General features: G+C 46.2%; 2 pseudogenes; both read right to left on the bottom strand.

Moving 5' to 3' along the window:
* Window positions 1-32,902: 32,902 nt before the first annotated feature.
* LOC121498096 lies at window positions 32,903-33,405 on the bottom strand (annotated as a pseudogene).
* Window positions 33,406-37,557: 4,152 nt separating this feature from the next.
* On the bottom strand, window positions 37,558-38,726 carry LOC121497568 (annotated as a pseudogene).
* Window positions 38,727-72,089: the final 33,363 nt, after the last annotated feature.

A 72,089-nucleotide genomic window follows, 5' to 3' on the forward strand; every position in this document is an offset into this window, starting at 1 on the left:
CTGTGGGAACCCCACACGAACAGCGGCCTCGAAATTTGCCTGGTGTTTTCACTCATTCACATATCGCTTTAGAAAGCAGCAGGATCTATTTTTCTGAGAACATCGCTCTTTGGTGCACGTTACCCAGCTTGGCTTGAGAGCCCCAGAAGCTCAGTGTTCAAGGTCTGAAAACGATATATGTTGTCGAGAGAAAAAAGGAATGGTGGAAGTTCCAAGGTTTGGGCCAAAGGAAGATAATCCCAGGTTCTGCGGTGAAGGAATCTAGGAATTAGAAGGCCCAGCTTTAAGTCCGGGTTTGGTTCACACCATCCATCCCCCAGGTGTCCTGTGCCATCTCAGACATGTCACGTGTCTCCCTGACCTGTTCCCTCATCTGTCATGTATGAATAATCCTAGCACTGCTCCCACCAACCGTGCCGGGGTACAGCGAGGATTTGGTGAGAATTTCAACGTGCATTGTAGACTTGAAAGTATGGCCACATAAAAGGGATTATTATCCTGTAATTAGTATTATTAGGCATTGTTCCTGCCCAGGTTGTTTTCACTGTAGTTGGGGAGATAAGACAACCTGTGGAATGGTTGGTGCACAAGATGGTATCTGATTAACTGCAGGATTGTTTGGTGCCCCTTGTATGCAGGAATGAGACCGAGAAGATTATTCAAGGAAAACCTCAGGACTGGTGGTCCTTGAGGTGGCCAGGGAGGGCCAACGGGCTGCGATAAAAAGTTTGAAACTGTGGGAAAGTATTGCTGCTGCATGACCCTCTCCAAGGGTGACAGTCCAGGAGATTCCGGGCTGCTTCCATGATGCTCAGCTCAGCCTTCCAAACCCATGCACCCCTACCTGAAAGTTCCCCTCTGACTCACACTGTGGTTTCCTGGGGCCAGCCGACTCTGGCAAAGTTATCCCATGGCCATCAAAGACCTGGATTCAAGTGCGTGTTCTGTTTGTTCCCAGATACGTGACTCTGAGCAAGTCTTGCTCTCCCTACTCCGAGGGCCACTTAATGCTGCTGTAAATGTGTCTTGACCTTGGAAGCCTTCCACGTGTTAGAAGAGGCAATGGACGTAAACAAACTTCAACACCTAGAAAGGGTTCATTGCTCTGTGAAAGATTTGCTTTCCTTAAAGAGAGTGTAATGCTCTCCAGAGTTGAGATAGAGACTAACATTTTTCAATTTCCCCAGTCACCGGGCCCTGGGCTCCGCATCCAGCCAACACCCAAATCGTTTATGGATGGATATTTATAGTCCATGTAACTTCTGGAAAAGTCTTTCCACTTGGCTGGCAGGTGGGGTAGCTCCAGGCAGTGAAGGAAGTTACAAACAGTTGGAAGTGGGAATTCTGTTCTGTGTTCAGCTGTGAGGCCGTGTTCACCTGAGAGAGAAGCAAGCCCCGTGGACCTCTTCTGTCCGGCTCAATCTCAAATTCTGAGATTTCTGCTCATCCTTTGGGTTCACTTAGCCCCTGAAAGATGATGTAAATCAGAAAATAAAAACGATTCCGTCATCTTTGAGATAGGAGGCGTGATTCTGGAAAGAGACAAATGAAGAAGCCCACCCAACGCTATGATCCAAACTGAAAATAAGATATCATTTCTCTTCTTCTCTTGTCTGATCATTCCTAGAGGCTGTTTCAAGAACTCCAAATCATTTATTCATTATTTTTTTATGCAATAAATATTATTGAGTCCTTGCTATATGCCAGGCTCTGGGATAGGTGCAGTAGGTTTCATGATAATTAAAGTTGACCATGTCCTTGCCTTCCTGTAAATTATACTGTAGGGAGGGTCAGAGACAACTTAAATGAATAAATACTTAATATTTCAGGTGACTAAAGGGTTTTGAAAGAAATAAACTGTCTCAGATTTGAAGGTTCCTTTAGAAAGTGTAGTTAAGAAGACTTCCACAAGGCAGAGGCCTTTGAACTGAGATGTCAAGTATAAGGAGGAAAAACAGCATGCGCATAGGCACTGAGGCATCAGGGAGTTTAGAATGTTTGAAGAACTTGGAGAAACCAGCGTGGGGAAAGAGGGAGAAGAGTATGAAGATAATCCTATCTTTAGGTGGGAGCAGGAGGCAAGACCAGATCATCACGGGACGTTGGAGGCCTTGTCAGAGGGGTGGATTGTGTTCTATATCTACTGGGAAGCCATTCAAGGGTTTCAGGTGTTAACATGATATGAAGTTCAAGTTGGGAGTTTCTCCTTTAGGGCTTCCACTGTCTCCTGTAAGTCCCGGATCAGAGGACTCCCAGGCACTTAGCCTATCTGCCTAGTTCCTTGTCTCCCCCACACCCCACCTGCTAGAACATGAGTTTCTGGAAGCTAAGATCTGTGACCCTTTCCTTGTCTCACCTCTCGCAACTAGTCCAGTGCCTGACCTTTGCTAGATACTCAAGAACTATTTGTTGCATTGAATCAAATTGGAAAAGATAACTAAAATGCTGGGGGAGCAGACGGCGAATACCAAAGGAATCAGATGCACAGGGTTGAAGGGGTCCAAAGCAGAAGCCCATCACTTTCAGTCGAGGTAGTCAGGGGAGGCTGCCTGGGAGAGGGGGCCTTGAGACATGAACAGCATGTAGATGGGGGCAGGGGCAGAGAATCGAGGCAGATGATCCCATGTGTCCAAAGATTGCCAGGCCCTTAAGGAATCAAAACTGGTGGGTGCTAACTTCACCAAGCCTCCAAAGCTAAGTGGATTGGAAATACACACAGCAGAGGATTCTGGGAGAAATGGACGAGCATAGGCTCTCTCCAGCAAGTAGATCTACCCTCTGGGTTGTGCAGTTGATTGCCTATGCCCCGGGGGGGTTCAAAAAAGAGTCTCCCATTCCGTCATCTGGTAAATCTCATCCTCAGCCTTGACAGCAAAACCACGGACCAGTCCCATCCTTCAAAACGTCCCAATATTTCTTGATAGACACTTTTGTTGTCTTATGTGCAATAGAATTGTAATCACCTGTATTTAAAACTAATGGATTTGAAATAACCTGCAGGCTTCCACTTTAATGAGAGTTAGATTAATGAAAAAGGACCTTTTGCCTCAGATTGCATGACAACATTTTCAAATTACATTCCTGGAACAGAGAATTCACTTATTCAGAGTAATTGGATGCTGACTTGGGTTAATACGTACAATGTCCTTAAATGAAAATGTTCTATTGTAAGTGGAACTGTATGATACCTGAGGCTTTCTCAATAGATTTGGTTGGACTCTGAGTTAATTATACTGCATGCTATTTTTTGAATGAATTCAAGCATGAATTCTACACGGTAGAGATTGGGATAATTATATTCAATTCTGCTTGTGCCCCGCTGAAAGAATTGACCTTTTAGATAAAACGAGTCTCCCGAGCAAGAAACCTGAAGAAAGTCTGCACAAAGCCGGCAGATGGGAGAGCAGAGAAAAGTCTTAAGTAAGAGGGGAAATGGGGGTGGGGGTGGGGGGGAGGGGGAGGGGGGGTGGGGGAGAGGCAAGCTCAAGAAACAGTAGCATCTGCAAGATTGATTTTTTGTCACGGGAAAGTATTTCTGTTTTGTAGCTTGTTTTGTATCCTTGGTACATAAAGGTATAATTTAAAACCATTGATTTTACTAAGCTGTTTTCTCATCAGTAACACGGCTCAAAAGTAGCAGCATGAAGAATGAGAAGCAGACAAAAAGCAATCTCTGGAAGATCTCTGGGTGTGAGGCCCCCAGGAAGGAGCAGAGGGGTGTGAGGAGGAGCCAGCACAGGCGTGACCACTGGGCCATCCTGCCTCCCACCGTGGCTTGGGGCAGGGCGTGAGCCTAGAGCTCAGACCCCTGGGCTTAAAGCTTGGCTCCACTGCATACCAGCCATCTGTGTGGCTCTAGACTGGGCGCTCACCCTATCTGTGCCTCGGTTTCCTCATCTGCCAAATGGGGTCAACCTCACAGAGTGGCAAGGAGGTCTCCACAGCTCTAAAACACTTTGCCTGCTGTGAGTGCCCAGCAGCTTTTATTTATACTATTCTGCTGGGTTGTGAAATCTCAACCCCCCCCTCCATGAGGGAAAAAAGGCAACTCATTAAGAGGATTAAACCCATCAGGAGGATTAAAAATACCTCTCCCCTTGGGGAGAGGAGGAAGCTGGGAGGAGTGGGACTTTCTGGATGGACACTGGGTGTCAAAGATGTGTCCTCTGAAGGCTGCCACAGGACAGGGTGAGATCACTGGGCCCCCCCAGAGGGAGGCTCCCCGCTCCAGCAGTTTTCCTGTGTGTTGCCTCCTTGGCTCGGGCTCCCCAGTGCATACAAAATGTCATTATTCCAAGTGTAGGAACCAGCAACCTAACACCTACAGTGATCTTTCTTGAAGCAGGTCCCTGGCTCCGACCACCACTGGGAGCAGAAAAATAACTGCGTCCTTCTGGGGAACTCTTTCAGTGTTGGCGAAACTGGCTTTCCGGACAGTGTGGCCACACTCCTCGGCCTGGCGACCCCCTCTATCCCAGCCTAGCGTTCGTGCTGTAAAATATGCAGGTCTCATGCTGTCCTCATTGGCTTCCTGGAGCTGCTATAACAAATCGCCACAAACGTGGTGGCTTAAAGTGAAAAAATTGATTCTCTTGCAATTCTGGAGGCCAGATGTCTGAATCACCAGTCACAGTCAAGGTTTAGGCCACACTCCCTCTGGAGGCATTAAGAGAGGAACTGTCCCTTGCCTCTTCCAGGTGCCGGTGGCTGCTGGCATTCCTTGGCTGGTGGCCACATCACTCCGACCTCTGAGTCTGTGGTCCCACCTGCCTCCTCTTCTGCTTGAAATCTCCCCCTGCCTCTCTCTTAAAAGGACACTTGTGATATCATAGAGCACATGGGGATAACCAAGGCTAAACCCCTCATCTCAAGATCACATCTGCCCAAAGGTTCCCACGTAACACAACACGCACAAGTGTCCGGATCAGGACCTGGTACTCAGCCCACTACACCAGCTCACAGTTGTGCTGCTGTCTCTCTGCCTTCTATTTGTCAGGAGACATGAACCTGATCAGTACCCCTCTTTCTCTTCCCTCTACGGGGAAGCATTCATTGATTTCTGAGTTGGTGTGTGTGCATGTGGGCTTCACAGGTGCCACCCCTGCCCACCCCTTCTTCCTGGGGGTTACTCTTCTCACCTCCTCTGAGGGCTGCTCTGGAAGACCCAGTTCTCTCTCACCCCTGCTGATAACACCTGTCGGTTGGAGTTGCAAAAGCCTGGATTTTCTTTGGGGAACCATTGCCCTGTGAAGAGGAATGCAGCTCTGTCCATGTGGCTTGAAGGGGGTTAGCCTCCCTTCAAACCCTAAGTTTACCTTGAACAATATACACTACTTAAAGTTTGCCAGTGACTTAGTAAGTCTTGGTAAGAATATATGGTGGCTGCCGTGAGATCCATCAGGGCCAATCAGGGTGCTTCATTCCCCATGCTCAGGGTGAGTGCTTCTGGGCTGGGCATGTGACTTAAGTCCCAGTGAGACTCAGACCTGGATTTCTACTATCAGAGTCTTTTTGTCTCTCATGGACTTAAAGCTGGGCGGATATAAGCTCACAGCTGCTTGGGCCTGCTCCATAGGGGATTGGCCCTAAAATGGAGCCAATAGGAGGAAAGAAGAACCAAAACATGGAAGACCAATCTAAAATTCAAAGACCAAATTTGACCTCCTGGATCCAACCACACCTGAAATCATCCTCATCCTGGGACATTGTTGTTGAACCACACATACCTTTTTTTTTTTTTTTTTTGTCTGAAGTTAGTCTGAGTTGGGTTTCTGGCATTGGAAGAGTTCTTACATATTTGCCATGCAGCTGCCTGCTAGCACTTGACTTCTTGAGTCTAGGCAGGAGACACTCAATATCACATAGGATGTTCTGTGCTCAGTACTATGTCTGGACTTAACACACCAAAGGAGCAAGGCTCCGTTCCTCCTCTTACAGATTTTTTTCCTTGAACTGGGGACTTAGGAAATGAGTGAAGTCGTGCTTCTAGCTGATCTAATTTATGATGGTTTTCCTCATAGCTTTATTAGTCTATTGACTCTGACCTTCAGATCGTTTTCTATCATGCATGAGATATCCAGTCTTACCTTAGATATCTTTTTTTTTTTTTTAAAGATTTTTAAAAGATTTTTATTTGACACAGAGCAAGCACACACAGCAGCAGAGTGGCAGGCAAAGAGGGAGAGCGAAAGCAGGCTCCCCGTTGAGCAGGGAGCCCAATGTGGGTCTCTATTCCATGACCCTGGGATCATGACCTGAGCTGAAGGCAGACGTTTAACCAACTGAGCCACCCAGGTGCCCCTATCCTAGATATCCTAACACAGTTGGACTTTTCCTCTCTATGTCTGGGTGTTCAATATTGAAACAACCTCTCTGATTGATTGAAGCCAGTGAAGCTTCACTTATGGCCTAAAGACAGCTGGCTTTGACCTGGAGAAGCTTGGGATCCATGAGGATATACTCCTTTGCCAGTGTTTGCAGATATGAACTGTGTTGTTCCTTTTGCCTTTTAGAATGGTCAGGATTGCCATGGAATGTGCTGGGGAACTCTGAGAGGTGTGTTGTGAGAAAAACTCAGCTGCTTGTAATCTCTTCCCAGTTCTGACCACTAACCACTTTCTGACTTCAGGCATGTTTGGCCCTTACCTTTTGGGGATTTGACTCCTTATTTTTTTAAAGTAATCTCCATGACCAATGTGGGGCTCGAACTCACAATCTTGAGATCAAAAGTTGCATTCTCCACTAACTGAGCCAGCCAGGCACCCCTTGACTTCTCATTTCTTTCCTTTTTTTTTTTTTTTTTAAGATTTTATCTTATTTCACTTAAAAAAAAAAAAGATTATTTATTTATTTGACAGAGAGAGAGCACAAGTGGGAGAGAGAAACAGAATCCCCATTAAATAGGGAATCTGATACAGGACTTGATCCCAGGACCCTGGGATCATGACCTGAGCCAAAGGCAGATGCTTAATTGACTGATCCACCCAGGAGCACATACATTTTCTTGAGAGAGAGAGAGAGAGAGAGAGAGAGAATAAGCAGGGGGAGGGGTAGAGGGAGGGGGACAAGTAGACTTGTGCTGAGCATGGAGCCTGATGCAGGGCTCAGTCTTGAAACCCTGAGATCACGACCTAAGCTGAAACTAAGAGTTGGGCACTAACCAACTGCGCCACCCAGGCACCCCCTGATCTGACCTTGGTCAGGTTTAGCATCTATGTCCTATTGCTCCCATGTCCATGCCACGCATTTCTGGTTGATCACTGTGCTCTTGCTTATTGAGCCTAAACACGGCCTCAGAATCCTTCTCAACACTGAGGTAGCCGATCTTAAAGTTTCTTCTGAGGCTTACTTAACATTTTATGATCCTAAGGCTTTTGGACACTTTTACAAATTGTTGTTTTTAAATCTTGACTTGGAAACTTCCCCCCTTTTATCAATAGCTATAGTTCTTGCAATTCATGCCCCCCCCGCCCCCGCCCCACTGGCCACCGCCAGATAGAGATCTTACGTCCTCTCCCCAGATCCAGGAGCGTCAGCAGCATAGCTCAGTATTTTGAGATAATGGCTCTCTAACAGCAGAAGGTCCTATTCCTGTAGCTCTGTGCAGATTTAGAGGCAAAAAAGACTCCAGCAATTAATTCCATTATGCAGTTAATATAATTAGTCAGATTTACATATAAGCACCAACATTTGTGACTTGAATATTTTCATTGTTTTTTCTCTTCTTCCAAAGGTTCCAGTCCCTTAAATTTGTACATTATCTGTGACTGATATATCATTTATCTAGAGAATACAGTTGTCATTCACTTCATTTAATTAGCTTATGGATTCTAAATTATCTGCTACCATAAAATGTGATTTTATACTGCAGATTACAAAGGTTTTCAGAAATTTAATATGCCACTTTTAATTGGTGAAAAGTACCCTAAAGGATTCATAATATTTTTTACTGCACTTGCATTTAGGCTCAAGAGAGAGAGATTGAAGATGTTTAGTAAGAAATGGGATTTGGGTCAGTGAGATTGGTGATGATTTATTTGGAATAAGGCAAATCTGAAGGGATGGAGTCATAAATATAGCCATCAGAGGATTGTGTTTGAGCAGTGAGACCAGTGAGTTGAAAACTGAACATCTTCTGGTTTTCATACCCCGGCTCGTCACTTTGATGGGCTAACCATGTATTTATGGCATATGGTGCCAAGTTTGCAGTGACGACTAAGAATACTCTATTTTCTCCTCTGCTTTTCCAACCATTAAATCCATAATCTTCTATGTATATGGCATTACCACACCTTCCCTAAATGCATTCTTGGCCTTATTGATGCCTTGGCGTGGTTGTACAGCTGGGCGGCCGTTTGTTCGGCCAAAGCAAACGGCTTCTTTTTGATCCTTCGACTATGGAAATGCCCTACACGGTGAGGTTACGGTCATAATAAAGGGGCTGAGTTATTGGGAGCAACTTCAAGGATTTCCACGCTCATCTGTCTTAATGTGTTGCAAATAAAAGTTTATAAAACATGACAATGGGCATAAAAAGTCTAGAGCCTTAAAGAGAAGGTTTGGAGAGAGTCAAAGGTCAGGAAACCTGGGTGAGGCTGTGAGGTCCCCATGCCCCTCTGGGACCCTCCCTGTCTCGGGAACCAGGTCCTGATTATCCTGTAAAATCAGCAAGGTACAGAGCCCGTGCACTCACACTACTGCCCACTGTTTGAGTGAAGGCATTGAAGATCTCTGTTAGAAGCCCTTGTGGAGCTAGGGGTACTCTTCGTACTTTCATGGTGATTAATTTTATTGGCTGAGTTTGGCTAGGGGGAAAGTGGTTCTAGTCTGAAAGCTTTTCCTGGGGGAGAAGACAAAAGAGCAGACTTTGGTTAGTGTGCTGGGGAAAGACCGGGGCTTGAGAAGCCCAAGCCAGCGTGGGAGTCTGAAAAGGGAATGTGTGCACCGTAATCATCATAACGTTGTGATTATGAATGGGTCATGACGCCTCATCCTAGTGCTAATCCACAACACTGCATTTCATTGAGTACCTACTATGTGCCAGGCTCTCGGTTATATGGGCCCCCAAATCCTTTGAGATCCCTTATAATACGGTGCACGTTTCACAGAAAGAAAGACAACCATGGGCTTAGGCACATTGAATGACTTACTTGCAATCTCACTGTTGACAGAATTAGGTTGTATACGCAAGACTGTCTACTCCCCAGGCCAGTTGGGGTACGGGGAATCCCAGAGCACTGGGGAGAAGCTGCAGGAAGTGCATTGGGTGAGGCTTCTTGCTCAGGCCAGCAGCTTCCAGAGGGCAGCCAGGGCTCTCCCAGGTCGATCCCTCCTCCCTGATGGAGCACCTCCTCCTGGGAGCCAGATCCTGGTCTGCGAGAGGGAGGCAGAGGGGAATAAGAAAGACACAGACTCTGCCTCAGACAACTGACCGGGAATCTCTCCCCACTCTTCATATTCTAAGAGCTCCTTCTGGTTCTCCTCCTCTGGAACATGCTCACCCTTTTTTTCCCCCATAGATTACACGTGGAGTATGGATCCTCTGTGGCAAACTTCTTTTTTACTTTTTAAAAAATATTTTATTTATTCGAGAGAGAGAGAGAGAGAGAGAGAGAGAGAGAGAGAGAGAGAGAGAGAGACAGAGATTGAAAGGCAGAGACAGGGGATCCCTGGGTGGCGCAGCGGTTTGGCGCCTGCCTTTGGCCCAGGGCGTGATCCTGGAGACCCGGGATCGAATCCCACATCGGGCTCCCTGGTGCATGGAGCCCGCTTCTCCCTCTGCCTGTGTCTCTGCCTCTCTCTCTCTCTCTCTCTCTCTCTCTGACTATCATAAATAAAAAAAAAAAAAAAAAAAAGAAAGGCAGAGACAGAGGCAGAAGGAGAAGCAGGATCCACGCAGGGAGCCTGACGTGGGTCTCGATCCAGGGACCCCAGGATCACACCCTGGGCAAGGCAGGCACTAAACCACTGAGCCACCCAGGGATCCCCAAACTTCCTTTTCCAACCCTAAAATACTTCTGCCTTTTCTAGTAAAAAGTCGCTGGATGGACTCAGCTTTTAAAAAATTAAGTATAGAGACAAGCAGAAGAAAAACATAAAGATAATTCTTGACCCCATCACCTGAAGGGAGAAAGCAGCGATGTACAAATTTGTGCGTACGTGCCCCAGTGCATACATGCATGTGTACATACACATGGGTTATACGTGCTTTTACGTTTCATAAGAGGGCAGATGCCAATACATAGTTTTGACCTCAACCTCTCTGAACTTCAGATTTCCCGCTGACTAAAGGTGACAGATCACAGTGCCTTCCTCAAGTAATTTTTGGGAGGACAGAAGGAAGGAAGCTGGTAAAGAATTTAGAAGAATGGCTACACGCAACAGTGCTTACTTAATAAATGTGACCTGCAGTCACTATTATTATTAAAGCTCTAACATAATCACACTTCAGTGCTAGTATGTATTCTTGTGTAGTATCTTTTACAACCATTTTATTGTTTTTTCATTATGCGAGTAAATATGCTTAATTCTAAAACTAGGGGTAAGCAAAATGATAATCCATAAAACCAGCCATAATCCCATTGATGAAGAGATGACGACTGTTAAATGTTAGTTTACATATTTGCAACCTCATTTAATAGATATACATATCTAAGCCTGTACGGCCCTTGTTATTTTATAAACTGCTCCCCCACCCCCCACTCCCTGCCACCACCACCTTAAAAAACTCGGTTGTGAACATTAACTCATGTGATTACGGGATTTACCACCCACACAAAATCCCAATAGCTGAACAATAGTCCACAGGCGAGATTTAACGTAATCTACCGAGCCAATTGTCTATCGCAAACATTTAGTCTGTTCCCCCGATTTTGCTTTTGTAAACAGTGTTGCCAGGAGCAGCTCTATGACCAAATCCTTGGATCTTAATAGAATATGTTCCTGGGGATACCTGGGTGGCTCAGTGGTTGAGCGTCTGTCTTCAGCACTGGGCGTGATCCCAGGGTCCTGGGATTGAGTCCCGCATCAGGCTCCCCCACAGGGAGCCTGATTCTCCCTCTATGTCTCTGCCTCTCTCTGTGTCTCTCATGAATAAATAAAATAAATAAACAAATTAATTAATTAATTAATTAATGATCTTAAAAAATAAAAATTTTTAAAAAAGTATGTTCCTGGGATTGGGATTCCTCGGTCAAAGAGACTGCGGGTCTTTGAGGCTCTTGATGAACAGTGCCCACGTGCTCTCTAGGCTGTTGTGCAGAACTCTAAGGCTGTCCTGTTAGTGCCCAACACTTGCCTTTACTGCTCCCTGACAAATTTTGACTCCCAGCCTGGTGACTGTATTATGCATTATGCTTCTGGGCCACCAACCCTTATGGTCAGTTGAAGAATAATCAGCAAATGCCGGTCCCCCTTTGTGTGTATATTAGCCTAAGGATAGAAGAAGGCATACTTGAAAAAAATAAATGATTAGGTTCGACAATGGAAAGGTAAACAACATCATAATTCACGAGATTTCCCATTGTTCTTTCCTGACTTTAATTCTATAGCCATAGAGCAGCCATAATCATCTATTCAATTCAATAGACCCTTATTGAACACTTACTTTGTACAAAGCTGGGAGGTAGGTGGGAAAAATAATACTGTATATTTGTACAGTGTTCACACTTGACAAAGTGCTTTCATATGCTTTAGGGAAAAAAAAAACAAAAACAAAAACCCTGAGCAGGGACTCAGGAGATCTGATTTCTTGAGTCGCCTCCACCATATAATTGAAGTATGACCTCAGGCTGAATCTCTCTGCTCCTTGGGTAAATACCAGGCCAAGAGTCCTGCTTTGTCTGCCTTAGAGGGGTTGTGGGATGCTCAGGTGAGATGTTGTAAGTGTTCCACAGATTTGCAGATTGCAGTAAGTTACAAAAATCGACTGTGGTATGAAAATATTCTTTAGTTAAATCTAAATTGAAAATGACGGTGGGGATTATTTAGGGCACTAACTTTCTCCAGCTGTATTCTAGGGGAGCCCAAAGGTTTGTGTGGGGCCACTGTGGCAAGAAAGGGGAAGGTGAGCAGGGCATGGTTCCCTATTGCCCACCCGAATTCCTTAGTTTAGGGTCTGGAACCAGACTGCTCACATGGGGACCCTGGGTGAGTTACTTAAATCCCTTTGGAGTCTCATTAGTTTTCTCATCTGTAAAATGGGCATATGGATTGCTGTGAAGTTTAATAAGTTAATAAGTCTACAGTGTTTGGAACCACAGCAGGCCATAACTAATTATTGCTATTATTTTTACAGTCCACCTTGGGGGGGTCCTCCTAGGGTCAGATTCCACCAAAAATAACATTTGAAAAAAATCATTGGCTTCTCTCACTTCTTTATTTTGCAGATGGAAAATTTAAAGTTCACAGAAGCCAGCATCAATACACTTACTGAGAATCTGGCACACAGGAACGTATGCACATGTGTCTTGAACATTGCCGTCCCCATGGTCCATGAGCAGAAGCACTGTCCCCGGCCCTTGGTGACAGCTCACCTGCTAGTGAGTGAGAGCATACTGTGAAGGTGGCTGTGTGTGATCTCTGGGGCTTGGGCACTTTCTCAGAAAATCTTGCCATCTAAGCTCTTCTAGTAAGACACCAATGAGCTCTGTGACAGCACAAGCATCTCCAAATGCCTGACAGCCATGAATCCTTGGGCTCTGGGAATGAGAACATGAAATTACTAAAATCATAAGTTATTCTTAAAATACTTTTTTTAAAAAATATTTTTATTTATTTCAGAAAGAGAGAGGAAGAGAGCGTGTGCTTGAGCAGGGGGATTGGTAGGGGGAGAAGAAGAGAGAGAATCTCAAGCAGAATCTGAGCTGAGCACAAAACCGCATGAGGACTTGATCTCTGGATGCTGAGATCATGACCCGACCCAAAATCAAGAGTCAAATGCTTAAATGACTAAGCCACCCAGGTGCCCCCTTAAAATATTTTTAACGTTCTTCATGGATATCTAAAAAAGTTGTTTGATAAAGAAAAAATTGCATGTTTAATAGTATTTATAAAGAGCTTCACAGAAAATTTATGATGAATCTTTGTCTATAGCAAAGATTCATATACTGGAAAATGCCAGTGAACATTATTGGGTAATATTCAAATAATGTCACATTCAGATTTCCCAGCAAGAGTGAAGTCACCACAAAGAGAAAAGAAATTTGCCAAAGGACTTATTTTCCTTCCAAGCTTGTATTTCTTGGAACTCTACTCACAGGAGTCTCAAGTATACTATGTATATAGACATCACTATGTATCTTATTTGCAAGAATGGCATACTGTTGGCAGCAGATAGGGCCACAGACACACAATAGCCAGGGAGACCAAGCAAGTGGATAGAGATGAATGCTCCCACATGCACTGGTTCTTCCCCTTCCACTCGTTGTGTCAGTCTCACTTTCCTCTTGATGTCCGCGGAGTCCTTCAAAAATGGGTAACATCTGAATGCTGACTGCGAAGCTTTCATTCTCACAGAATTATAATATTTTATCTCATTTCCCCAAGTTCTTGGCTGTTTTTTTTTTCCCAGGAGATGGGAAAACATACATCCTAGAACACAAAACATAAACATGAGAGACCTGACAGAAAGTAAGGGGAATCGAAATACCAGGTCATGTGGTTGGTACTGACCACAGATGCTATGAGTATCTGGAGGGGAAGAGGATTTTGAGGAGCCAGCATAGCCTCTAGAAGGACGTGGTAACTGAGCTAGATTTTGCAGGATATGTGGGACTGGGAAACTCAGCAGGGTAGAGAAGAGGCATCCCAAGGAGAGGAGCAGCCTGCCAAAGCTAGGGAGAAGATAAACTTTAGGGAAAGGTGAATGACAGGGAAGGAGAGAAGCAGATCAAGGAGGATCCAAGAAACCTGGTGTTAATATCCCGAGTAATGGATTCGTTTGTTTAGTCATTTTTATGACTTTAAAAAGAAGATTTTGTTTTGGGGGCATGTGAGCTGCTTAGTCAGTTGAGCATCTGACTCTTGTTTTCATCTCAGCTCATGATTTCAGTTGCCATGACATCAAGCCCCATGTCAGGCTCCCCGTTCAGTGCCCGGAGTCTGAGATTCTCTCTCTCCCTCTCCTTCTGCCCCTCCCCCCTCAAATAAATAAATAAATGAATAAATAAAAATATTTTATTTTTAACTAATCTCTATACCCAACATGGGACTTGAACTCACAATCCTAGTGCCCTTAGGACTTTTTAATTATAAAAATAATCCTTAGGAGCAAATTCACATAATTTAGAAGGGTATAGGGTAAGAAATAAGGGACGTATCCCCACCCACACTTAATCTCTCAGATCCTCAATCCTGATCCCTGGTCTCCTTGAATCTTTTTCCCACACATGTAATAAATGAATATCCTTTTTCTTTGTAAACAAATGGAGCCACACCAAACATTTGTTGCTACATGCTTTTTGAAAAAGGTAACAATTTACATTTTTAAAAAAATGTCGACTTTTATCTGTTTCAGCACACATAGCTCCTTGCCCTTACATTTAAGAGTTCTGTGCTAGTGCACTATGTGAACACACCTTAAATGCTCTATCACCCCTTTCTTAACAGCCAGTTACATTGTTTCCAGGGGTCTTATTATTCTTTTTTTTTAAGATTTTATTTATTTATTCATGAGAGACACAGAGAGAGGCAGAGACACAGACAGAGGGAGAAGCAGGCTCCCTGTGGGGAGCCCAATGCGGGACTCGATCCCAGGACCCCAGGATCATGCCCTGAGCCCAAAGCAGATGCCCAACTGCTGAGCCACCCAGGTGCCCCTTATTATTCTTGTTTAATTAAAAACCTCAATTGCTTTTGTGTTCCTCTGCAGTGACTCCCTTTTGCAAGTATGTCTGCAGGATTTATATCTGGAATTGGGAGCGGTTGAGTCGTGTGATATATGCATTTAAAAATTTGACAGTTATCACCGAGCAATGCTCCAAAGAGGCTGTACCTGATTTACGTTCCCATCCGTGGTGTGTGAGGTGTTGCCCTCCCTCCAGGGTAAGGACACCAGTGAGGAGACTGGGCCCTGGGGTTGGGCAGCCTGGAATGAATCGTCCTTCTGCCCTCTCATCGCTGCAGGACCTTGGGAAAGTTGTTTAACCAAGCCCTTCGGGCCTCTGCTCATTTGAAAACAGGGTTAGAAGTCACACCTCTATGGGCGCTTGACAGGATGAGCACTGGGTGTTATTCTGTATGTTGGCAAATTGAACACCAATAAAAAATAAATTTATAAAAAAATTTAAAAATAAATAAATAAAAAAGAAGTCGCACCTCTATAACGAAGCGGTTATACACTAGGTAATGAGACGCATACACACATTATCAGTGCCTTGCACACGGCGAGAGCCGAACATGTGTCCCCTCCTGTACTGAGCCTACTGCTGCCCTGACCTTACAGCCCTTTACCCTTATCATTCGGTGTTTGCCCAGCTGCCCCCGGTCAGCTCCTACATTTCTTTGCCCCCCGCTTTGCTGGCTGCGGGGGCCTGCTCTACTCACGCAGGCTCATCACCAGCCAGAAGGGCTGGGGACCTGATGGCCAGCCTGTCCCAGCAACCTTGGATCAGGAGCCAGCATAGGGGTGGGGGTGAGAGCCCCCACGTCCCTCACCTCTTGGTCAACGGAACTCTGGGGGTCCCCTCTGCCTCCCCCTCACTGTCCCAGTGGCCTGAGGCTCCAGGAGTCACCAGGGTCACAGGCTTCTCCCTTCACTGGTCCCTCTGGGGCCCCAAGCCCACTGCTCCCAAGGACCCCTCCTGAATCAGCTACTTGTACCCAAACGTGTGTCTCGGGGTCTGCTTCTGGGGATTCCAAGTTAGGATAAATTTTAAGCCTTGCCAACTTTTTTTTTTTAATAATATTTTATTTTTATTTAATTATGAGGGGGATTGGGCTTCTTTTCATGTTACTAGCCAAATACCTTGCTCTTCTCTGCTATCAGCCTGTTCTTGTACTTTGCTCATGTATCTGTTGGGCTGTTTGTCTTTTCCTTATTGATTTGTAAAGGGCTCTTTGTAAATAATAAAAATTAGCCCTTTGTCTATTATGTGGTGCTGCTTCCCACATCGTTGCTTAGCTTCTGACTTTGTTTAGGACTCATTTGTTTCTTTCTTTTCTTTTCTCTCCTTCTCTCTCTCTCTGGCCATATAGATGTTTGAAATTTTAATGTAATCATCAAGAAGCTCGGATTTAAAATCACTATTTCTTTCCACTCATTTACTGCTTTGGTTTTGGTTTTTCCCATAAAAGAGGCAAATATGATAGATGGCACACGTGGGCAAGAAGAAGCCTTATCTATATACAGATGATTTCATAAAGAAATACATGTAATTATAAATTCGAATAAAATTATGGATAATATGTTACACACACAGAGTAAAACTCTAGCATTAATTTCTAATCTCTCCCCTGTGGAAATGATCCATGCGTGAAGAATTCTGTGTTCTAGGTGGATTTCTTTCTTTGGGGGGGGGGCGGCGCAGATTTCTCTCATTTTATAAACCAACTTTACAACAGCAACATCCTTCTCTGTGGTCCAGGCTGGCCGAGGCAGAAGTCACTTCCTGCACATAACACCCATTGCAGAGAATTCTTGATTTCTCTGTGTGCAACTTCACTATATACTGACAATTATAACTCCATTTTAAAGTTCCATCAATCTCTCTTCTTTTTATTTCATTTTATTTTTTTAAAAAGATTTTATTTATTTATTCATGAGAGACACAGAGAGAGGGAGAGACACAGGCAGAGGGAGAAGCAGCCGGTAGGGAGCCCGATGTGGGACTCGATCCCAGGACCCCAGGATCATACCCTGAGCCAAAGGTGGACGCTCAACCACTGAGCCACCCAGGCGTCCCTATGTCATGTATTTTTAAAAAGATTTTATGTGCAGCGTCTACACCTGCCTTGCTGTGAGTTAGCTGTGTCTAGGGGTTTGGCTAGACGACTAGGCTGGGGAGAAGGCTTTGCCACCCTCGGGTGGTGTGCAACCTGGGCAGTAGGCAAACGGATACACTGTGCAGCTTCAGGTGGGAAGCTCTGTGGTGGTTCAGGCATGGATTTTCGGACATTGCCCCTGTTGTGTTAAGTGCCTCCTTGGCTGCAGACAGTGGTGGTAGTGGTTGGGGTGGGCGGGGGGTGGGGGTGCTCTTTAACCATTTCACACCCACCGTAGTGGCTGTAACACAAGCTCATTGGTGGTGCGAGCGGAGGCTCCCAACATTTTTTCTCCTCTTCTCTAGGTCACCAAATGAGAGCAAGAAATGTGAAATCATTTCTTTCTGTTTTTGTCTGTTTGATTGTTTGGTAGGCTCCACACCCAGAGTGGATCCCAACATGGGGCTTGAACTCATGACCTTGAGATCAAGACCTGAACTGAGATCGAGGGTTGGACACTTAACCAACCAAGCCACCCAGGCGCCCTCAGAGATGGCCTCTCTTCCTCAGAGATGGCCAGCCCATTCCCATCTCAGGGCATGTCTGCTTGCTCTTTTCCTGCCACGTTATTCAGTCTCTGCTCCTCCGTTCTGCCCTGCCCACGCCCCTGAAGAAACCACTTCTCCCAACCTGGCCCTGTTACCTCCATGTTGTTACTATTTATGGGAAGCACTGATCCCCACCTGGAGTTGAGTTGTTTATGGGTTGGCTTCCTTGTTGCGATCTTCCTGCTAGAATGTCCCCTCCCTGAAGGCAGGGTCTGTGTCTGGGATCCCTAGCATCTGACTGACAGAGTAGGTACCCCAAGTGATCTCCGACATGATTCTTCCTTGAGGAGGGATCCAGGCTGCTCAGGGGTGGGAACAGGGACTGGTCTCTCCACCAGCGGCCTCCTGGCTCCTCACTGGCTCTGTGGTCATGGTGCCCATGGAATGGATGTCTCCCCGCTTTCAGAGAGGACAGAGCACTTGGCTCAGACTCTGTCCGGGGCATCCCTTATGTTTAAAGGCCCCCAACAGGATGTGACTCTCCCTGTCATGTCAAATGGAGCTTGGGGTCTCCTCTAGAAGAACCAGAGAGCCATTGAGAGAGGAGACCAGAGCCTAACATGCTGCTGTCAGGTGGAGGGATAGAGCGGTGCAGGGAAAGCCATCCCTGCCTTGGTAAGGGCCCCAGAAATCCCAAGAAGAAGGCATAAATGCCTTGCAGTTACCAGCGAACTTTCCAGTGGTTGGGTGTGCAGTCACAGGACAAGGAGATGGCCTGCATTACTCATGGAAAAACCAGTTCGAGCTTATAATACGTGATTTCAAAGGCAGCACAGAGAAGTTAAGTGCCCTGTGTCCTCAGCCTCTCCCTGGGCATTTCTTCGTCTTTCTCTGCCTCCGTGTCTGTCTGTCCGTCTCAGTCCCTCTTCAGTGCTCTGTGTATGTGTTCAGATGCCTGTATCTCTTCCTCTGCGCTCTTTTTACAGTGCATGTGTGAACAGACGGTTTAGCATGTGAGCTCATCGGCAGTCATTTGAACGGATTCCATAAAAACTTTCTGAAACCAAATCAAATGAAAAGCAACCCATAAACCGAGCAGAACAAAAGGGCTCTTTGGACTTGAAAAGGTTAGAGAAGACTGCAGGGGCCGCACACACCGTTCGATCACGTTCGAAGCTGGGGTTTTAATTTAGTTTTCCTCTTTCCCCCGTAGAAGTTCCTCACTGCTCAGCTGCTAATGCATTTCCAACTGAAATTTTGTAAATTATATTGGGAAACATTCTCAGCTAGAATGGATTGTGCAAGCTCTCATAATGGCTTCCCGCTGCTGCTTCTGGCAATCTGGGCTCTTCGGGAGCGCTGCGTGCGGATGCAGGTCCTTAAGAACCTTCTGCGTCGTAGCCTCGTGGCCTGCAGCTCTGCGCTCTCGATTCGAGCTGGGAGCAGACCAGACTTTACAGCAGCCCGAAAAGCTGGGCCTTGGCATGTTCCCTGCCATCTTGCAAGGGCATCCCCTGAACCCTTCTTGTTCATCTTGAGTAAAATCACTTTCCCCCCAAGTCTACGAAAGGATGTGACTTTTCTCAAGTATAGTTCACTCTGACCATGCCCGTTCTTTGGCTTTAAAATTGCCTACAAAACGAAATCTCTGGTTTTTCCAGTCAGGCATGTAAGGCTGTCCAAAATTTGGATCCCAATCCATTTTCCTAACAGTTATTCCTCCTCGTGAATAAACTCTATCTCGTCAACTTCTTTCCTCTCTCTGCTTACACCTAGACTACAGCCCATCCTTCACCTGGACAGGTGTGCAGCTTCCCACCTGTCCCACCGTTTGACCCCTGTCCCACCTCAGCCCCTATACACATGCATGTGCGTGTGCACACACACACACATGCTTTACCTTCAGATTAAAACCGAGCCCTTTCCTACAGCCTGCCAAGCCCTCCTCTAGCTGCTTTCCTCGAACACATAAGCTCATTTCCACACCCTTCCCCCACCCATTGCACCCAAGGCCTAATATTTGCTGTTTCCTCTGCCTGGAGCCCTCTTCCCTTTGACAGTGCAAGGCTGGCAACTTTAATTCATTCAAATTCAAATGTCATCTCAAGCAGTCGATGGTGTCTATCTGACTTTTGCTACTAAAATATTTATTAATTGTTTTGTCTGTCTCTGCATGGCAAAGTGCCCCCCGCCCCAAATTTAGCCTTCTCCTCTCCCTTTTAGTAATGAAACCCACAGTTTTATCTGGGCAGAGGGCCACCCAGCTGGAGACTACATTTCCCAGCATCCCTTGCAGCTAGACCCATCCACGTGACTAAGATCAGCCCAATGGGATGTGAGCAGGAATGACCTCTGCAACCTTCAGGTCAGGCCCTTCAAGGTCCCTGCCTGCCCTGCCCTTCCCTCTCTTCCACTCTTATCATGCTGGGGGCTGGCAGAGCTGCTAGAGGGAACCAGGGCCCCCCATAATTTTTGGAGCAAAGCCAACCACCTCCACCCATACCCCAAAACTGCCTACTGACTTGGACTTTCAGTGAGAGAAATAAACCTGTCTTTTTTTTTTTAAGATTTTATTTATTTACTCATGAGAGACAGAGAGAGAGAGAGAGGCAGAGACACAGGCAGAGGGAGAAGCAGGCTCCACGCAGGGAGAATGATGCGGTACTCGATCCCAGGACCCTGGGGATCAAGACCTGAGCTGAAGGCAGATGCCCAACCACTGAACCACCCAGGTGCCCCTAAACCTGTCTTGTTAAAGCCATTGTTGCTTGGTTTCTATTATGCAGCTGAGCCAGTGTATGAACTGAAATACACCACTAAGCTGTCAGCCCCAAGAGGACAGGGATCTGTGTCCCCTGCACGAGGACCAGTGACTGGCACATAGCAGGCCCCAAGTAAGTATTTGGTGGCTGAAGTTGTGAGATGAAGGTGGGAACAGGGAAGTTTCTGTGGGCTCAGGAATGGCAGAGAGTAAGGCAGCAAACTGAAGGGTTCCTCTGCGTTAACCAGCCACCTGACCTTGGATGTCTGTTGGGATGGGGGTGCCCTGGATTGGGGGCCAGGAGGCTTATCTGGGCACTGCTGCCTCCCCAGTCTGGGCTTTACCGAAGACAACGTGGCAGCTCAGAGAGGTTCAGCAACAGACTCAAGGCCACACAGCCAGGAAGAGGTGGAGTGGGGAGGGCCAGGGCCCTGCACTAGCTGGCTCAGAAGACCATCCTCTTCTCCACAGCAAGTTCCGGGAGGCTGGGAACCACTCCCCTGATCTCTGACAGCACGGATTAGTTTTGAACTGGACATGACTGGAATCACACAGCACGCACTCTTCCATGTCTGGCTGCTTTCGCTCCCTGCAAAGCTTAGGAGCCTCATCACCGTCACAGCGTGTGGTTGCGGGTCTCCTGTTCTCATGGCTGCATAGTATTTCCCAGTGGGAGTGTACCAAGGGCCGTTCAGCTGGGTATGGCCGATGGGCATGTGGGCACTTCCAGAGGTGCTCCTGTGATCACAAACCTCCCGGGGCACATCTTTCCGGGGGAGACACATGCATTCATTCCTGGGGGATGTCTACCTAGGAGGGATGTGCCAAGTGTCTCGCAGGCAATCTCTCACTGTGTTCCCTCAGGGGCCCTATGAACTGGTACAATTATTAGCCTAATTTTACAGTTGAGTGAGTTTAGGCTTGAAGTGATACTCCCGAGGTCTCCCAGATGGAAGGCAGCAGACCATATAGAAGCCCCGTTCTCTGACTTCAGAGCCCCAGCCTTTAACCACTGCCTTGTACTACAACATTCTATGCCTCTGCCTCTTCATCGATGAGCTTAAGAAACCCCAAACAAGGCGCCTGGGTGGCTCAGCAGTTGAGCATCTGCCTTCGGCCCAGGGTGTGACCCTGGAGTCCTGGGATGGATTCCCACATCAGGCTCCCTGCATGGAGCCTGCTTCTCCCTCTGCCTGTGTCTCTGCCTCTCTGTCTGTGTTTCTCATAAATAAGTAAATGCAATCTTAAAAAAGAAAGAAAGAAAGAAACCCCAAACAGATAAATAAGGCCCACTTTGAAAGAGGTGGCATCGTGGAGGGGGGCTGAGGGCAGAGACACTGGAGCAGGACTGTGTGGGTGTTGATCCCAGCTTCACCACTTACAGGACTGACGGGACTTGGACAAAGTGCTTTACTTTTCTGTCTCACAGTTTACTCCTCTGTAAATTAAGGGTGGTTGTGAGGATTCAATGAGTTTAAACATGAGATTTAAAATAGCTAGAGCAGGGGTGCCTGGGTGGCTCAGTCAGTTCAGCACTTGTCTTTGGCTCAGGTCATGATCCCAGGGTCCTGGGATGGAGCCCCACGTTGGGCTCCCCACTCAGCACAGAGTCTGCTTCTCCTCTGCCTCTTCCTCCACTCATGTTCTCTCTCTCTCTCTCTCTCTCTGCAATAAATAGGTAAAATCTTTAAAAAAAAAATAAAAATAGCCAGAGCATCCCCAGCATGAGCAAACACACAATAAATGTTAGCAGTTAGTGATACTGTGGACCAAGTAACACCATGCGGTTACAACACAAAATAGCAAAAAAAAAAAAAAAAAAAAAAAAAAAACCACAAAATAGCCCTAAAAGCAGGTTTCACTTTGTGTGCTTTGCACCTGATTATTCTAGCTGGAGGGGAGCTCTGTGGTCTTTGAATCCAAGATGCCCATTTTACAGAGGGGAAAGCTGAAGCAACAGAAGGGGAAACCCTTCCTCCAGGCCACACAGCCAGCTCTTGGAAGGGTGGGAGCTCCTGACCACCAACTGCCGTGTGCTGTAGTATGAAGGGAAGCTCCCCATTCATTGCTTGTGCTCCACTGGAAAAGCTTTTACGTCAACAGCAGCACTTTGCAACCCTCGCTTCCCCTTCCACCTGCTGATCTTGATCATTCTTTAAAGTCTGATTGTCAAGAGAAGGCTTCCAGTGAGGGTGAGCAATACATTCTGGTTTCCTTTGGATTTTTCTCCATGTCAGCCTGTGAATCTCACTTCACTCCAGGGCAGCTGGTCCCAGATCCCAGGTCACTGGCTGGCTGTCATGCTCAGTGCCCCCAGATTAGTCTTCCCATGAGCCTGTGTGTTTCATTGAGATGCCTCCATGCAGTTGCAGAACAGGAATCCAAGACTTCAAATGAAGCAGTTATTTTCCCCAAAAGAGGCATAGGCTACCTTTTCAGAGGAAAGTGGACGAAAATGCAAGTGGACGAAAATGCAAATAAGCTCCAGAAATAGGCAGACAGACATCCAAGCGTCTGGAGTTGGCGTGGCATTCACCCGATTACCACTAGCTCACAGGTTGAACATCAGATGATACTCACACCAAACTGATGGTAATAATCAAATGTGTCAACTCACACACACACACACACGTGCACACACACTCAGATGCCCATTTCGTTCACCACCATCCTCAAGCTACACATTAGGGACAGTCGGTAAATATTTGTCAAATGGCTGAGAACACGGATGCTTGATATGTTTGGGACTGTGTCATGGTCCACTGGAAAAGGCAGCAGAATTAGAATCAGATGGATCTGACTCTGAGTCTCGATTCTACTGATTTAAAGGAGCTTGAACGTAAATGCCAACAGGAAACTAGGTATTATAGGGAGACTAGATCATTGGAAATGGGTCCGCCTCTCTCTCTCTAAATGGGGTGGCCTCCACTCATTTCCAGGATCTGCTGCCAAATAGCAAATCTGGATTTTTTTGCAGGGGGGGAGGAGAAGAGGGTCAAGTTTTCTGATTTTTAAAGGTTGGGAGCTAATAAAAAACCCAAACCAAACCAGACAAAAAATACTGTTTGTGCCAAATAAAACAGAACCCAGGCCTGTGCTGGGTTCCCAGGCCCCTAGATTTGCAACCTCTGGCTTTTGAGTTATGGACACTTGGGCACAACTGTGTCTCCCCATGCCTCAGTTTCTTCAGCTGTAAAGTGAGGAGGTTGCTCCTTGCCTTGGTTTTCTCTCCAAGAGCCGTGAGGCATGCATGTGAGTGCATGTGTCAGGAATTATTACTCTGTGCTGCCCGGGGCCACAGTTTACTTTCTGTAGGAAGCAATGCCATATTCTCACATTTTCCAAATATGTATGAAAATTGTTGTTTTTCCCACAAAGTCAGTTTATACCATATATATATATTGTACCAATATAAATATAAATATAAATATATATATATATTCCCCCCCCCCCCCCCCACTTTTCTACCTTTCAGTAGAAACATGGAGAATAATGTTAGGCAGAAAATAAATCAATGACTTCCAAGAGTTGTTTTGCTGAAGAAACATTGCTCTGAATGTCAAGCAAATCCACTCAGTTGCTAAATAAAAGAAATGTTGTATTTTTAGTGGGGTCCAGCCTCCTGGGTCAGGTGTGGCAGGAGCAGACATGTGTCGGCAGACCTATCGGTCAGGATTTAATCAGAGAACCAGACGCCACCAGGAGACCGTTTGTTCCTGGGATTTGAACGCAGATACAGGGGAGCTGGTTAAGCCGTCCCCGGAAGGCTGCTTTCCCATGTCAGATGCTGGGATTTGTCCTCAGGGCAGCAGTGGGGAAGGATGATGGACATAAAGCGGGGAGAGCCAGAACAAGCATGAGTTTGAGTCCAGGACAGACAGCAATCTGTGTCGGCTCTTATCTCTGATCTCGGTGGTGTGAGGTCCTATAGAAGCTGAGACTCCCATAGAGTCTGCGATGCTGGTGCCTCCAGCCTGGGGAGCTCCACACACATGACAGTGTGCATGTGTGAGCTGCCCCGTGACTGCTGCCCCCTTCTGCCCTCCGCATGTCCCACGTAGGCCTCCCCGGTGGCCACTCTCACCAGAACTCTACAGGGAAAGGGGTTCTGGGGAGAGGCTTAGCCCAGCAACATCAGCACCTCCTAGAGCCAGCACAGCAGATGAGGTGGGATTAAATTATGCCGAGCAAAAAAGAATTTTTCTTCCTGGTGATGGCACTGGAAGCTTGGTGTCTGATGCCCCCAGCTTGCTTGTTCTAATGGCTACAGTTGGGTTTGGGCCAGGTGGCCCCATACGACAGGTCTCCAGATAGGCGCAGGCACAGAGCAGAGCGGGATGTGGGTGAGCTGAAGGCTTCTACAGTGCTATGATCTGAATACTTTTGTCCCCTCAAACTCACATGTTTAAACTCTAACACTAAATAAATAAATAAATAAATAAATAAATAAATAAAAATAAACTCTAATGCTTGATGTGATGGTATCAGGAGGTCAGGCCTTTGGGAGGCTCTTAGGCCGGAGAGCCCTCATGAATGATTAGTCCCTTATAAAAGAGGCCCCACGGAGCCTCCAAGCCCTTCCACCATGTGAGGACACAGCCAAAAGTCTGTAACCCGGAAGAGGCTTCTCACCAGAACCTGACCATGTGGATACCTTGGTCTTAGACCTCCCGCCTTCAGAACCACAGAAGCTAAATGTCTGCTATTTAGAAGTCACCTGGTCTGTGGGATTTTGTCATAGAAGCCTGAACAGAGTAGGATATACGGTAACCCGTCAGTCCAGAGCCTCTGGGGAGCTCAGAAGGGAAGAGGCATGGCTCCTGCTCTGGACGGGGTGGGCAGGGAGGTGACACAGGAAGGAGAGCCTTGCTCAAAGGGACAGCTAGGGTGCCGTGTCTGATCACTCCCCATGGGCTTCGAGTAGCATCACAAAGAGGTCTTGATGAATGGGGACATGTGGGGGGGCAAACTCTCTAGAAAGACCGCAAAGGAAGGTTTTGGGGGTGACTTGTTCATACACGTACCATTCACTTCCTGACAGTGTGTCAGGCCCAAGGGGCGGGGGGGGGGTAGTGACAGTGTCTAAAACTTGGTCAGCACCTCAAAAAGCTGGTAGTGTGTGTGTGAGAGAGAGAAAGACCAAATCATGGTCGATAGACAATAGCCTGCTTCAGAGATAAGGATCAGTGGACTTTAAAAAATTAAACAAATAGAACAAAACAAAGTCACCTTTGTAAGGCATTTTGTATAAATCCCCTCCTTCTCAGAACTCGCCGTGGTCACCGCCCCCCAGTGTCCAGCCTCCCTCGCCTCCTCCACGTCCCCATGGGGCTGAGCTGCCCGAAGGGCCGCGTGCCCACCGGCTACCTGCTGGGCCCACCACACTCCCCTTCCCTCTGAGGAACTTGAATCAAGAGGCACTGAGAGCCGTGAGGAAGGGAGGAAGTTGGGCGTTAGCTGTCGTTAGCTGTGGGGCTTAAAGTAAAAAGCTGGCAAATGGGGGAGACAGGCTGTGAGAGCAAATGGCCGCCTTGGGCCGCGCTCAGGCTGAGGCGTGATGGGAGAAAGTACACATGGGGCCGGGACGCCTCGAAAGGGAAGCCCCCATTCTCAGCCCTGCCGCCTCAGACGGAAACCAGCCTCGGGGCACTCTGACCCCATGAGGTAGCTCTTTGCAGAGGCCTCCAGATCCCTGGGCCCTGGACCATTCCCACCTCACCTCACCCTTTTTTCTTGGCTGAGAGAATTCCCGTCACCTGAGCAACAGCTCCTGGCCTGGAACAAGGCCACGCTTCCTCTTCACTCTTTCCCCCATCAACCCTGTCAAAAGAGGACGGTCCGGATCCTCCTCTTTCTAGTCAGCAGGGGCTCAGTGAAGTCCAGCACTGCGGCCAACGTGCGCCAGTGTGTGGGAGAGCCTGGAGCAAACCCCGGCCTCAGGCCCAAACGCTCTGCTCTTCTCTACCAACCTTCCCCCCAGGGCTTGGCGAGCTTAGACTCTAGGCGGGCAGAGGGTGCGTCTCCTCTGGTCGGGCTGCGGAGGAGATGCTCGGAGAGCAGACCCCCAGGGCTCCTGTGAGATGCCAGGAGCTGGAACCTCTCCCGCCCTCTGCTTCCAGGAGGCGGGTAGACTTCCGGTTCCAGGAGGCGGGTAGACTTCCGGTTCCAGGAGGCGGGTAGACTTCCGGTTCCAGGAGGCGGGTAGACTTCCGGTTCCAGGAGGCGGGTAGACTTCCGGTTCAGGGGCGGGTGTAAAGCGGGCCCGGGGGACTCCCAGGTTGAGGTGACGGTTCTGAAGTGATGGTCCGAGCGCTTGGTTCGTGCCCCACTCTTGGACGTCTTTCCAGGGCCCAGGAAGACACTGGCTCCTCGCACGTGCTGAGGGGCTGTGGAGAAAGCGTGACACTTCAGTGAGAGAGCTCTGTGGTCAGAGTGGTTCTGGGGGACGCAGAAAACCAAGGGCCCAGGGGAAAGGTTCATGCCCTTAGTATCTCCCTCCTGGGACTTCTTGTGAGGAATGAATCTTTAAGAGAAAGAAAAACAAATTCTGTGCGTGAAAAGATGTCCGGGGCTGGGGGAGTGCGGTGGTGGTGGGGGGTGGGGTGTCTGGTCTGTAAAATGAGGCCTGTGAGCCCGTGTCTCCACAGGCACTCCCAAGGAAGTGGCAGGCTAGCACCCAGAGGGCGGCAGCTAGCACCCAGAGGGCGGCAGCTAGCACCCAGAGGGCGGCCTCCCACCCGTGTGCCTCCCTCATCCTTCTGCTCTGTCCCTGCTCAGGAAGACGGCCTCAGGCTCCTCAGACCTGGGGCTGCCACCTGAACTGAACCCAGATGCACAGCCCACAGGGCCCCTCACAAGGCCGCAGCCTCCGCCACCACGTCAGGCCCTAAGCGTCCACCTGCCTCACCGGGATCCAGCCCTGCTGGCAGCATTTCTGGTATTTATTTATTTATTTATTTATTTATTTATTTATTTATGAGAGACACAGAGAGAGAGGCAGAGACCCAGGCAGAGGGAGAAGCAGGCTCCATGCAGGGAGCCCGACGTGGGACTCGATCCCAGGGCCCCAGGATCACCACCTGAGCCAAAGGCAGATGCTCAACTGCTGAGCCACCCAGGTGTCCCAGCATTTCTGGTATTTATTTTTTTGTTTTATTTTTTAGCTTTTACATTTTTAAATTAAGTTTTAATCGTAATACAGGTTAGTCAACACACAGTGTAATATTAGTTTCAAAAAATAAGGAACGCTGCAAGAATTTGCTTGTCATGGCCCCTGTGCAAGCATTTCTGGTCTTTAAACCCACCAAATACTTCCTGCCTCGGGGCCTTCCCACCCACACTTCCCCTGGCCTGGGGGCTGGATGGCTCCCTCCACAAAACTACAGACTGGGTGGCTTACACTATAGAAATGTATTTCCTCACAGCTCTGGAGGCTGGAAGTCCGGGATCAAGTGTTGGCAGGTGTGGTTTCTCGTGGGGCCTCTCTCCTTGACTTGCAGATGGCCACCTTCTCGCTGTGTCCTCTGTGTGTGCACATCTCTCATGTCTCTTTGGGTGTCTGAACTCCCTCCTCTTATAAGGACACCAGTCAGATTGGATTAGGGCCCATCCTCACCCTCATTTTCACTTTATCCCCTCTTTAAAGGGCCTACCTTCAAATATGGTCACATTCTGAGGTACTGGGGGACAAGGCTTCCACATGAATTTAGGGGGAGACACCACTCAGCCCATCACATCACCCCTCAAGTGTCTTCTGGAATGTTTTATTTTCCAGGAGTATCTCCAGAGCCTCCCCACAGACGTGCTGGCTGCTCATGGTGGGGCTCTATCCATCTGGGGGATGGAGAGGGAGCCTTTCCTTTGCCCAAAGCACTGTCTGCTCCTAGAGCCACACACCCCTGGGCCGTGTCTGCCCAGAGGGGACATCGGTCACACAGGCAGGTGGGAGCTCTCCTTGCCCTTAGCCTGGACCTCCATCCCCTTTACCTTCTCTCCTTATCACCCTGTCTTGTTTAGTGCAACAGCCTGTCATGGTGTTTGACGTTTTGTTTTGTTTGGCTTTTGACCTCTCCCCCCTCTAGAGGGGCCCTTGCCTTTTTCAGGGTCGCATCTTTGGCCCCTAGTGCAGAGCCTGACGCAGGAGTAAATCTTCACAGGAAGAAGGAAAGTGCTTTCCTGCCCCTTCCGCACGCTTCCTGGCAGATTCTGGGCCCGGCTCCCTTTGGCTCCCAGGTCTGATGAGCTCATCCAGGAGGCAAGGGAGAAAGAAGTAAGAGGCTTTCGAAGGTGTGAGGAAGGAGGCGAGTTCACCAGAGGTCAGACAGCTGCTGGCCGGCCTGAACCCCGGCAGGCAGCGGGTGGAAATGCTGAGCGAGTCGGAAAAACCGTCTGGAGCCGAGAGGAGGAGCTGAGTGAGCCTTGGAGACACATAAGGTGCACTTACGGGGGAGAACGAAAGCAAGTCAAAGAGCCCACAGTCTGCATAAAACTGCCAGTGGAGGCAGAACCAGCCTCCGATTGGCGGGAGGCAGCGAGGCCCAGACGAGCGAGGCGCGTCTCTGGGAGGACAGCCCATAATACCTGCAAGGCCGGCCCATAAATCACTCCCGAGGCTGGCATGTTGCAGAAGACATTACCCTCTGAGGAAAATCGTTTCCTGACCCATTGGCTCATCTATTTCAGGGTGTTGTTTTTGGAATAATTGCAGGCATATAACTTGCAAGAGCATCATTTGGATGTTTTTCTTGAGGCGCGGTGAAAACCCGAGTCTCCCAGATGCCTGTTCCAGCTAAGGATTGCCCGGCCGGGTCACTGCCCAGACGAACATTTTTGAGATTTCCTTTTCTTGGCTCAGTGGGCCATTGTAAATCCAGGGTAATATTTTTCCTCGCAGGTGAACGTATTCACATTTGGGGTTGGTGTTAGGCCACACAGAGTCCAACGAAACGGCCTATTGTTCCAAGTCGGAAGGCAAAGGCACCAAAGCACTGACATTCTTTTATTTATTTATTTATAGAGTTAATTAATTAATTCAAGAGAGAGCATGAGCAGGGAGGACAGGGCAAACAGGCTCCCCGCTGAGCAGGGAGCCCGATGCGAGACTCAATCCCAGGACCCCAAGATCACAACCTGAGCCAAAGGCAGACGCTCAACCACTGAGCCACCCAGGTGCCCCCAGTCCTGACATTGTTATTAGAGGTTCTATGAATGGAGCACAACAATTAAGTTTCTTTTGTTCTTGCTCCGTGGGGCCCACAATTGTGAATCTATAACTTGCTGTACGGATTCTAACTTATTAATCATTTGAAAGCAAAATTCTATGTAATGATTGAAATCGAAAATGAGGATTTGATAAAGGGAAGTGTCACCTGACACCATCTTCTTCCCCGGTGGATGCCAAGTGGCAGATTCTTGAGTTGCCCCCCGACCCCAGAGTGGGTGGCGGGGAGCCGAGGTGTGGGCCAGACTAGGGAAGGCTGGAATGTTCCTGGGTGAGGGTGTCATCCCTGCCCCATGCACAGGTGTGGACCAGGCCTAGTGGGTCCAGGCGAGACCTTCGGTTTGGCCATGGTGGTGTTGGCGGCTGCCTCCTGGGTTTCCTGCCTGGTTTGCTGCCAGGACTAGGAGGCTGAGCTAGGAAGGGTTCAGTTTTTCGGGCCAGACCTCATCGTGAGAATTCTAAGTTCTCACACCTGGGCAACACTTTCGGATTCAGGAACTGTTTTACAACCACGGACCCATTTAACCTCACAGCGTTCATGGGAGGTGACAGGACTGGATTTATTATCCCCATTAGGTAGGTAGCAAACTGAGGAGCAGAAAGAAAAAGTGACCTGGCCAGATTATAGAACAAGGACTCCAGTGAGGTCTCCTGACCTGTAGAGCAGTGAGCCTCCATCCCCCAATCACACTCTACTCTGTGCCAGGTTGGGTCCCTCCAGGGCTTCCAGGACTTGGGGCACAATGTCCAGGGCTAAGTCCTGGGAAGAGAAAAGGATCTACTTCTCATTCCAACAGGATTGTGCAGTGGAGAAAATCTCAACCCTAGCGGTTTGGGGAAGGGAGTATAACTTGGTTTTTGTTTTAATTACTAAAATAAAAATTTTTAAATGGGTCTAGGCCCAACATGAGGATCAAACTCACAACACTGAGAGCAAGAGTCTTGGGCCACTCGCTATTTACAGGAAACCAGAAATGAATCACACTCCTATCTGCTGATCGGGCGAGTCTGGATCTTGGCCATTTGTGACTTGTTGGATGCTGTGTTTCAAGGCACAGCCTTGGTGGTGTGGGAGGAAGGGTTTGTCCAAGGGGGCATAATTTGGGGCACAACGTCCCCTGTCTTAGTCCTTCTCAGCCTCTCCATGATTACTGTCTGCCCTCAATGCCCACGTTGTGACCCCAGGTCCCTTGCCCATGCTGCTGGGACAGTAGTCTGGGCTCTTAAGCCACCTTGAGAAGACCAGGAGTTCTCTTATTTTCAACTGATTCCATCATCCTTTGCTTCAGAAGGACGCTGCCACATCCACGTTGACACAGGGTGCTGCGGCTCAGAGACTGTCCCCAGGATTTAAGTATCTTAGGCAAAGGCCAGGGCTGGGTGCAGGAGACCTGGGTCCTAGCTCTGTCGCTGAGGTCCTGGGAGACCAGCACAGACTCTTATAATTGCTCAGCACCTTGGTCTCCCTCCCTTTTAAAGTGGGACTCATGGCTTTGGTGCTCTTCCAGGCAAGGGTGACTGGGAGGCTGGTGTAGGAGGATGAGGAAGGGTTGGTGATGATGCTGGCTCTGGAAGGAGTGTCATTGTGATCCTAGAGCTAGGTGGCCTGAGTTTGAGATTCCAGCTCCTTCGCTTACCGACCTGCTTCAGTTTCCCCATCTGCAAGACGGCGATTAAAAAAATCCTGCCATAATAAAAATCTTTAGAAAAAAAAGGGGGGGGGGTGCAGCCCCGGTGGCGCAGTGGTTTAGTGCTGCCTGCAGCCCAGGGCGTGATCCTGGAGACCCTGGATCAAGTCCCACGTCGCTCTCTGCATGGAGCCTGCTTCTCCCTCCGCCTGTGTCTCTGCCTCTCATTCTCTCTCTGTGTCTCTATGAATAAATAAATAAAAATCTTAAAAAAAAAAATCCTGCCTGCTTCATGGTATTACCACGAGTATTAGCCAAGTTGGTTTTAGTAAAGCAACCAGCCTAGTGCCTGTAAGTAGTCAGCAAAAGGCAAGAGCACCGCTTCCTTGCTCCCCTTTGCAGCCGACAGCATCCCTATGGCATTGGGCAGAGGGCTTGCCTTCCTGGAGAGCCTTGCTCTGCCCTGAGTCCACATGGCTCTGGGATGTGGCCTGGTGGAGGGTCAGAGCCAACAGGCTGGTCAGGATTGGCTGGAAGACAGGTTGAGAAATAGTGACCAACACAGAAGCCTTCTGGAGATTTTCTTGAGGGTTCTTGGTCTTTTTGCTAACTTCCATGGTGACAGTGCCAAAATCAAGTTCAATAAGAGAAAATGTTACGATTTTGGGGAAAGGAATGGATTTTGATGCCCTCTCTCTAGCTGTGCGGCTTGGGGAAATTCGTTTAACCTTGCTGATTCTCAGTTTCTGTATCTACAAAGTGTGGGTAGTGGTTCTTCCCTTTCAAGATTCTTGTGAGAATTATCTGAGACGATCTAAGTAAATAACATAGCCTCTTTGTCTCAGATTAAACATGGCCACAACATTTTGTAATTAAGTTTTTATTTTAATTCCAGTGTAGTTAACATACAGTGTAATATTAGTTTCAGGTGTACAATATAGTGACTCAACACTTCCATACAAAACCCAGTGCTCTTGACAAGTGCCCCCCTTCACCCCCATCCCTTCACCCACCTCCCTTCCTATAACCGTGTTTGTTCTCTATAGTTAAGAGTGTTTCTTGTCTTCTCTCTCTCTCTCTCTTTTTGTTGCTTAAATTCCACATATGAGTGGAATCATATGTATTTGTCTTTCTCAACTGACTTAGTTTGCTTAGCATTATATTTTCTAGCTCCATCCATGTCATGGCAAGATCTCATTCTTTTTTAGGGCTGATATATATATATATATATATATATATATATATATATATATATATATACCACCTCTTCTTCATCAATTCATCTAACAATGGACACTTGGGCTGCTTCCATAATTTGGCTACTGTTGATAATGTTGCTATAAACATAAGGGTACATCAATTCCTTTGAATTAGTGTTTTTGTATTTTAGGGGTACATATCTGATAGTGGAATTCCTGGATCATAGGGTAGTTCTATTTTTAATTTTTTTTCCCCACAACATTCCATTTATACACAGAACTAAATAGACAAGCACAGTCACTAATACGGTTAGAAGTTGGCAGCCTGGGAAAAGGGAGGAACAGGTGGGGAACTGGGGTGTCATTAAAAAATACAGGTTCCCCCAAACTGGGGTGCCTGGGGGGAACTTGGTCTGCTTCAACCCAAGAGGAATCAGAAGATCAAAAGCGTTTTGGGAAAGCCAGAACCGTCAGGGATAGAGAGAGGAAGAAGGCCCAGGGGATGAGGGGGCTGTTTGGCAACTGGGGTGAAGAGATTGCCCTCCCCCTGCTGGGATCCCCCCAGTTCCTCTGGTCTAGCAGGAAGGGGGCAGCTTGCAACCCTCATGGGCAGGTCTGGAGGGGGCTCACAAAGGCTTGCCCTCCAGAAAGATGATGGCACTGCCCCCCAGTTTCTCTGCCAGGGTGCAGTGGACCTTGACCTCCTCATAGCAGATTGCTTATATAATTCATGCATGATCCCGGTCCTCTTTTTCTTGATGGCATCCTTGGATCTGACATAAATCATTTTGCTCTTAAGGAGTGCAGACTCAGGTGCCCAGAAGATAAACACCAGGTCCTCCTTCTTGCTCTCCTTGGTCTCATAGGTTGCATCATAGAGGGCAGAGCGGCAGTCCTTGTCTGGTAGCATCTTGACAAAGATGGCGTAGAGGTCATCTACAGTCCGGCCCACATCACCTACCAGGATCTCCTTGCCCTCCTTGAGGATGATGTCCTTCTTGTCCTTGCTCAGGCAGAAAAGTACTGCCTTCTTGCACTTCTTCACCTCCTCTGGTGTTGAGGACTTAGGCACCTTCATGTCATTGAACATTTTGATGACACTGTCAGAAACCACCACTCCAGAGGCCATGTTTCTGGAAGCGAAAGGGAGGTAGCAAAAAGGGTCAGAAGAGATGAGAGCCATTGCAGCTGCTGCCAGGATCTGACTGAATCTATTTTTAAGTTTTTGAGGAATCTCCACACTGATTTCCAAAGTGGCTGCACCAGTTTGCATTCCCACCAACAGTGCAAGAGGGTTCCCCTTTCGCCAACACCTGTTTGTTATATTTTTGATTTTAGCCATTCTGACAGATGTGAGGTGATATATCACTGTACTTTTGATTTGTATTTTCATAATGATCACTGATGTTTAACATCTTTTCACGTGCCTGTTGGCCACATGGATGTCTTCTTTGAAGAAATGTCTGTTCATGTTTTCTGCCCATTTTAAAAATTGGATTATTTGTTTCTTGGGTGTGGATTTGTATCAGTTCTTTATATACTTTGGATACTAACCCTTTATCAGAGATGTCATTGGCAAGTATCTTCTCCCATTCTGTAGGTTGTCTTTTAGTTTTGTTGATTGTTTTCTTTGCTGTGCAGAAGCTTTTCATTTTAAAGTAGTTCTATTAGTTTATTTTTCCTTTTATTTCCCTTCCCTCAAGAAACAGATCTAGAAAAATGTTACTATGGCTGATGTTAGAGAAGTTATGCCTGTGTGCTTTTCTAGGATTTTTATGGTTTTGGGTTTCACATTTAGGTCTTTAATCCATTTTGAGTTTGTTTTTGTGTGTGGTGTAAGAACATGGTCCAATGTCTTTCTTTTATATGTGGCTGTCCAGTTTTCCTAGCACCATTTGTTGAAGGGACAGTCTTTTTCTCATTCTGTATTCATTCCTTATTTGTCAAAGATTATTGACCATGCAGTTGTGGGTCCATCTCTGGGTTTTCTATTCTTTTCCATTGATCTGTGTGTCTGTTTTTGTGTCAGTATCATAGAGTCTTGATCACTACAGCTTTGTAATATAGCTTGAAGTCTGGAATTCTGAGGAGTCCAGTTTTGCTTTTTTTTTTCCTCAGGACTGCTTTGGCTATTTGGGATCTTCTGTGGTCCCATACAAATTTGAGGATTGTTTGTTCTAGTTCTGTGAAAAATGTTGTTGGTATTTGGAGAGGGATTACATTGAATGTGTAGATTGCTTTGGGTGATGTAGACATTTTAGCAATATTTGTTCTTCCAATCTATGATCATGGAATGTCTTTGTGTCATTTTCACTTTCTTTCACCAATATTTTATAGGTTTCAGAGTACAGGTGTTTCACCTCTTTGGCTAAGTTTATTCCTAGGTGCATTATTTTTGGTGCAGTTATAAATGGGATTGTTTTCTTAATTTCTCTTTCTGCTGTTTTGTTATTAGTTTATAGAAATGCAATAGATTTCTGTACATTGGTTTTGTGTCCTGAGACTTTACTGAATTCATTTATCAGTTCTAGTAGTTTTTTGGTGGGGTCTGTGGGGTTTTCTATTATAGTATCATGTCATCTGCAAATAATGAGAGTTTTACTTCTTCCTTACCAATTCGAATGCCTTTTATTTCTTTTTCTTATCTGATCACTATGGCTAGAACTTCCAGTACGATGGTGAATAAAAGTGGTGAGAGTGGACATCCTTGTCTTGTTCCTGACCATAGGGAACAAGCTTTCAGTTTTCCCTCATTGAATATGATGCTGCCTGTGGTTTTTCACATAAGGCTTTTATTATGTTGATATGTGAATGATTCTTTAAATGTAACATTGGATTCGGCTTGCTAGTATTTTGTTTATCAGACAATTGACCTATAGTTCACTTTTTGATGCTGTCTTTATCTGGTTTGGTATCAGGGTAATGCTGGCTTCATAGAGTGAATTGGATGTTTTCCTTCCTTTTCTATTTTTTGGATTTTGAGAAGAAGAAGAGTTGTTACCTCTTCTTTAAATGTTTGATAGAATTCCCTTGTGGAGCCATTTGGTCCTGGACTTTTGTTTGTTGGGAGATTTTTGATTATTGATTCCATTTCCTTGCTGATTATCAGTCTGTTCAAATTTCCCATCTCTCCCTTACTCAGTTTTGGTAGTTTGTATGTTTCTAGGAATGTATCCATTTCTTCCAGGTTGTCCAATTTGTTGGCATATACTTTTTCACAATATTGTCACAATTGGTTGTATTTCTGCGGGGTTGGTTGTTATTCCTCCTCTCTTGTTTGTGATTTTGTTTATTTGAGTCCTTTCTCTTTTTTTCTTGAGTCTAGCTAGAGGTTTATCAATTTTGTTGATTTTTTTTTTTCAAAGAACTGGCTCCTGGTTTCATTGATCTGTTCTATTGCTTTTTAAGTTTCTATATTATTTATTTCTGCTCTAATCTTTATCATTTCCTTCCTTCTGCTGGTTTTGGATTCTGTCTGTTGTTCTTTTTCTAGCTCCTTTAGGTATAAGGTTAGGTTGCTTATTTGAGATTTTTCTTGCTCCTCAAGGTAAATAGGGCCACAACATTTTGCTACTCTTTCTATAGAGGAAGAATCTATTTCCTGACCTCTGAATGAGGCCTGGCCTTGCCACTGGCCTTGCCCAGTGCAACACAGCAGAAGTGACATTGCAGACTTTGGAAGCTTGGCCTTATAGGGCAGTGCAGCTTCTGCGTTGGCCCTCCTGGAAGCTGCCCTGAGCCCACTAGGTCGGGAAGCTGGTCTAGGCTCCTGCAGGAAGAGAGGCCACACAGAGGCCACCAAAGTGCCAAGCCAAACACCCCTGCACGGCTCCTTGTCCCGTGAATGAGCACACCCTGGGACTCTCCAGCCCAGGGGAACTTCCAGCTGAAATAAATAAGAACTGCCTAGCCAACTTAGAGAATTGTGAGAAACAATACGTCGTTGTTGCTTTGTCATCAAGTTTTGGGATGGTTTGTTATGTAGCAAAGGCTGCCCCAAATGGTCCTCAGTATAGACTGGTTGAATTGAATAATAGTAGAGGTGAGAGTCCTGTGGAAGATAGAGCCTGTGCTTCTAAACCCAAGCTGCTAATATCATTATTTTCCACACTGATTGGTTCTGATAAGAAAATAAAGTAACACAATGGAATAATCATTATTGGTTGATGGCTTATTTCCCTCTCTCCTGGGAGAAAGACCATAGTCAGGTGAACAGCTTCGACAGGCCAAAGGAACAGTAGCTTTCTTTGTGCACAAACATTTAAAATCTCTATCTTTTCATGTCTGCAGTAACTGCGTCGCCTCATTTGGCCACCTGGGATGGTGCCACAACTCCTATTAATATTGCCGTACGTGGCAGCATTGCGCTCCAGTGCCACGCTCTCGGCTGCCTGTGTGGGGCACAGAGCCTATTTTTAGTGTTTTACATCTATAATTATGTATGTTTCACTGCCTCTCAAATGCATATTTGTTCTGGGGAGAGGTTACGGTTATGTAATCTAGGTTATTTTTGATAGGGCAAATGTGTTATACCAACCTGCTAAGTCTCTTTCAACCAGAGAAAAATGTCCAGCTGTTTCTCCCTCACTCAGACTCCCATGGAATCAGGGGTGAATTTAAAAATATTGAAGTCCTAATAAATCAGAATAAAACCAGCCATTACATCAACTGATATGTATGAGGTGGATATTAGTCTCGCTTGTAAGGACCAGTTCAGTCTATGACTCAATTTGTGATTTTTACAAACTAAAGTTCCCTTCAAGGAAACTAACCTACTGGGAATAATGCTGGTCTTAACAGGATGATATCAACCTTGCTGACTGCTTGGATCAATTTCCCAAGGTGTCACGCATTTGGCTAAAACGTTTCCCCAATGGTGGTTTCTAACCCAAAAGGAAGGACCAGCAAAGCCAAGGCTAAGTGGGTGGGCCCCAGGGAGGGAGATCTGGAGCCAGGACTCACAGATGGAGCAGGTGACCTGGGGGGGGGGGGGGTGGTTACCACTGCAGCAGACCAGAAGGAGTCTAGGCAGCACCCCCAGAGCTTGGAGCTGCAGATGTCTAGGCAGGTAGATGGGTGGAGGTTAAGGTATCAAAGCAGCTGGAAGCAAGAAGCAAGCAGCTATGGATAATCAGGCCAGCAAAATATACCCCCCAAAAGTTAATTTTGCTTGGGCAAATGCATATCATTTTAAAAATGATTTATTTATTTACTTAAAAATTATAATTAATATACAATGTCATATTAGTTTCTTTTTTGGGGGGGTACAGTATACTTTATTGATAGTACACGACAAGGTAGTGCTCCCCAAGCCCTTCCCTTTCCTTGGGGTCTAGGATGTAAATTGAAGGTCAGGAGATTCTCAGTGTGTTGGGGGATTAAGTTGGGGCAGGGACTCCCCAGCAGCTGAGGGCCTCTCTCTTCCTCTTGTTCTTGCGGGGGTTGGTGGTCCAGGAGGTTCTTACTGCTTGGAGGCCATGTGGATCATGAGGTCCACCACCTGGTTGCTGTAGCCGAATTCATTGTCATACCAGGAAATGAGCTTGACGAAGTGGTCACTGAGGGTAATGCCAGCCCCAGCGTCGAAGGTGGAAGAGTGGGTGTCACTGTTGAAGTCGTAGGAGACAACCTGGTCCTCAGTGTAGCCCAGGATGCCCTTGCAAGGCATCTGATGTCTGCTTCACCACCTTCTTGATGTCATCATATTTGGCAGCTTTCTCCAGGTGGCAGGTCAGATTCACAACTGACATGTTGGGGGTGGGGACACGGAAGGTCATGCCAGTAAGCTTCCCGTTAAGCTCAGGGATGACTGCCCACAACCTTGGCAGCGCCAGTGGAAGCAGGGATGATGTTCTGGTCAGCCCCTTGGCTGTCACGCCACAACTTCCCAGAGGGGCTGTCCACAGTCTTCTGAGTGGCAGTGATGGCATGGATGGTGGTCATGAAACCCTCCACGATGCCAAAGTGGTCATGGATGACTTTGGCCAGAGGAGCCAAGCAGTTGGTGGTACAGGAGGCATTGTTGACAATCTTGAGGGAGTTGTCATACTTCTTGTGGTTCACGCCCATCACAAACATGGGGGCATCAGCAGAAGGAGCAGAGATCTTGGCCCCGCCCTTCAAGTGAGCCCCAGCCTTCTCCATGGTGGTGAAGACCCCAGTGGACTCCATAACATACTCAGTACCAGCATCACCCCATTTGATGTTGGCGGGATTTCACTCCTGGAAGATGGAGATGGACTTCCCATTGATGACAGGTTTCCTGTTCTCAGCCTTGACTGTGCCATGGAATTTGCCGTGGGTAGAATCATACTGGAACCTGTACATCACGTACTTGAGGTCAATGAAGGGGTCATTGATGGTGACAATATCCACTTTGCCAGAGTCAAAAGCAGCCCTAATGACCAGGCTCCCAATACAGCCAAATCCGTTCACTCCGACCTTCACCATCATGTCTCCAGGACGCAGCTGGCACTGCACCAGCAGATGCGGCTGGCTGTTGAACTGGGAGGAGCAGAGAGCCTGTCATATTAGTTTCACAGGTATATTCAACAATTCTATGTATTGTGTTTCCCGTGGTAAGTGTGCTCTTAATCGTCATCCCCTATTTCACTCATCACTCTCCCACCTCCCTCTGGCAACCAACAGTTTGTTCTCTGTAGCTAAGAGTCTGGGTTTTTTTGTTTTTCATTCATTTGTTTTATTTCTTAAATTTCACATATGAGTGAAATTGTGTGGTATTTGTCTTTCTCGGACTAATTTCACTTAGGCTTATAACTTCTAGATCCATCTATGTTGTTGCAAATGGCAAGATTTAGTTCTTTTTTGATGGCTGAGTAATATTCTGTTGTATATATATTTCACATTTTCTTTATCCATTCATCAATTGGTGGGCGCTTGGGTTGCTTCCATATCTTGGCTATTGTAAGTAATGCTGCTGTAAACACAGGCATGCATATATCTTTTTGAATCATCGCCTTTGTTTTCTTTGGGTAAAATACCTAGTAGTGCAATTGCCGGATTGTAGGGTTATTCTAGTTTTAATTTTTTGAAGAACCTCCATACTATTTCCAGAGAGGCTGTACCAGTTTGCATTCCCAACAACAGTGCACGAGTGTTCCTTTTTCTCCACATCCTCGCCAACACCTATTATTTCTTGTGTAAGATACACCATCTTTTACTCGCTCACTCATTCAACAAACATTGACAAAATATGCACCGTGAACCAGATACTATCTTAGTTACTGAGGAAACATAAAAATTGCCCTAAGCATCCACCTTAACTTAAAAGGTATCTTTTTTCCCAGTGTATCAAAATATTTCTGAGTTTTCCTAGAAAATGGAAGAAAGGAAGAAAGTTCATCATCTGGATTCCCATCTCTTAGGGAGAATTCTTGTCAATATCTCATATATATCTTTCTTACTGTTTGTATATAATATTTTTTTCCCTAAGTTTGTTTAGGTAATCTCTACACCCAACCTGGGGCTTGGGCTCATGACTCCAAGATGAAGAGCTGCACACTCTTCCTACTGAGCCAGGCAAGTGCCCCTATAATAAATATTTTTTTAATCTCAGAATTGAGATCACATCTTATAAACTCTTTTTTCCACTTGGTATTATATTGTGAGAAGTTTCCTATTCCTCCAATATCCTTTATGAATATGACTTTTAATGGATGTAGAGAATTCTGTCTCAGGAACATGCAGTATATCATCACCTAACCAGCCTCCAGTTGCTGGTCAAAAATGTTGTCTCCAAATAAAGAATTTTCCATCCCCCTTACTTGTCATTTAAATGCCATGAAAAAATGCCACCTACTGCTTTCAGGAAAAAATGAAAAGCATCTAAATAAAGAGTGGAGGTCTCTCCCATTTGAGAATTGTATCAGGGGAAATTATAGAATTAGAGCAAATAACCTTCAATTTGCTCTAATTTGTACAAAATTTTTCAAACTTCTGTACTTCTGATACATTATTTTCACTATTATTGCTTGCAGAATGATAATCACCAGTGTCAGCAAGGGCGGAGAGAAAGGAACACTTATATATTTCTGGTGAGATTCAAACTTCCATTGTGTTGAAAGATTTAAAAATACTCAGATCCAGCATTTTACCTTCTAAGAATTTATGTTAAGGAATTAGTATTAGAGATGTGTCCAAAGATTTATGAAAAACAATATTTATATCAGCATTATTTTTGTGCTTCATACACAGTAACTTCTAAAAATGGAAGCTATAATTACTAGTATTACCATCAATTCCTTTTCCAGCCCCATCTGGCTTTTAGAATAAGAATATTATAATTAATATATTTTTACATTGTATGTCATCTCTTTCCAGAATTATTTTTTGACACTTACATTGTTTTATAATCATGTTAACTGCAATTATTGAGAAATTAACTTTAAGTTTTTTGGTTCTCTGCTTGGCAATCTTTCTTTTATACTGCTTTTCCTTCTATCTGAATTATTTATTTTGCTTTCTTTTTCAGCCACCTGGAGTATTTCTTTGATCATTTTTTTTTTCAACAAAGTAATAGCCATGGCATATGTTCTGAGTCCTTCCATGTAAGATTTCCAAATATACAAATGGCAGCATAGCTACATATACAATTCTTAGTTCCCAGTCTCCTTCCTCCAAAAGTCTTCCCATTTTGAAACATTTTATTCTAGAATTTGCTAAGAAGTTTGGCCTAATGCAACTTTTCCCTCCCTTTTTTTGAGGGAATTTGGGATTTTTTTTTCCTCCAGAGGACTAAATCTTTATAGGATTTTAAAAACTTGTATCCTTGAAATTCAAATATCTTACCCACATGTGTCCCAAAGAACTCTTATAGGGTCAACAAACCTTTTCGTAAAGGGCCATGGAGCTTTGCGGGCCTCAATGATTCCATTCTGCTATTGTAGCCCAAACACAGCCATGGAGGATACAGTAACGAGCAAGTACGGCTGTGTTCAAATAAAACTTTATTTACAAAACTGGTTGAATGGCCCACCGAATGTATTTTGCCTTTAGATTCTAAAGGCACAAGTCTTTCTTCAGCTCAGAAGAATTCTCCATCAAATCACTAATGAAGTTTTTCTCCCTCATTTGTTATCACCATTTCAAATCTCCCCTACATGGATATTTGGTCCCCAGCATCGAGTTTCTTCCCTCTCCCTTTCTTTGCCTCTCTCTCTCTCTCTCTTTTCTCATTATCTCCATTTGTTTTCTTTTTTTCATTGATTTCTGGGAGAGTTCCTTGAGTTCATTTCCTAACTCTCAGATCCAGTTTTCTGCTCTATTAAATCTGCTCTTCATTGCTTTCATGGCTTTAGCAAGTTTCCAGGATTGTTTTTCACTGGGGAGCTATCTCTCTGAATTTCAGGCTTTTCCATGAAAAGAAACAAAATCTAAGCTTATGGGGAAATACTCCAATCAGAGATTTTTTCCCCCTTATTTCATGGTATAGTTTTACATGGGGAAATATTTTAGCACATTTGCTTTGATTTCTCAGAATGAGCTCCATTTTTTAAATCACAGAAACTTTACACATGCTTGTTAAATTTTATCATATACATTCACAGAGAGAAAACCTGTTTACCCACCATTGCAAATTGAAGTTCTGTGAGAATCCTTCTTTAAATATGCTACTCACAGAGGGAAAAAGAACTCCATTTTCCATCCTACAGTTTTATTTTTTAGTTTGGGAATTCAACTGACTGCAAAGAAGCAGGATGTGAATTCCTGGGGAGGGTAAATGGGCAGCCCAGGGTTTGCCAGTTTGCTGGTGTGAGCATGGGACTTCAGTGTCTGAAGCCACCTGTGGGGCTGATATGTACTCTTATGGCTTTGTCCTCTCCCCAGTTACACTCACCTCTGTCTTTCAGGTAATAGCTCCACTTGGTCTCATTAGACAGAGAGGTTTACTGCTGCCCCAAGCACTATTCTGTTGTGACTGTAATAATAGCCCTAAATGAGGGCACCAAATTCATTCCCTCAATGGCGCAATCATTCTCATTGTGAGTCCCCTCAGCAATACCTTTTCTTTGCTTTGCTCACAATTCATGCTGTGGGAAAGGCCAGGTATTGGTAGTACTGTTGGCTATTTCCCACTTTCCAAAGTCCTTGAATGTGTCCCATACCAACTGCTCTGTGGGCCAGCTTAATAAAGAGCATGACTCCAAGTTTGAGGGGGTTTTCAGACTCCTGGGGAATTTATTCTTCCTCTGACTGGACCCTCCCCACCCACTGGACTGTGAGCTTCTTAATTCTTTACTTCAACCACTTCTTTCTCCCTTATATCTTTTAAAAAATCCTCCAAGATTCTAGTTCCATCATGGCCTATTCTCAAACATTGATCTGCCTTCCTCCCTTCCTTCCTTCTTCATTCTTCCTTCTTCCTTCCTTCCTTCCCTTTTAAATTTTGGTCCTAATGAGGTTTTGAGAGGAAGGTGAGTTATAAAGATAAGCCAAAGAGCTACCTAGAAATGGAAGCCACAGTTTGTTCTTGATTCCCTCTGACTAATTGAATTAATGATCTTAGAAATTTTTCTTGCTTCTTGCAATAAGTCAACTTTCTTGGAAGGTATCTGTAGTCCCTCTTTCATTGAACAGTTCTGTCCTCTCACAGGGCCTCTGATTTTTCTTTGCTTCTCTGTGTCACAAGGAGTTCTGTGGGAGATTGCATGGGTTCCTGTCTGAGTCATTCAGGCTGGGGTGATAGGACAATGGGATGGATTAAACACAATGGAGTTTTATTTTGCTGATTCGAAGGTCCAAAAGCTGAAGGGAGAGGGAGCTAGATATGGATAAGGTAAGGGAGTTGGAGTTGGAGGTAGTCACAGCCGGAAGCCCCAGCTCTTTGCTCAAGAGTCCCTTTTTTTGTGTATGTTTTGTCTTTTATTGCAAGTGACACAGAATCCAACTCAGACTGGGCTAAGTGAGGAATAGGAATCAAAGGGCCAATCTGGTTTCAAGTGAAACTGGATTCAGAGCATAAACCATGTTCTTGAGAATCCAGTTTCTTTCTATTACTTAGATTTGCCTTCAGCTGTCACCTTCATTTTCAATGTAGCCCTTGGAACTTCTGTGTGGTAAAGTGGCCACCACAGCCCTGGCCACTTGGAAGGCGTAAAATGTAAATTTTTGTAGGCCAATTCCTGCTTTGCATTGTGTTGCCACTAAACTTTTTTTTGTAACAGTTTTATTGAGATGCAATTCACATATCATACAATCTGCCCATTTGAAGTATACATTTCAATGGTACCAGTATATTCACAGAATTGTGTAAACACCAGTCATTTTAGAACATATTTTCATCATCTCAAAAAGAAACCCCATATCCATTAGCAGTCATTCCTCACTCCCCACCTAGCTCCCAGATCTAGGCAATTACTAACGTATGTTCTGTCAACAGATTGGCCCATGCTGGACATTTCCTATAAATGGAATTATATATCACATGTGGTCCTCTATAACAGGCTTCTTTTGTCTAGCACATATTTTCATCCATGTGGTAGCATGTATCAGAACTTCATTCCTTTTTATGACTGAATAACATTTCATTGTATGGATGTACCACACTTTGTTTATCCATTCATTGGTTGGTGGACATTGGTTTCTTTCCACGTTTTGGCTATTATAATGCTACTCTAAACATTTGTGGACATTGTGCAGACATTTGGTTTCATTTCTCTTAGGTATATATTTAGGAGTGAAATTGCTGGGTTGTATGGTAACTCTATATTTAAGCTCCAGAGGAACTGCCAGACTTCTTTTCCAAAGAAGCTGCACCATTTTACAATCCCACCAGCATTGTGGGAGCATTCCAATTTCTCCACATCCTTGGCAATCTTGGTTAGTATTTATCTCTTTGGTCACAGCCATCCCAGTGGTGTGAAGTGGTATCTCATTGTGGACACCCACCAAACTTCTGAAAGCCATTCTGATTAGACTACCTTGGGTGGTGTGGCCATTCCTGAACTAATCACTGTGATCCATTTGATGCTGTATTGGCCAGACCTAGATTATGAACTCTACCTCGGAAATCTGCCCAGACCAGGTGGACTCAGAAAAAAAGAGGGATTGATCCCAAGGTTTTGTTTTTTGTTTTTTTTTTTGTTTTTAAAGGTTTTATTTATTCATTTAACAGGGAGAAAGGGAGTTAACAGAGAGAAAGGGAGCACAAGCAAGGGGAGTGACAGGCAGAGGGAGAGGGAGAAGAAGAAGTAGTCTCCCCTCTGAGCATCCTCTCTGGGCTACTTCAACAATCCAGTACATACGGAGCCCTTGGGTGGTTACCACAGTGTTTTCATTTGCAAGTTGGAAGAGAAACTCTTCCAAAAAATCTGCAAGGCCCCTTTCCACTGTAAATGTCAGGATCCCACATATTATCTGATCATAGGGTCTACAGCAGGTAAGCACGGCCTCATATTTTCCATCCTGATTTCTCTGTCTTTGTCTCTCTGCACACCACTCCCTAGCCCATGTCATTTGGTCACCTCCAAGGGGCACCCTGTTCCTGGATCCTGGAAAACTGTCTGGGCTCTAGGAATAGCTATTTATTTCAACTCTAGCTGAGTCTTGGATCCTGCAGTTCTGCAGGTGGAGGTCTGAGCAGTGGGTCTCTGGCATGCTGTGTGTCCAACTTGAGAAATAAAAGGCCGGGCTGCAGGATGGATAAACAAACTCATACATTTGCTACCAAAAAAAAAAAAAAAAGGGAAAGAAAGAATGAAAAGATATTGATTATGTGGCATTGAAGTGCCTGGGGCTTTAACAGGCATTCAAAATTGGATGCGTTGCTCAAGATCAATAGGAGGTTTTATGCTTCTGACCTTAAAAAGTATAGCACCATGTAATTTCAACACAGACAGCTATAAGTAGATCTCCTAACATCTGGCATGTTCTCCTCAGGTACTTCTGACACGTGCATGCACATCTCTGGGGCCATTTTCCTTCTTTGCCAGCGGATAACAGTGGACAAATATGAGGATCTTTGAGAATGTAGAATCAATTCTTCCTGGTCTGGTTACCTTAAATGATATCCTCACGAAGCAATGGTGAACCCCGGATGGGCAGCTCATAAAAGGAGGAAGGTAGGGTGGGGTTTGGAGATTGGAAACAAACAGGAGAAGGGTTTTGGAGTGCCCACATTGAGTCTGGGGCTGTTGTGAGTGAGCATGGGTTCTCCTCTTTCTCTGTCACAGCCCCATGGGATGGGAGGCAACCAGGTTACAGAGAAAGAAAAAGTCAGTTGTTTCCCTAATTGAATAGGAGTATGGCTACAGCCAGAGGGATGGACCACATGGTTTCTTTATTATTTTTTTTTTTTAGTTTTTATTTATTTATGATAGTCAGAGAGAGAGAGAGAGAGAGAGAGGCAGAAACATAGGCAGAGGGAGAAGCAGGCTCCATGCACCGGGATTCGATCCCGGGTCTCCAGGATCGCGCCCTGGGCCAAAGGCAGGTGCTAAACCGCTGCGTCACCCAGGGATCCCAGACCACATGGTTTCTAAGGGGATGTTATTGCCCAAGATTTCTTATCCATGTGTACACACACACACACACACACACACACACCCCACTTCTCCCTGGCATAGGATAAAGTAGATGCAGAAGAGTATCACCTTTATGGTTAGGGGTCCTGACAGCCTGAAGTTCAATCTCAGCTCCGCCAGTTACTAGCTGTGATTTGAAACCAGTTACCTACCTTGATGGTGCCTTGGCTTCTGTGTATGTAAAATAGGGATAATGATAATAATTAATAATAATATCTATGTGTTAAGTTTCTAGGAAGACTAATTTTAGCATGTAGCAAACATTCAAAAAATGTTACGTGAAGTTAGCTACTAGCAGACAAAAGGCCTAGGAAAGAATGTGGCTGTCACGGGTTGCCCAGGTGTATATGTATAAATTGATTTCTACAGAGATTCTGATTCACTTTGGCTGAGGAGGGCCAGAACCCGGCCTAATGTCCCAGACACGTGCACATAAGGCAAAGCTTGCTGCCAGCCTCCCAGGCAGTGGATTCCTACCTGTTGCCCCATCTCAGGCAGTGTCTCTTGGGGTCCCCACCAGAGCACCCTGACTGGGTGAGTCTGCAGCACTTCTCAGTGCTCTGGCTCCCACAACCCCCGCCTCCACCTCAGGGACACTCTTCCCCCCCTCTATACCTTCTTTGTTTACAGGCACATGTGTATTTGTTGGGCAGAGTTGTACAGAGTTCTTTCCCTTAATTTTGTGGCAGGATAAGACGGCTAATCTGTTTTGACATGCTATCTAAACGGCCCTCAGATCAGTATACGGAAGAAGTCATCCAGAAGTCATGTCTTTTATACACATGTACTGGTGTGTACAAGAGAAAGAGTTATATTGGCTGTGAGGGGTTGAATAATAATGGCCGTTATTATGGCGAATTCAAGGTCCTCACATTCACGCCACATATCAAATCCTCTTTCAATGAGACCAGTTCCATCAGCTGTCAGATTCTATTAAATATATCCCTCAGACCTACTGACCAGCTGACAGGAGAGAAACTCAAAACCATACACCCACCATTAGCATCATAAAATGTGAAATCAGCTGGAAGGAATGATAACAGAACTGAAAACAGAAGAGATGAAAATCTGTAATGCCCTTGTGTGCTTCTAAATAGAAACCCCAAGAGTTACAAACACACCCATAAAATACTGAGGTAAAAAAAAAACAAAAAAAAAAAAACAAAAAAACCCCACAAAACCAAAACAAAACAGAGGTCGTCCTGTTGTATGCTTCATAACATATAATGGTTCTTTTACCTTTTGTTAATGAGAGATTTGCATAAATGTTTCATGAGGTTAATACAATGCATAAACCGAAACATTTATTAGGCAACATCTGTGCTGTTTTCCCAGATAATGCAGTGTTTCTTCCAAGTCAATGAAATATAACCTATCATAAGGTTGGGTTGTTAAAATACTTGTGCAAGGGCTGTGATCATATTTTACACGTTTACAAAAGCTCCAGTCCTCCCAGGGAATTTCTTAATCAGGCAAGAGTGGGTGATGGCTGGCACCTAAGGAGAAAGTGGAGAGGTTCTCTTGGAGGCAGAGCATCGGTCTTTCAAGGAGATGGACTTTGTAAAGACAAGAAGAAAATGTCTGTGTGTTGACTAGATCTGCTTCACCATTTCTTTAGTCTAACTTAAATTTTGGATATATTTATTTATTTATTTAGCTGAAATATTCACTTAATTCTCTGCAGGGGTGGGGAGGGGTGGGAATTAGATCTGTACTTAAAATCTTCTAAGAATCCAAGAATCAGTCATAATGCCCAATGGCTTTGTGCAGCTACAATCCTATCATGAGATTGGTTCCATATGGGGGTCTTTAAAGCAAAAAACAAAAAAAAAAAAGTTATGAGACCAATAATTTTTAATGAAACTTGGCTTAGCTCACAAGCAGGTCTAGCAGATGAAACAGCAGTCCAAGCTGGAAACATGACTTTTCTTCTTCCTGGCAGGGATAAAAGAAAGCATCGTTTCAATTAAAGAAGACCCTAATGGAGATGTGTTTTGTATTATCAATTTTACGCAAGTGGGGATTAAGGCATTGTCTCTTTTACCACATGTCTCTAAGCAAGTCCTCTCTTGTTTTCACAGAAGTGTTAGGCCATTTTGAAAGTGGGACTCTACTGGATCCTGAAGTTTGAGTTTTTTTAATTCCACCCCTGAATTTTGAATTTTTGGATGGGAACTTTCAAATTTTTGTTGGAAAGTTTTAGTAGGATGTAGTATTAGTCAGCATGGGCTGCCATAAAAAAAAATAGCCTACAGTTGGTGGCTTACACAGCAGAGATTTACTTCTCATGGTTTTGAAGACCAGGAAGTATAAGATCAAGGTGCTCCATTCCCCAGTGAGGGCTTGCTTCCTGACTTGCAGGTGGCCACCTTCTCACTGTAACCTAACATGGCCAACAGAGAGAAAGGAAGCAAGCTCTCTGGTGTCTAGTCTTATTGGGCACTTATCTCATCATGAGGGCCCCACCATTATGACCTCATGTCAACCTAATTACCTCCCAAATGCCCCATTTCCAAAGATCATCCTGTTAGGAGTCAGGACTTCCACATATGAATTTTGTAGGGGACACAGTTCAATCCCTAACAATGTTCTTTGAAAGCTCCTGTCTTCCTAAAACTTTGGAAGAATTTGGGAGGCAGAAAGTCTTCAGAAAATGAAGGTATTCTCTTGTGCTTTCTCTCTCTCTCTCTCTCTCTCTCTCTCTCTCTCTCTCTCTCTTTCTCTCTCTCTCTCTCCAGTGCCTTTGTATATCACTTTAGTGTAAGGTTTCTGAACCTTGGCACTACTGGCATTTTGGACTGGATCATTTTTGTTGTAGGGGTCTTTCCTGTACATTGTAAGATAGTTAGCAGCATTCTTGGCCTCCACCCACTAGATGCCATTAGCATCTGTCTCCCACTTGTGACAACCAAAAATGTCTCCAGACATCAAATATCCCTTGGAGGGAAAAATCACCCCCAGTTTAGAATACTAATTTCAGTGTTTTCTGACCTTTGAACATCAATAGGTATTTACCACCATATCTAGCTGTCTCTGTAGGATCATTTGCTTAAGAACAAAGGTGACTTTTTACTTAGAAATCATCAAATTCAGCTCATGTCTAAAGGTATAGCACCATCTATGTAGGGAAATCTCACACATTAGAACACAGAGGAAGAAAAAAAAAAAAAAAAAAAGAACACAGAGGAAGAAAAAAAAAAAAAAAAAAAGAACACAGAGGAAGATGCTGCAGCTGAGGTCAAGAGGTTATTGGTTGTGTTCTCCTCCAAGATTTTGGTGGATTCCTGTCTCACATTCATTCATTTTACCTGCACCCCAATGTTTATAGCCCCAGTGTCCTCAATAGCCAAACTATGGAAACAGCCCAGATGTCCATCAACAGATGAATGAATAAAGATGTGGTATATACATACACAATGGAATATTACTCAGCCACCAAAAAGAGTGAAATCTTACTATTTACATTGACATGGATGGAACTGGAGGGTATTATGCTGAGTGAAAAAAGTCAATCAGTGAAAGACAGTAATCATATGATTTCACTCATATGTGGAATTCAAGAAACAAAACAGAGGATCATAGGCGAAGTGAGGGAAAAATAAAAGAAGGTGAAATCAGAGTGGGAGACAGACCATAAGAGACCCTTAACTATAGGGTTAAGGGTTGCTGGAGGGGAGGTGGGGGGGGCGATGGGGTAACTGGGTTCTAGGCATTAAGGAGGGCATGTGATATAATGAGCTCTGGGTGTTACATGCAACTGATGAATTACTGAACTCTACTTCTGAAACTAACGATACACTACATATTAACTAGTTGAATTTGAATAAAAGAAGTTAAAAAAAAGAACACGGAGAAAGAAAGCTGTTGCAAGTAGTGGTATTACCTGTACAACCTTAGGAAGAAAGGAGCCACAGGACCTTCTCATCCATCTTCCTGCCTTCAGATGGGACAAATAGGCCCAAAGAAAATCCGTCTTGCTGTTATGAGTGCCAAGGTGGGGAAGGAGGATCTTCCTGTTAACCTCCCCTTGCCACTGCCTCTGACTTCACTCTGCTCTCTATTCTCTGGTGCTCTTACTGCTAACTGAAATTAATCTTGCTTATTTATATGTTGACAATTGTCTTTATTTTCAATGGACTGTCTCCCTGCTAGAATATAATCCCCATTAGAGCAAAGACATTGCTTGCCCTAAGTGGCCATGGACCGATTTAGCCAAACTTGGGGGTCCTGGTATCACACTGCCGGGGTTGAAACCCAACACTTGCTCCTTATGAGCTTTGTTGACCTTGGCCAGTTATTTAGCTTATCCAACCCTCAGTTTCCTCCTTTGTATTTATTTATAACTGAGTTAAATAAATAGGACTGATTTTGATCATATAGGACTAAGTGGACTAATACTTATCATATAATATGTGTTCAACAAATATAAACTCTTACTTTCACTGCTGTAATTATACCACTCAAAGTAGTTCCTGGAACAGGAAGAAACACAGTAAAGATCAGTAACATGAATGAATGAATGAACAAACAAATGAATGAACAAATGATATCTCTTTTGTCTATCTCTGATTTTCAATTATCCCTGTTGCAATTGGTAATTTGCTGCCTATCCAATCCTTATTTCTATTTTCACTATAGCTGGGAAGCAAAGGCCTAATCAAATGTTTGCTTCTAAGCAAGGAATCATGGCAATCATATACAGATAAAAAGGCCCAGGCTTGGGAACAATATACTCCCATTAATTTTTCATGGTAACATCTCAAATTCTCTACAAGGACTCCATTGTTCTATGAAGCTCAACTTTGAGCTGACCCCAGAGCCCTTTCCTTCCTTGTGGATTTGTGGGGGCCTGTCCATGCCCCACACCAGGCACAGGCTGGACAGGGATGATGGCAAGTGGCCTGCTTGGCATCGGAAGGAAGCATAGCTGTGAAATGGAGAGGCAAGGCTGCCGTTGCGCGTGGCATCCGCTCAGCCTCCTCCCGCATCCAAATGGTAAATCACCATTTGTAAGAAATGTGCTCAATCAGAGAAGAAAAAGAGATGTAATTATGTCGTTTATAATGAATTCTGAAGAAACAAAGAATTTAAGGAGAAAACTCTGGAGACGACCAGGAAGCCAAAGCCTCTCGGATCATCTGAGCTGCCCTGGAGAAGACGCATAGCTGATCAAACATTTGTGTTGATCACAGGGGGGCCCGCCTCGCCCCTGAGAATGTTCGCCAGGAAGCAGGAAAACTCAGGAGCCCCAGCAAACACAGGCCGACTTTTATTAAATAAATTACACGCTCCTCTCAGCTTCCACCAGCATCAATAATATCAACTTTTGGACAAACGGTTCTCTCTGGGGAACGGGTTCTGAGATTCACTCCTAATCTTCTTTCTTTGAAGTGTCCAAGGGCTTAAAGGCATGTGTCAATATCTGGGGCCTCTGGCCTTTGTGGGAGGGGGGCGGTGAGAGGGTCCTGCTGTGGAGGGGAGTGAGACCACCAGCGTCCACATCCCCCCTCTCAGGCTGACTGTTTCCATGCAGCCAGTTTCCAGGGTTCTCCAGATCATCACCCGCCCACACGCGGATAAGAATTCCCGAGGGTCAGATGTCTCCTAAGGAACTGGTCTCCATGAGCTTCCAGTTCTAACATGGCACTACTCACGGGTCTTTGCTTTCAAGAATAATTAAAACAACAACAACAACAACAAACAGCTATCGCAGAAGGGGTCTGGGTTAGTGAGCCTAAACCTTAAGCTGAAATTTCGAAATATTTCTAGGAGATCGACTATAGCATCTGTTTAACCAAAAAATATGGGTTACCATTGACTACTTTAAAAATTAACAGGAGAAACAAATTCACTAATACCTTTCTAGATTCTCTTTACCAGCATTTCCCAAGCGTGTTGATAGAATGAACACTCAGAATTCAACACTGGTGTCTTATGTCATGGGTCGTGTACGGCCACTCACAAACTTCCTCATGTGTGTTCCTCACACCGGCCCCATGAGATAGGGATTATTATTCTCATTTTATTGGATCCAGACCCTATGTTTTTAACCTATGAGCTATTAAGTTTTTGTGGTCAAACAAGTTTGTAAAAACTCAGAGTTAACCAAGATTAACGGGTTCTATGACTATAGGAATTCTCAGCCTTTTAATCTAGTTAGCTCCATTAGAACTCTCCAAGACGGAGAATAGAATATATAGAATTTTGCTGTATTTTGCCATGGAATGCTTATTTCCCCTGGTGCATTTCCAAAGATTATTGTTCTCCAGGAATATGAAGGTTATACTTCTAAGGAGACACAGGGTCATCACTTTGTGCATTAGGCCAAATGTCACAAGGCTGATTGTTGAATGACTTCTTTTAAAAAATAAATAATGCATTATATTCCTACAAACCATTTACACAGAATTGTAAATATTAGAATTGAAAACTTGGAGTAGAGCCAGGCTCATGGCATGCTGGATACCAAAAGTCATGGGAATACTTTGACAGAACTTTTCACTGCTTTTGGAATCTGTTACCTCCTTCCTCATTTTACCCTCTAAGCAAACTCCTAACCTATGGGATCTTCTCCCATGTTTGGAAGAGGACATGCAGACAGAAGCTCTACACTGCTGTACTACAGCAGGGGTTAGTGAATTGTAGGCTCTAAACTAAATCTGGCCTATCACTTGTTTTTGTAAATTAAGTTTTAATCTTTTTTTAAAATTTTTATTTACTTATGATAGTCACACACAGAGAGAGGGAGAGAGAGGGGCAGAGACATAGGCAGAGGGAGAAGCAGGCTCCATGCACCGGGAGCCTGACTTGGGATTCGATCCCGGGTCTCCAGGATCGCGCCCTGGGCCAAAGGCAGGCGCTAAACTGCTGCACCACCCAGGGATCCCAAGTTTTATTGGAACACGGCCATGCTCATACATTTATATATCTTTGGCTGCTTTTACGCAGTTGAGTAGCTGTGACAGAGATCTAATGACCCACAGAGCTTAAAATACTTATTATTTGACCCTTCACAGGAAAAGTGCGCCTACCCCTGCTCTAGAGTGACACGTTTGCAATATAGAGCCTGGTTGAAATGCAAAACGTCTCCAGTAGAGGCCACTGTTTAGAATACCATGTGTTCAACATGAGGCAAGCTACTACCATGACTTACCCGCTCTTGAGTTCAGGAAATCCTATATGATAGATGTTTTCTCCAGTGAGGGAGAGACACCAAGAGAAGGGATAGACACCAGCATTTACTGAGCTGTGGTTCATCTAGAAAGGTGCATATGTTGTCTACTTGCAACAATCTTGATAAAAAGGTATGACCCCATTTTGTGGGGAAGAAAACAAACAGGTAAAGTTACTTGACCAAGGTTACACAGTAAAGATTCTGCATCTCAAAGTCTCTAACTCACAAGTGGGCCCTGATTCTAAAGGACTGGTTGAGAATGCAGGCTTTGGCATTACCCTGCTAAGATTCAGATCCCAGCTCTGTCACAGATCAGCTTTGTGACTCGGGCAAGAGACTTAACTCTGGGATTCAGTTTCCTCACCTGTGAGGCAGGAACAAAAATAGTACTCTCCTCTCAGGGTTGTTATGAGAAGGCAATGAGTTGATTCATGGAAAATTCTCAGCATGATGCCTGGCACAGTAAGGGCTCTGCACAAATGTTAGTTGTTACTGTTTAATGGGGAGGGACAGGGAAGTCTCAGGGATAACATCTAAATTTCTGGCTCTAAAAAGTTGGGCTGGTGCATTTGTCTTTTTTTTTTTTTAAGATTTATTCATTTTATTTGACAGTGGGGGAAGGGGAGAGGGAGAGGAAAAGAATCCCAAGCAGACTCCCTGCTGAGCACGGAGCCCCATGTGGGGCTCGATCCCAGGACCCTGGGACCATGACCCAAGCAGAAATTGAGATTTGGATGCTCAACCAGCTGAGCTACCCAAGTGCCCTGGTGCATTTGTCTTTTCACATATATAATGAGCCTCTTGAGGGCAGGAGGTATTTTCCCATGTCTTCTGTAAGAGTGTGTTGGCCAACATATCCATCAAATTGTACTGGTATGTTGAGGGCAGAAATGGGGGGAGAAGCTTGTCAGTAAAGTGAAATTCTGAACGCTCCTTAGTTGTTGACAGAACAAGCCTATGTGGGGAGCCTGGTCAACACAAGAGACTGACATTTACTTCAACTTCAGAGGACTGGGCTTTTGTCTGATATTTCAGTTATTGCCCATCCCATGCTTACTCTTAGGACAATAATCATTTATTATCTCTCAAGATTCTGAGGTTGATTGGGCTCATGCAGGCTGCTCTTCTGTTGCAGGTGTTAGTGACTGGACAGCCTCTGTTCCTCTGGGGCAACCAAGATGGCGGTCTCATGCAGTAGGCAATTGGCGCCGGCTGTGGCTGGACGTTCATTCCGGGCTGTTGACCAGAGCATGACAGTTCACCTTGATGTGTTCTCCACATTTGCCTCAGGATTCTCATGGTGTGGTTGTTGGGCTCAAAGAGGAAGAAAACATAATTTTCTATCCTCTCAAGGCCTACACCTGGAAATTGTGGAAGGACACTCCCTCTGCAGCACCTGGTCAAAATAAATCACTGGGGTAGGGTAGCCCAAATCCCAAAGGAGAGGAAACAGACTGTCTCTTGATGGGAGAAATGGCAAAGAATTTGTGGCCATTTGTAATCCAACATATCTGAACTCCCTGGACACCTGCCTCATCTCACCATAGAGCTGGTCACCTGCGATCAGGATCCTCCTCCTCTGATGGGACACTCCCATTATTCTGTCCTTGAGATTACCAGGGACATAGCTCTCAGTGAGCATCTCCGTGTTTGACCAATGTCATCTGTTCAGTGAGGCCAGATGCAGGGGATTCCCACTCCCAGCTCTTGACCTTTCAGTAAACTTCCTAAAACAATGTCAAGCTTTGCCTCACACCTTCCTCCTCTATACCCCAATAATTTCCACTTGTCCACATTTCCAGTTAAGAAACACATCCTCCAGGAAGTAATCCCTGCTTTACACCCACCCCACCGGCTCCGTGCTCCCACAAAACTTGTAATTTAACCTCCCCTCACCAACCCCATCTACCCAATTGTTGTATTTCTCCACCTACGTCATCATTAACACTTATTCCTCAGCCCCATTGACAGAAGGTTTCATGGGGCGGGGGGCGGGTAGAGACTGTCACACTCTCCATTATATCCTCAGTGCCTCCTGTGGGGTTTGGCTAACCAACTGATAAATGAAATCTTCTCTCTTGCTCTCAGAACCTGCTCTATCAGGAATGCTAAAGCTTGGGTTTGGCAGAGCAAGGCCAAGAGGATGCCAGTGAGGATGGCCTGAGAGCCAGAAGGAGGGGGAGAGGGAGAAGTGAAGAGCAAGATGGCAGGCAAAACGGCCAGCCTTGCCGAGCCAAGAATCCTGGTATCATCCACTCACATTCTGGCCTATGCAGCTGTCCCCTTGGCTTCCCAAGCTCTAGTAAAGACTTAAACCCCAATAAATGTTTTATTCACATCCAAACACACCTTACGTCCTGGCGTGGCTCAGAGACTCTGGCTGCAAAGGAGAGGCGGCTGGGGCTGGGGTGAGGTGTTATAGGGGGTGCAGTGCCCATCGAGAAGGCCATGTCTTTGGGCTCTCCCACTCCAAAATTGTTTTTCCAAAGCAAACACACATGAGTTTGTAAAGGCAGGTTCATAAAAGAAAAAAACCAGAGGGAAAGTAGTGAATCTATTAACACCCCAATCCCTTAGACCTTTCCAGAGGCACCTGGGGCCTGACACCCTAGTCAGTCTGGCTGCCCACCCCGACGACCCCTGGCCCATAAGCTGGGAGCCCTGGGGAGGCTGCCATGGTCCCTCTGCTGGAAATGTCACCTTGGCTGGTCTGTAGCTCCAGGGTGGTGGCCGTGCATGTTTATCCATAACCTCCAGCACCTGGCTGAGCAGGGGCCCCCCACGTTCCCCATGTTCACAGCCATACAGACTGGTTTCAAAAGCAGCCCCCCTGGGGACGCCTGGGTGGCTCAGCAGTTGAGAGTCTGCCTTGAGCCCAGGGCGTGATCCTGGAGACCTGGGATCAAGTCCCACATCAGGCTCCCCACAGGGAGCCTGCTTCTCCCTCTGCCTGTGTCTCTGCCTCTCTCTCTGTGTCTCTCATGAATAAATAAAATTTAAAAAAAAAAAAAAAACAGCTCCCTGCAGGCTTTCTCTCTGAGTATGAAACGAAATTGCTGCTTCTCTTTGTAGTTCACTTTTCCCTACTTCTTCTTCCCTAAAAGCAACATTTCACATCCCAGCTCAGGACATCAACCCCTTAGCTCTTCCATACAACATACGGTTGTGTGTTTCTCCACCCTTGCTTTGAGGCCCCAAGGGAGAAGAGGATCTGAACTCGAACTCGGGGTTCCGAAAGAGCAAAGCCGCTGTCTTCCCGAGCTCCCCAGGCACAGCACCTACACACCGACATTTGTCACCCGCAGATGAACGCGTTCTTCTCAACATGATAAATTTCACATCAGTCCTGCTGACTTGGGCTTACTAATTGCCTGATAGCGTTTTCTTTGTTAAGCTTCACTGTGATCATCACACTTTTTGTTGAACTGACAGCAGAAATATTCCGCAGCTGACGACCTAAATGCAGCCCGATGCGCGACTTCCCTAATCTTTCATGGTGGGGCTCTATGCAGGTGGTCTTGTGTAGGCCCCCAGCAACCTCTGAAATGGGTCTCTCCCCAGCACTGCCATCATGCACCACTCCGAGAAGGGGCCATATATGCTGTACTTTTGTGCCCGAATGCCCCCTGGAAGTGAGCAGAGCGTAACCTTGGCAATCTGCATGGTAGCCCTGGGCAACCCCATTCTGAATGTGGGGTTTTTGACAGGCAAGACGCAGGGGACACTGTTGAGCCTGTTTATTAGACAACAGGAGTAGGGCCCAGGAGGGGCATGCCCACGTTCATACCCCCATTCTAGGTTGTGCTTTCTAGATCTCGCACTGTCTGCTGCACCACCTGAGCCCTTTGATGGAGGCCTGGCTAGTTTTGGCAGGCCAAGTAGAGCTGTCAAGTGATACCCAGAGAAAGAGGGGCAGCCTGGGTTTGATGCAGGTAAGAGGAGACCCTCTGAAGATGAGGCTGTCTTCCTTGGAGGGGTGGGGACAGAACAAACCACTGGGAGGTCTCCTCACCCCAATTTGCATGCTCCCTCTTAGCAAGAGATGGAGCACTCTTATCAGCTCAAGAATTCAGCCAGCCAGTCAGGGCTGCATACCACACGGTGGCTGGGCCTGGCTCGGCTGTCTAGTCAAGAACAGGCTTGTCTTTGTTCCTGTGTGACTGGGGGTGCTGCTTGGGGATGGAGGATCCAGGGTGGGTGCAATTATGGGATTTTTTTTAAGGTATAGAAATTGTATCTTTCATCTCAGGCCTTGGGAAAGTAAACCGAAGAAGGGAGTGTGATGTTAAGGGGGCAAGTGGAATCATTTTCATTGCTGGCAATTTCTCTTCCCAAAAGTGACCCTAAGAGCTCATGTGCCTTCCTGTTGTCAGAGGAGCCACCAATGGTGTCCAAACACTGTATTTAACTTCCCAAACTCAGTTCACCTTATTCTAATGTCCTCTAAGGACTCAGAACCCTAAAGTCTTGGTTTGAAGAATTCTTATAAGTCATCCACCCACTCATCCATCTGCCCACTTACTCATCTCATCCATCCATCCATCCACTCTTCTATCTATCCATCCATCTATCCATTCATCCATCCATCAATCATCCATCCATCCATCCATCCATCCACCCACCCACTCATCTATCCATCCATCCACCCATCCAATCAGCCATCCATTCACCCACTCACCCTTTGTATCTACCTATCCACTCATCCATCCAGCAATCCATCTATCCACCCATCCACCTACTCACTTATCCATCCATCCATCTATTCAGCCACCCACCCACCCACTAACCTACACAGCCATCCAAGAAGCATTTATTGAGCACCTACCACATGCCATCCAGTGGTGAACAAGCAAGACAAGGTATCTGCTCTCATGGAACCGCCATGCTATTGGGGAAGATGGATAGGAAATAAGGAAGCAAAGAAATAAATAAAATCATTACAAGATACTGGTGAGGGCCCAGAAGAAAAAAAAAAAACCAGGAGACATGAAAGAAGACATGGGGAGTCCTGGGATGGTCAGGAAGACGCTAAGAAAGTAACACTTAAGCTGCAAACTGTTTGCCAAGGAGACAACCAGACTGAAAATCAGGACAAGAGTGTTCTAGGCGGAGAGAGCAGCAAGCATTGAGCGGAGGCTCTGAAGGGGGCCCACGCTCGCAGTGTGAGGGGCAGGAAGGAGGCCTGTGCTGCCGGCACAGTGAGATCTGCAAAAACCACTTGTTCAAAAGAAACACTGCACAGAGCCTAACATGAAATAAACCAAAGCAAAAAGGATTCAGATAAAGTCACTTTAAAGCCGCTGATAGGATCCAGGGGCTGGCAGAGGTGCAGATCTCTTCTGGAGCATTTACCAGTTGTTAGAAAGCTTTAGTGATGCTAAATCATTGCCTCCAACATCCGAGGAGATCACGAGGGCGGGGTGGGGGGCGGGGGGAGGGGTTGTGCTTCCCGAGTGTACAAGTCTCCAGGAGGTGGGTGTTGAGCCGGGCGGGGCTTTCTCTGGGGACACATCCTCCTGAACAACACGGCTGCGCGTGTGCCGAAGGGTTGATCCTCTGTCGGCCAAATCACGCCGGGGTTTCCCCTCCTGGCTGCGGCCGGCTTAGCCCAGCTGCTTCTTGCCGAGCCGCGCACAGGACATATTTCAGCCCAGGAGACTTTGAAGTATGTGTTCTCTTAAGGCTTAACAATGTCAAGCTTCATAACCCAAGAACTGGCTTGCTAGCTTCCTACTTTAAATTGCTCATAATTTGAAACATGCAAACATTTCCACTTTATCAAGCAGGGCTACTAAACATATTATTGCTGGAACCTGCATGTTTTATGGTCTCCATACAGCCAGGGAGCTGAGTTTTATTAAAATAGACTGTTAAGAGGCTCAACTCATTATGGAATCTTCTAGGTCTCAGAATGAAAGAGTTTTGTTTACTAAGGGCAGGGAAGAAAGGGCTGAGAAGAGGGTGGGATGAGTGCGTGTGTGTGTGTGTGTGTGTGTGTCTGTGTGTGTGTGTGTGTGTGTGTGTGTGTGTGTGTAGTGAAGGGAGAGGTGGGGAAAAAGCAAAGACCACCAACAGTCTTGGCCCTGCCCCTCGATGCTCCTCCTGCTCCGCTCTTGTGTCAGCTGCCCGTCCGAGGCCCAGCATGTCCATGGGGCTCTAAATCTGTCACTTAAGGCAAAGTTAGGTCTGGCTGCAAAACAAGTAGAATTTAGGGAAGAAGGGTGATTTCTTCCCTTAGGGGACAAAGAAAAGGGGGGTCAGGGCCTCCACTGAGGGCAAGCACACCTAAAATGTTCACACCAGATCTGATAAACATACACTATGCACAAAGTTTCTCAAATGGGGGCTGATGTGACAACAGGCCTGGCTAGGTCTGTCTTTTCAGGATTCTCCCCGGGGCTGGGGGCAGTATTTCATGATATCAAGGACAGGACCTTGTAATATAATCATTCCTATGGGGACACCTGGGGGGCTCAGCGGTTGAGCGTCTGCCTTTGGCTCAGGGTGTGATTCTGGGGTCCGGGATCGAGTCCTGCATCGGGCTCTTGCATGGAGCCTGCTTCTCCTTCTGCCTCTGTCTCTGCCTCTCTCTCTCTCTCTGTGTCTCTCTTGAATAAAAAAAATTTAAAAAATCTTTTAAAAAATCCTTCCTAAAAAAAAAAAAATCCTTCTTATGTATTCGGGGAGCCCTCTTTGCTCACCAGAGCAGAGACGGTGTGCTGCTGCTGGCATGCTGCGGCCAGCCTTACAGATCTCTGGCTCCGCAGGGTTGGCCTTGGAGACGGGAGAGGCCCTGGGGCCACCTGGGGAGGGGGAGAGGGACCCGGCTCTCCTCCCATCCCTGCGGAGCCCGCCGATAGACTCTAGCCCCCCCAGCCCCGACTGGTAGCAATGGCACAAGACGCCCCGAGTGAGATCGGTAGAGCTGCCTGGTGGGACCTTGTCAACCCACAGAAAGGTGAAGGCCAATAAATGGTGGCTGCCGTTTCCAGACCCTAAGCAAAGTGCGTGCTGGGTGGTTATATAGCAGTAAGTAGCGGGAACCCCTTCCTTGAACTCTGGCAGGGGGTGGGGGGAGCAATTCTCAAGAGCAGACAAAGATACCTTCCAGCCTTTCGGGTCATAAGGATGATGATCAGAGTAAGGGCAGCTGCTCTTTATTGAGCATCTCAATCCCGCTGGGACCACTGCTGCGCGTTTCACATGTTTTTAAATGTCGCCTGCGGTACATTCAATTATTGCCCCCACTTCAAAGATGAGGACACTGAGGCTCGGAGTCCGATGCTGGAGTCCTAGCCTGCATGAACACAGAAGTCTCCCCGGCCACCCCACAGCGGGGGCCCCCCACTCTGCGCCCTGCACGCAGCGAGCGCTCGGTGACAGCAGCGGGCACAGTACACCGGCCCACTCCTCCGGAGCCACCCTGCGTCCCGCATTTACTACGTTAGCACCTGGTTGTCAGAACTGTGCCGGATTCTAGGAACGTCCCCAGAGCTTGGTGTGGAGCCGCGGGCCTCCTTCCCGCCCACGCTTTAGCTGTCCTGGTCCGTGGAGTCGCCAGCGCCGTGCTGTCCGCCCTGCGACACCTGCTACAGAGGCCGAGCCTGCAAAAGCAACCAGTGTTCACGACATGGGTTTATGACATCATCATGTGTCAACCAACAAGGGGTGGCAGACGGATGGATGGACAGTGGGTGGATGTGTAAACAAACGAACCGCATCCTGAGGCACACATATTTTAAGAAGCCCGCTCCGGAGTATCTCTTGGAGCGGTTTAAATTTTACAGGAAGGTGTCATTCTTACCGATCTATGATTTTTTTTTTTTAATTTAGCCTAGGTGCAAGGTAAAGAGGGTTGGCGAGTAAGATCTGGCGGTGAAGGAGGTCGGAAAGGTGTTAACAAGCTATAAATGACCTTCCCAGCCTATTCAGGCATAAGTAATGTCCCCAAATTGCCTACAGTCAAAACTGCCAATTCCGAGCTGATTGCGATGAATCAGGCCTCCCCCTATACGCAATAATGTGATCAATTTCTCATTTCGCTGAATAAATAAGCTGGAAGATGGGGAACTGTCTCTGACCCACCGTTAACCTTCTGCCTCATTATTCATATCAGACCTATGACATGCATGTACGAAATCCCTGGTTCAATTTTAGCTAATTATTTGTTAGGACTGAAGGCTCCGTGAAGTGTTACTGATGGTACAAGTGCCCAGGGACCTCAGGGCGGAGAAAATCAGACTGAGAGAGCCTTTGTCTGGAAGGAGGGAAGCCAGGAGCATCCGCCTTTTCTCCCCCAGCCATAAGCTCAGGGTTGGCACGTTCACGCGCTTGTGCATGTGTATTTGCCTCCAAGTGAGCTGGCCTCATAATTTATGACATCTTTGACTATTGTTAACTTACATCTTTTTATCATATCTCCGCGAAGATCGCCCTCACAAATCAATTCTTTTATCAGAAAGAAATCCTGCCAGAGGCTTTCCCCTCCTCCCCCTCCCCCACGTGGCCTCGCCCTGGTGGGGACATTGAGGGACCAGAGCTTTGGGAAACATCAAAATTTTTTTGTTTAATTGGCTAGCTGCCTCTGGAGAGATTTCTGGAGCAGCTGCAGAAGTAGGTTTGTGTGCGTCTGGGAAGGAGGAAGCCCACGTGGGGGATTGGGCAGGTGCTGTCTACAGAGATGGAGAGGGCTGTTGGCCTGGTCCCAGGGGCCTCGGTGGCTCCCCTGAGAGAGGATAGCCATGGTATCCCAGGGGAGGGGAACATTGGCTCAGCCTGGAAGAGCTGGTGCCTGCCCCTGGGGGTCCCCCCAAAATGGAAGGGCTGTGACTGGTTGCCCTTGCCTGGAGTCTGTTTGCAAATCCTCATGGGTCACTTCCAAGGACTCTCCCAGGACCAGAAAAGCACAAGGTCTTTTGTTGCATTTGTGTTTCCTTAAGAGAACAAAGGCACTAGCTGTCATGGTGACTTCGAACAGATCTGGCCCTTTGTATTTTCCGAGTTCTTGAGAATTTCCCCAAAGCACGCTCACTTCGGACTTAATGAATCGGCTTGTCCATCCCTTTCACCCAACATAGTTTTCCAACATGGCTCATGCTCTTGAAGGTGTGGTCAAGGAGGAGTAGCATATCAGGTACAGTCTTGTCCTCATGGAGCTTTCTGTCTGGCATGGAGACAGATGACATTCAAGATGCCATTGTGGAGATACCTGGGTGACTCAGTGGTTGAGAGTTTGCCTTCAGCTCAGGTCATGATCCCAGGGTCCTGGGATTGAGTCCCACATCAGGCTCCTTGCATGGAGCCTGCTTCTCCCTCTGCCTGTGTGTCTGTCTCTCTTTTTCTCTGTGTCTCTCATGAATAAATATATAAAATCTTAAAAAAAAGAGAGATGCCATTGTGATGAGGGATATGAGGGGGAAAATTTGGGTGTGGGATGCAGAGGAGGATTTGGGGGGCCAGAGAGGCCTCCTGGAGGTAACCCTGGGGGAGGGGGCCCTGGTGATAACAGGGAGGAGGTAGAAGGGGGTAGGATGGTAGGGAAGGGCAATGTCCCACTAGAACAAGCAGCACCCCAGGTATCTTGGAGGTAAGAGGCAGCATGGCAGGCTGGAGGAAGATTTGATTGCAAAGAGGCATAAGAGGCAGCCATAGAAGTAGTAGGACCAAATCGTGAAAACAATCTTCTGCTTCTGGATATAAATGTTCCAGTTTGAGGGAAGAGGGGAAAGTGGGCTCCACGAGCAATTACTCTAGATCTTAAAACTGGAGGATACCAGTCTTGATCAGGACTGCTTCAGACAAACCAGTGTTTGAGTCACCCTATTTGAAAGTCAAGCACGGAAGCTGGGATTTCTTAGATTTTACCCCAGATCCCTTGAAAGTAGATGACAAGGTCAACTTTGCGTCTTATGAAGATCTCTGGGGGCGCCTGGGTGGCTCCATTGGTTAAGTGTCTGCCTTCAGCTCAGGTCATGTTCCTGGTGTCCTGGGATCGAGCCCCACATCGGGTTCCCTGCTCAGTGGGGAATGTGCTCCTCTCTTTCCTTCTGTTCATCCCCAGCTTGTTCTCTCTCTCAAATAAATAATTACAATCTTAAAAAAAAAAAAAAAAGCTCTCTGGGTGCCTGTGGCTGATGTTTTGGATGAGCGACCAACCAAAATGGAAAGAGGCAGGAGCACCCTGTGCCTTCTGTGAGACGAGCTGCACAGACCAGGTGGGATTATCTCCATCCTGCAAAGACAGACTCCGAGACAAAGGGCCTTCGCAGTCATTAACGATCATTAGGTGACCAGCCTCATCCATCAATGAAAGAGAGGCCCAGAATGGCTGTTTTCCACCACGGGGAACCCATTTTCTGTGGAAGAAATGGGTACAGTGCCTACCCTCATGCTAGTATGGAAAGCCCAAGGAAACCATCAAAGAGGATTTTGGTTGTGTTTTTTCTGCCTGACCTCAGAGAGTCTATGGTTGTTGGTTTATGATTTGCTTGAGCCTCTAGAATGTGAGCTTCCTGAGGGCAGGGGCTCTCCCTCCCTCACCCCGGTGCTTCACATATAGTCAGTGTTTAATAAGAGTATGAAATGAATGAATCAATGTTGAAGTCATGGCTCCTGTGGCGGATTCTCAGAGGGGGCTCTCTGAGGTGCTGAGAGGGCCTGGTGACTCAGCTCACTGCCCCCTCCCCTCCTGTGACCAGCAGCTCTTTCCCTCCCGGGACTCTCCTTATCCCTGAGGCCAAGACAGGTCCAGGCTCAGGGTGCGGCCCAGGAGAGATTTCTTTGGACAATGAATGATGGAGAGACTTGCATGAGCATCTCCCCGTTACATCTCCCCTGGAGTCCTGGCCAGAAAGAACTGTGGCCCCATGGGGAGTAACAGCATTATCCTTATGGGAGCCACCATTTCTCAATGGCTTACGTGCCAGACACAGTCTAATTGTTTCACATTTCTTATCTCATTTAATCCTCACAAACTCCCATTAATCGGTATTGCTGTGGTCCCCATTTAATATGAGAGAACACTGAGACCCAGTGAGGTTAATACAGAGGATACAGCAAGGACGCAAGCAGTCAGGGTTCCTATCCAGACCACCTGTCTCCCCTGGGAGCAGGGAGTGGAGTGGGAACCCAAACCCTAGGTCACATCGTGTAAGTGCACATAGCAGAGGAGGGCCTCTGTGGCTCTCTCTCTGCAAAGGAGTGGGACAAGGTGAAATTTGCACCCTGGGACTCATGTGTCTAATGGGGAAGACATGGCCCATCTCCCCTAAGACTTTTGAAGATCCCAGCCGAGAAACAGAAAGTGTCCCTACCTCTGTGTTGACAACTGTAGACTAAAAGCACACTCTCTTGGGATAATATACAAAAATGCAAATGAATTTAGACTTCCTTCCTTTGTTCATTCATTAATTCAGCTATTTTATTGAGTTCTCGCTATGTGCCAGGCACTGTTCCAGTATGGGGCTGGGTCCCAGGATGGCACTGGGCAGATGGGACCCCACCTCTCCCCGAACAGACCACTTCATGGGAAAGATATTAACAACACGGGTACAAACATGGTGCTAGGGACAATCCAGGAGCTGAGGGAGCAAAGAACAGGGGTGCTGAGGCTCCTCTAGAGACTCCCACCCCCTCCCCAAGACAGGAAAAGTAGGGGATGGGGCACATAAAGACTTTGGGGAAGGAAGGGGAGAGCCATGGCCTTTGCTTTCAGGGACCCAATTCATATGCCTATGACCCCTCAAGCAGTGCAGGAAGAGGAAGTAGGTCTCTAATTTGAGCAGGGAAGTAGAGCCTATGCCCAGAATTAAGAAGGAAATCGTGTTGGTGGGCACCCATCCAGGGCAGGGAGTGGGGCTGAAATCCTGCTCACCAACCTGCTGCCAGTTGCACCCTCAGAAGCTGCACCCACTAGAGCAGACCCTTTTTTTTCAAGTTCACACCCATTGCTCTATGGGCCAGCGGTGACTCTCCTTCAGATTACTTCATCAACGTGCGCCCAATGTGTTTCTGCTCGTTGGAAGTGGCTTAGGCTCTGGAGGGCCAAAACAAATATTTTCCTCTCTGAGGTTGATGTGCCTGCATGGTGGGGACAATTCGTGGTCAAGAGGCTGATTTGGGAGCTAGAGGCTCAAAGGCCGTGCAGCCTTCCCTCCTCAAACCAGTGTAGGGTGGGAACCAGCCTCTGAACTGGTTGTGGAGAGAACCAGCCTAAGGCCACGTCTCCGGGCTATCTTCAAGGTCCTATCTTCAAGGAAAGTTATCTTTGTATGTGTTTCAAATTCAACATATACCCCACTTTAAAGTTTTTCTTGCTTTTTCCATTTTTTAGGATTCTTCCCACAACAAATATTCACTAATGGGCTTATGCCGTGGCAAGTCAGGGTCTGCCCCTGAGTGATCTGGGCTGATCCTGGGTCCTCCCAGGGTCCTCCCACCCCTGGCCTGGGTGAGAAACAAGCCACAATGAAGTTTGTGTGAAGAAAAATGAAGGCCTCTCCTCTACCACCCCCATTTCAGCGCCCCACCGTCTGCTCTGACCCCGAGCCAGGGAACGGTGACCAGTATCTCAAGGGCTGTTTTCCATGACAACTTGCATGCCTGAGCTCATTCATCAATTTCTATGCAACAAAATCAGTTTGTGGAAAACTCGCATGAGTTCCTGAATCCGGGGGCAAAGGGGGGACACGGTGAGATACAAGACAGACTTTTCCTGTGATGGTAGGAACATTTCCAGCTCCCCCCGTCCAGGCCTCCCTTCTGATCCCCAGCCACAGTCTCACTTTTTCCATGGCCTTATCAATTTCTGATAGGCGGGGATGAATCCAGCATTCGAGGGAAAAGAAGGCCCTGGGAAAACCAAAGCCTGCCAGGTCCTTCCATCACGCACATGTGTGGCCCCACATGGGCTCAGACCCGGCCTCAAAGCGTGACATCATCCAGCTTGGTCACATCTCCTCTTTCCTTTGTGCGCGTGGACTCTGGAATAGGGAGGAAGCTGAGTTGGACAGGAAGTCATTAGTGATAGAAGGCAATGGATACTCTGACTAATCCCAGCTTCAGCCTCCAATACGGAGGAGGAAGACGGGACTTCCTGAGACGAACTATTGGCAGCCTTTGGATGTAGTTGCTTGTTACTCATTCTGTGCAGCAAGTATGTCTGGTCCTCTCCCCTCCTGGGCTCCAGGTAGGATTTTTCTTCCTGGCCCACTCTGGGTGAGTAGGCCCATGTGACCAATGCTAGCCAATGGATTGCTGGAGGAATTTCTGACATTTACAATCAACGCCATCTCCCAATTAGTTGGCAGTTGTTTTTCTTTCTTGGTGGCATATAAATAATGCTGTGTCTTACTTTCAAATAGTGTCCAAGTTACTTAAGTATGGTAGTGGACACTTTCAGGAAACAATAGAAATCATTCTTTTTAAAATTTATTTTTATTTTATTTTTTAAAAGATTTTATTTATTTATTTGAGAGGGAGAGAATGGGGGAGGGGCAGAGGGAGTGGGAGGGAGAATCCCAAGCAGACTCTCTATTGAGCTTGGAGCCTGACACAGGGCTCAATCCCACAACCCAGAGATCATGACCCAAGCCAAACCAAGAGCCAGATGCTCAATTGACTGCACCACCCAGACACCCTACAGTTGAAATTTTTATCTTACGTGTTACCCATTTAACTTTTCAGGATTTGTCCTATCTAGAAAATGGAATCATAATCATAATCTTGAAGGAACTAAAGAAGTGGAAATGCTTTCAGAATATCAACTGCCTGGCAGTAGAATGAGTAGTAACCCTCCAGGGACACTGCCTTCGGGAGGGCTTCCTGTTCATACCCTCTCCAAGCCCATGCATTTGGAACATTTAGTTCTAATGGGGCTCTGAGGATGACCACACTTATGGGGCAATGGGAGTTGGCACCTCCAGGTAGACACAGCAATGTCCAGCCGAGCCCAGTTGGAAAGAGAGCTGGGGTACAGAATTATTCAGCCAGACTCAGGCTGAAAAACCATTTTCATCTCTCAGAAGCCATGGGATTATCTTAGATAATCTATCCTTTCAACACCTCAGACTTCTCTTTTGTAACATAGGGACATTTCTAGATTTCTTATTGGATTTTCATAAGCCCTATATAAAGAGCATAGAGCAGTCCTGTCCAATTTTGTAATCACTGGACATATATGTGGTTATGAAGCACTTGAAATGTCACCAGTCCAACTTGGAGTATGTTGTACATATACGATATGTGTGGGATTTCAAAGATTGAGAATGAACAAAACAATGTAAAATATCTCATTAATACTTTTTATATTGATATTGAAATGATAATATTGTTGAAATGATATTTTGGATATACTGAGTGAATTAAGACATATTATTAAAAGTCATTTCACCTGTTTACTGTTTCTTTTTTTTTAACAAGTTTTTTTGAAAGTTTATTTATTTATTTTTAGTAATCTCTATCCCAACCAGGGGCTCAAATTCATGATCCTGAGATCAGGAGTTGCATGCTCTTCCAACTGAGCCAGCCGGGCATCTGTTTGTTCTTTCTTTTATGGCTACTAGAAAATTTAAAATTATATCTATGGTTCACAACTGTGAGCGCATTATATTGGTCTAGAATGATGCCCAGCCTATAGTACATACTCAATAAAAGTAGGACAGAGGGGTGCCTGGGTGGCTCCGTTGGTTAAGCATTTGCCTTTGGCTCAGGTCACGATCCCAGGGTCCTGGGATGGAGCTCCATGGCAGGCTCTCTGCTCAGCATGGATCCTGCTTCTCCTTCTCCCTCAGCCTACCACTCCTCCTGGCTGTGCTTGTTCTTTCTTTTTGTAAATGCATAAATAAAATCTTTTAAAAAGTTGAACAGAGACAGGCAGAGTGCCAGGAGCTTATAGGAGAGAATTCTGGGGTTGTCCTAGAGAATAGCACTAAAGAGGAAGAGAAAGCATCTTTTTTTAAAAGATCTTATTTATTTCTGAGAGAGAGAGAGAGCATGTAGAGGGAGGAGCAGATGGAGAGTGAGAGGCAGAGAATCTCAGACTCATGCTGAGCGTAGAGCCCTCTGTAGGGCTAGAACTCAGGATCCTGAGATCATGACCCAAGCTGAAACCAAGAATCAGATGCTTAATTGACTGAGCCATCCAGGCGCCCCAAGAGAAAGCAAGCAAAATTGTCTTAATAGTTTCAATAGGAAAGAGGGAAGGCTTCCCGTTTTGATTGTGGCAGAGATGAGGATACAATACACCTTTTGTTTTATCCACTGTCCCACACTCCCTCCCCTAACTATGCTGGTGATTATGCTCCTCAGGCCTCAGAGGTGATCTTTTCTGTGACCTCATTTGTCCTCCTCACTAAAATGCCAGCTCTCCGAGAGCAAACCCCACATCTGTTATGGTCACTCTTTTATCCCTGACATCCCTGGCATGATGCCTGACTCAAACAAAGTACTCAATAAACGTTTGTGCAAAGAATAAATTCTTTCCCCCAAAGGGTCTTAAGACATTGGACACCGACTGCTTTTTCTTTATTTCCCAAATTTTAATATGAGAGTGGTGTTTTAGAAGTGCAAGAAATTAGGGTTCCAGCTACGTATGCTCAGGCAGGGATACAACTTCTTAAGCCTCAGTGTCTCCATCTATCAAATGGGAATATCCCATCTTCTCTTTTACATTTACTTTATATTCATATTTATTTATTTTATTAAATATAATTAACATACAATGTTACATCAGTTTCAGGTGTACAACATAGTGATTCAACAACTTTACAAATTACACGATGCTCACCGTGATCAGTGTGGTCACCACCTGTCACCAAACCACGTTATTGCGATCTTATTGACGGTATTCGCTACGCTGTACTTTTCATTTCTGTGATTTGTTTATTTTATAACTGGAAGTTTATGCCCATTAATCTCCTTTATTTATTTCACCCATTCCTCACCTTCCCTCTGGAAGCTCCAAGTTTTTACTTGGTATTTAATAGTCCATTTGTTTGTTCATTTGTTTTGCTTTTACGTTTGGCATGGTATTTGTCTTTCTCTGTCTGACCTATTTTACTCAGCGTAATACCCTCTGGGTCCATCGTGTCATCACAAATGGCAAGATCTCATTCTTTTTTATGGCTGAGTGATATTCCATTGTCTATATACACACCATATCTGCTTTATCCATCCATGAATGGGCACTTGGGTTACTTCCATATCTTGGCTATTGTAAATAATGCTGCAATAAATATAGGGATGCTGATATCTTTTCAAATTAGTGCTTTCATTTTCTTTGGGCCAACACCCAGTAACGGAATTACTGGATCATATGGTAAGAAATAAGCCTCTTCACAGCAACACTGTCAAAGGGATTTTGCGCATGCCAGGCACCAGACATTTTACTGTGTTCTCAGCTGCTCCGAGCTAAGAAGAAGCATTGAACTGCTCTCTCTGGAAAGAGTACTGTCTTTATGTGGATCTGAGCTGAAGCCGTCTTCTGCAAACGTAATGCAGGGAGAGTTGGCCACACTCTGTGGAGGACGCTCTGGACGTGCACTCACATGCCACATGCGTACCTGATACACAGCTTGGGGTTTGGGGGGTGGGTGGACATTTTTATTTGCCCTTTGCTGACCATTAATGTGGGGGCTCCCAGAGCATTTTGCAGATGACAGATCCCTGGATGTAGGAATGCGATAATAGTTATCATGATAAGGATGAGGTGACGATGGTAATTTTTTTCCTATAAAACACCTGAGAGGAGAAGTAAATCAGTAGGTGAAAGTTATAGAAAGATGGATTCCTCGTGGTGGAAGATGATCCAATCAGTAACAGAAGACCTGAATTCAAGTGAGTTCTGTTCTTTTGAGCCTCGGTTTCCCCAACAATAAAATGGGGGTGGGCTGGCCCCTGTCTTGCCCATCCTGAAGAGCCACTGAAAGATGAGACATGACGATGGATATAAAATCACTTCATGAACTGTGATACCCTTTACAAATGCAAATGATTATTGATTATCGTTAGAGCATCTGTCAGCAAAAGAGGCTGCCTCGTGAAGCCATGTCAATTGGCCAAAGATGATAGGGAGCAAGATCACATATTGAAAGACAGGTAAGACGGAAACGGCCCAGTCCTACATCATGATGTGAACACACATGAGCTGGGGCTGCAGTCGGCTCAGGGGCAGGTCTGTGTGTAGACAGTCAGTCCTGGGCAGATGGCAGCACAAGGGCCACCGCTGGCAGCCCCCTAGATGCCCAGGGTCGGGGAGGGGGGCACTCTCCAACTCCCACGATTCCATGTTCTAGACTCAAAACTGTGCCCTGCAGATGTTGGCTTCCTTAGGGGGCCCAGGCATGTTTCAGTTCGAGGGAACGTTGTGCGAGTAAATGGCTGGCATGAGTCTCTGGACATCAAACAGTTCTTAGAAATAATATTTTGAGGAGTTAAGTGTCAATGAATGGGGAACACATGGATTAAATTTCCATGAAATGCATATGGACGTAAAAATGAAAGAAAGGCTTTGGGTACTGCACGCTGGGATTCATTTTACCTAGAACAAAAATAAAATAAAGCCCTCTGAGGCAATGGGCATATCCCAGAAGGATGATCTTCCTCTCACCCCCAAGAGCACCCTCCAGTTCCCGCAAGGTGGGCTGCTAGGGAGAAAGAAGGGGAGCACCCAGCTGGACAGCCCACAAAGCTGTGCAAGATGCCACTGCCCCTAACTTCTTGCCTCTTACTGTGTGTCACCTTAGAATAAAGGGAACACATGCCACAGCCCCTCCATGCTCTGGCCGTGGAACAGCGGGTACTGGGGGCCCTGGAGAAAAGCCAGCTGCCCGTTTCTGGGCCCTGCTCGGAGAGCGAGCTCTAGCGCTGATTGTGTGATGCATCGGAAGAAATGCAAGCTAAATAATGTTTAATTGACAGAGCAGATTGTTTACTTTCAAATAATTGCACTAAATTGCAGTGCTTAAAAAGTACTTAGACTTTGCAACTTGGCTCTGCCGGCCTGCTCCAGGGGGGCCGGGGGGCCGGGTCGTTGCGGGGGAGGGCGGAAGACCCTAGGAACAGGCAGCGGGAGGATTCAGCTGCAGGGAGGGTCTGTGGGGTCGGTTGGCCATGAGCCCATGAGTCCACTGGCTTTGCTGAGGCTCCTTCATCAGGCGGCCGCTCACCCAGGGAACCAGCTCCCTCTGAGCTTTGGAGGTCACTCCCGCTCCAGGACAGAGCGCTTTGCCCTCAGTGACCAGACCCTCCCACAGGTCTCAAGGGTGCCCATGCCTATTGCCCACAGGCAATGTTAACAGTTCTGAAAATCTGCTACTTTGAGTGGAAGTATAATTCTCATCTTGACAGGGGAGCCCGGGAGCCTGGGCATTGACCCGGGATCCCCAGGAGGCATGAGCACACATGTAACCAGAGCAGATTTTCAGCGGATCATTAAAACATTGAAATGTGGGGGCACCTGAGTGGCTCAGTCTGTTGGGTGTCGGACTCTTGATTTTGGCTCAGGTTGTGATCTCAGGGTGGTAAGATCCAGCCCCACATTGGGCTCTGTGCTGGGCATGGAGTCTGCTTGAGATTCCCTCTCACCCTCTCCCTCTCTTCCCCTCCTCCCCCTTCCCTCCCTAAAAAACAAACAAACATTGAAATACTGCTGCGCTGGTTGGGACACCAGTCTGCCTAAACTCCTGGGTGCCTCCTATCTTCCTGATTGCTCCAATCCCTTCTCTGGAGCCCCAAGCTAACTCCACAATCCAGAGGCTGAAGAGTCAACCCAAGGCACCAAAGAGGTCCTTGGGGACCCTAAGGCAACACATAGGGGGTGTCTACTTTGTCTGCTCGATATCAACACTGGAGCACATAGTCCATGCAGCAATAAAGCTCTGATGAATGCCCATGACCCGGTAGGTGACCAAATCACGTGCAAGCTAGCCTAGAGGACACTTGCAAGTCGATGGAAGTAAAGGTACCCAAATTATAGGATAGTCCTTGTCAGACACCGTCCCACAGCATCCACCCCCAATTCCTGCCACTTCCATCCCGGGCTGGGCTGTTTAAAACATTTGGCACTCCAAGCAGAATATCTAAGCTTTATAATATGCTTCT

The sequence above is a fragment of the Vulpes lagopus genome, chromosome 8 (genome assembly GCF_018345385.1).
Source record: "Vulpes lagopus strain Blue_001 chromosome 8, ASM1834538v1, whole genome shotgun sequence".
In the NCBI taxonomy this organism is placed as follows: domain Eukaryota; kingdom Metazoa; phylum Chordata; class Mammalia; order Carnivora; family Canidae; genus Vulpes; species Vulpes lagopus.